Raw genomic sequence first — 68,106 nt, forward strand, 5'->3', positions numbered from 1 at the left:
AACTGAGCCACAATGTTGCCCGCAAAGGAAATATCTGGGGGGGTAAGGGTGAAGTACTGAAGACTCCCCACAAGTTCACGGTATTCTGCGGGAGAAGCGAGCAAGTCACCATCACTGGCAGTTAGAACAGACTTGGCCGCAAGAGGAGTGGAAGCGGGCTTGGCATGTATGAGATTACTCTTGTGTAACAAATTAGGAACATACTTGAGTTGATTGAGATAAAAAGCACCATCATGAGAAACAACTTGTAAACCCAAGAAGTAACTAAGAGGACCAAGGTTCTTGATATCAAATTGGTAGCTCAAAAGATATATAAAATTTTGTAAAAGAGAGGAATCACTGCCAGTAATCACAATGTCGTCAACATACAAGAGGAGAAAGATGGTGTGGGATCCCTGCTGAAAGATAAAAAGTGAAGAGTTTCCCAAACTTCTTGAAAAACCAAGGGATAAGAGGAAGGTGTTGATACAATTAAACCATGCACGCGGAGCTTGTTTGAGGCCATAAAGAGACTTGTGAAGTTTACAAACATGAGAGGGATGAGCAAGGTTCACAAAACCAGGGTGTTGGACCATATATACATCTTCTTGAAGGAACCCATGAAGAAAGGCATTCTTGACATCGAGTTGCCTTAAGGAGCACCGGCGGGAAATAGAAAGACTGAGAATAGTGCAAATTGTGGCTGGTTTGACAACAGGGCTGAAGGTCTCAAAGTAGTCATTGCTAGGGCGTTGATGAAATCCCTTAGCCACTAGGTAGGCCTTGTAGCGTTCAATACAGCCATCAGAGTGATGCTTGATGCGGAAGACCTATTTGCAACCGAATGGAGTATGTGTGGGAGATGGAGGAACAAGAGACCAAGTCTGATTTCTCAGCAAGGCATTGATTTCTTCAAACATTGACGCACGCCATGCTAGATGTTTGGTCTTGTTTCCAATTATTTCAGTTTTGGACCGGAATTTTATTTTTTATTTTGAATTTTTTTTTATAAAACCCAACTAAAAATGTTATTTTTTGGGCTTAAAAATTCACAAATGGCCCAACTGCATGCACATTGAGGTGGTTGGGCCTAAAAATGTGATTTGGAGTTGGAATAGAGGACAGATTATTTATGGGCTTATAAATTTAGCATTTGACTTAAATATTTTATTAAAAAATTTAAAAATACAAAACCAGTTTAGTTCAATTCGATCCAATGTTTTTAGGACAAAAACCGAAATTGAAAGTCCTGTCCAGTATTTGGTCAATCCAATTTTTTTCGATTTTTTCCGGCCCAATTCCGCTGGGTTTTCCAGTTTTCGTTTTCGGTTTGAATGCCGACCCGTAATAGAGACAAATTTCATGTCCTATACGGCTACACCCAATCCCAGAAACGCAGGGTATACTGCCCAAAAGCGAAAAAGGTTCCTTTCCCCAATTCACAAACAGTGACACACCAAAAAGCGACTCGCTTCCCAAACTCACACAGTTCCAAAACCCAAAAGCTCTCCTTTTTCCCTCTCTTCCCTCTTTCTGCCCAGAAGACCAAGGCCACCAAAAACCTTCCTCTCAGAGTCACAAACAAACACTCACACAAACCCAAAAGCGACTCACTTCCCAAGCAAAACCCAAAGTTCCCTTTCCCATCTCTCTGTACTTTTCTCTCCGTACCAGTCATGCCTCAAAACAGACCCAAACAACAAGAAGTAGAAGAAGATGAACAAGACGATTTGAAGAAGCTTATGAGCTCGTACCTTGGTCTGAGCTTGGGCATTTTCTTGGCTTTAGCTCCAACCAAGTTCCAAGAGCTACAGACCCAAGTGAGCGAGCTCTCTGCGAGGCTATGGCAAGCGGAAGAACAAGTGAGACAGATGAGATCGAGAAGAAAAGAGGACTCGAAAGCCAACGCAAGGGTTGTGGAGATCTTCGCCAGCCACCGCAACGCTTGGCAGGCGGAGGAGAAGCGGCTGCTGAACCAGATCGACGCGGCCCACCAAGAAATTGCTCACCTCCATGGAAGGATTGTGGAGTTGGAGAAAACCCAGGACGAGTCGAGCGCTAGGATTCAAGATTTGGAGAGAGAGGTTGGGGAGAGGGACGACATGATTGGGTTCATGGCCAGCAGAGGCGGTGAGGCTGAAGAAGACGACCACTTTGGCCTCCTCCAACCACAACAACAACATCAAGTCAAGGATGATGTGAATGTGTACGACAATGCCATTGCCTTTGGCTTTGACTCCCACTTGGTGGCCGATGCTTCCAAGCTCTGGCAGGTTAGCCTCCATTTTCACTTATTGGGTTTTCAATGTTTGTAAATTTTGTTTCAATTAAGACTCAAAAAAATTTCCATTATATTTTGCTTTGGTCATTGTGTGTTTGATTGTGATGTTGATGTGTCTAGCTCACCAATCATCACCAAAACTTATTTGCTGTTTACATGAACAAAGACAGCAATTGAGTGAAGCGAAAGCCATTATTAGCATCTTAGCTTAACATTATTTAAAAAACGAGTCAAAGCGTTTGGTAAGACACAGGTCCATTGTCTTCTTCAGCACTAGCAAACAAGTTGCATTTTGGAAGGCATGTGTTGTTTCCATATGTAAAGTGAATAGTTATCCAAAAATTATGTGACTTGGCATATAGTCTTTAGCCTCTGTAGGAGATAGGTGACTTATGGCTGTAATAAGTTCAACACCCATATTCTCTGCCAATAATTTGATGAACTATTGTAGCTTTTAGAAAAATGAAAAAAGAAATTTATGTCTTCTCCTTTTCCCTTGTGTTTCTTTAAATTTATTTCTTTATTGTGTCTTCAATTTTTTTTTTTTTTCGATAAAATTTTAACTTCTTTCGGACAGCATTCCTTTTTCTATGTGGCAAGTGGCAACAATTTATTGTTCTTTTGTTCCTTAGAAATGGGTTAGACATGTTGGACCATCTGAGCCATCAAACTTAATTGGGACCTATTAAAAAGTGATTCCATGTGATCTAATTGGGACCTATTAAAAAGAGATTCCATGTGATCTTCTTTCACCACATTGCTGGTGTGAATACCACTTGTACTATTTAAATTTACATACTTATTTTTCTTTAAAAAAGGCAGATTAGTTAACTTTGTTTCTATAGGATTTCTTTATTAAGGCCATTTTTTGAACTTTTTTTATTTAAATATTTGCCTAATTGATTAAACTGGTAAGATATTTAATGTGTTTGATCCGTTTTCATCCTTTTGCAGGATGTACAGTATGAGTCCCTTGAACCATTGTATCATATGAAGCATTTTGTACCAAGGTGTATATTTAACATTCTATATACTGATAATTTCTGAGGCATTTAATTAAAACTCTGTAGCTAATGAGAGATCAACATGTCTTTCTCGCCTAGAAGGGAGTCCCCTTGGAAGCTAGATGGTGAATCGACCAGAGTATCCTCTAAACTAAAATTACTTGAACAAGAATTGCTAAATTTGGAAAATATTGGAAACAGTGATCTTTCCAAGGTACCTTCATTGATGAGAAAGCAGGCCAAGAGGTATCAAGCTCTTGCAGGGAAGATAGATGATCTGTGCAGAAGAATGGTAATGTTTGATCTCCCTTGTTTTATGCTATTTTATCATCTTATTGGTCTGTTATTTCGTTTAGAAAACCCAAATATTAACAAAAGAAGGTACAATAGAAAGAGAAGTAAACACAAAAGGAGAAGAAAGAAAAGAGAGTTCTGTGTATATGTGAAGCAAAATGCTTTGTTATTATGAAGCTTCTGCCTTACAATATGTCTGAATATGCAAGCATTCCTGTTGATGTGTGCTATAGTGAAAAGTTATTAAGGTTACAAGAGATTTGCCGTCAATGCCTGTTATATTGGGAAGTTGACAAGGTCCTGTGGCTCTGACTATTATTCAACCCACCAATTAGTTAAGCATACACATATTTTAATTAAGAGTGGTGATTTCCCCACTCCAATTTTATCCACTTACACTCCATTTTATAACTAAAAAAGGAGTGTAAGTGGATAAAATTGGAGTGGGGAAGTCATTACCCTTAATTAATCATCATGTACTTAGTTATTGCTGCTAGCACCGAACAATCCTTTGTTAAAATTTGAGATCTAATAAACCACTATTTCAAAATGCCTGTGAAATTAACGAGTTTTTGATTCCCAAATGTGCAACTGATTAAAGAACTCTTCTTACGATATTCTAGTTTTTCTATGTAGACTTCTTTGAGAAAAATAGTCTTTTTTGTGTAATTCTAAATGTGGGGTAATTTGGAAAGTGCTTTGTAAACATATGCAAAAAAATGACATTTCATTTAGTCTATCCATGCCTAATCTAACTTTTGATTATAACCTCAGCTTTTTTTTTACCAATAAGAAGATACGACTTATTTGAAATTAATTAAATTAGCAATTCATAAAAATTGAAATATAAATATTTCTGTGGTAGTTCATTGCCCCTTATCATATCAAGTTCCAGTTCTTGGTCATGAATTATACCTGAACTGTCTTTTTTGTTACTTGCATCTGTTTTTACTTTTGGAACTTTTAGCAATTGTCTCCAGAGGTAGTTGACAGATTTAATTTTTTGTTGTGTTCACAAAATTGTCTTGTTTTAACAGCAGGATAGTGATCCCTCTGAACCCACACTCAGTCCAGAATTTCGTACGCAAAGACAAACAGAATTTTTACTTGAATCATTTAGACTTCAGCAACGTGCATCAGAAACTGCACAGAAGCTGATGGCAGTACAAACAGAGATTGGGAAGAGTTATTATGGGGGTGAGGTGGGGAACCAGGCCAAACTTATCACTCGACGGTCTTTGGATTCCATTAGAAACAACTTCAAAGACATCCAGAGAAATTTGGAGATATGGTTGGCCAGAATTATTGGAGATCTTGAAGGTATTTTGGCCAGAGACGGTGCTTCTCGCGTAAGGGAATACTATATTTCTAGGTATCCTTTTGTTCAATAAATCTCTATACTTGAATTCAAATCTGTCCACCAAATTGTCTACTCTTTTTGTAAGTATCCTGATCCAAGCCATAAGGGTGGCGGTTCGATGTCCTCATTCCACTTTGTTTATGGTAGCATCTGTATATGTTGTCTATTTTCCTTTTCGTTCCATTCTTTTTTTGGCTTGAAAATCTGTTGATTAATCTTAAATATGTCGAGGACTAGTCTCATAAAGACACACATATCAAAACGCAAGTCATATTGTATGTTTCTTAAAATTATCGTAGGGCTCTTACAACTTTGTCCATGTTAAGATTTGAGGTCTCTACAAATATTTTGGTTTCACATATGAGAATTTATCTTAAGTTCGTTGACTTCACTTAAAGCACTAAAAAATTTATATATTACGTTAGAGATGCATTTTGTTCATTTGCCAGTTTTCAGAGTGGGTAATGGAATAGCATGTGGGGACTTTTTGAGGGTTTGGGCTCTCATTTGTTATGATATGTCAAGAGTCCTTAAAAACAAGTCACGTACGTTGCGGATACTTGGAGCTTTAGTGGTGGGAAGTTCACCCCTACACCCTATATTAGAGTTCGAATGTCCTCTACCCCAAGAATCAGGAGAAACACTTAGTTGCAACTAGTGCTATCCCCGTTTCAAAGAAGTCTTTCTCCATGATCAGAGTTCAAGTGTTGTCTACCCCTACATTTATAGGTGGCAATTTGTAAGGTAGTATTTCTGCAAATTAATCTAGGGAACCATTTACTAAGATCATATCTACTTAAAGCAAATCATAGATGAATCACACACAAATTTAGATATAACAGGGTACCAATGCGAAAAAATACAAAGTTTATTTTGAATCCGGCACACCACAGGAAAACATCAAGTAGAAGCTCCAGCCTCTTCCAGCAACTGCTTCACCTTTGTAACATAGTCTCCCATGGCTTCCTCCTTGGATTTCCCTGCCACGAAGGTTAAAAAAAAATTCAGAATTATGCTAGAGTAAAAGAAGATTGACATGAAACGGTAAAAATCAATTTGCTCAGAAGTATTACCTTCAACAGCCTTCCATGCATCCCACTTTGCTCTGTCCCTCATATTGAATATTCCCGGGCGGCCTGCAAGTCAGCCACAAAGGAACAAACATGAAGCGAAAATTTAGAGGACCGGACAGTTAACTATCTCTAGTTTGTAAAGCAATGAGAGAATGAAAAAAAAGTGGACTAATGATAAATTTAGGGAGCATTATAATTACTGGTGTTCACTGCACCAACAGTGGCTTGCTTGTACAGCCCATAGAGGATGAGCTTGTTCTCATTGGTTGTTGACTCTGGAAGAGTCTTGGCTTTTTCAGCATGCTCATCAAACTCCTCCTGCAAGACCCCATCCCAGTCAAATGTGATTCAGAACATAACTAATCATCATCATTCCAAATAAAAACATAAAGACCTAAGTTATAAGGAAACTATAAAAGCATTGATGCCAAGAACTACAAAAACATTTGAATTTCCCCTTAGGCTAACCATCTGTAATTCATAAAAGCAATGGAGCAACGAAATAATTCGGCAAATAAAAATAAAATTTACTTCATTGCAAGTGAAGATTCTGTCAGCTACTAACCAGGTATGCCTCGGACCTATGTTCAAATTTGCAACTTTTCACAGGTACTAAATAACAAGCTAAATCACGAATCATAAAGCCATACTCTTGCTAAGGTGTAGAACGCTAACTCACAACTCCAAAATTAACATATGCTATGCATAATTTTGGGAGCATACAAAGCTTCTTTACACGATAAAGTTTAGGAGTGACTGATGATACACATGCAGTTCCAAAGTCCAAAGTTTATGGGGAAGTTTATTCACCTAATTAATATCATAATATCATAAGCAGAAAAGTTTATTAGATGACATTTTCTTAAAATAATTATTGGGAAGTTGATAGGTAGGTAGTGGAAATCTTCGACATTTCTTCTCCCTATGTTCAGTTAAAGAAAACATGCAACCAGAATGTAATGAAAAGAAGTGAAAAACCTCACCATAGGATTTGCATTTTGATAATACCATCTGGATCTGAACTGAAGCTCTGATCCATGATATGTAGATCAAGAACTTCAACCAAAATGAAGATCAACAGTCCAAAACAGAGAAAACGAAGAGAACCCACTACAATTAACTATAATTCTTGCTGATTCTTCACCAATTAAACAAAAAGAGTAACAGATTCAAAACCCAACATATTAGATACAGATCTGAACTAATTTCACTACAGTAGAAGAAAAATTAACCAAAACAGAACCTACAGAAACGCTGATTTTCTCAGTAAGTACAGATTAAAATTGAAAACAATGGAAGCGGAATAGAATTAAGAGAATACCTTCAAACCCATTTGCTCGATCTGCGAGATTGAATCTGCTGTTGGTTCAACGTACGGAGTCGCAGTGCCGTATGCGTGTGTGGTGGTGGAATCGAGGTGATGATATATAAGCAGTCTCTGATTCTAATGTCCCGTCGTCTATTATTAATAAAAGCCACGCAACGTTTGGCGTGATTTGTTTTCTTTGTTTTTTTTTGTTTTTATTTTTTTTGGTTGGGCTTTTTGGTTCTCTCAAGTTTTAAATAAATAAATAAAAAAAATTAGAATGTGGTGCTTTTCTTGTTCTTGATTGTCACGTTTTTTTGGGTATAGATTCTGGTTATTCATTATACATATCTTATGACATTATTTTAATAAAATGTCTTTCCCAACAAATAAATTTTTTTCTTTTTTTCACAACAATTGTACATGATATTTGAGGGAAATGCTCGGTTGAGGATTTCATGGTAAGGTTCTAATTTTAATTATTTGATCTCATGTACGATGCATATTAAACTCACTAACACGTATAATGAATACTTGAGATTAAAAGCCGTTAACTTAAAATCCTCAATGTAGAAGCTCTTGATATCTGAACTCACATTATAAAAAAAATTTCTTAAAAAAATTTGGAATTAGATTGTAGTGTTACTAGTTATAATATTTTTTTAATATTTATATATATTATTCTTCCCCTTACGAAAGCATATTCCGTGTGATATTAATTCAAGATGGTGGTGTGAGTGAGAGGTGAGAATAAAACAGAGAGGTCCCATATGCAGGTAGGCTTTTATGGGTCTTAACGTTTTTAGGTGTAACAACTAACCACCTTTTGATGCCCTTCTATGATCTATCTACCTAAAAGAAATATCTGAATATATTTATTATAAATAAAAAATATATTGCATGCATTATATCACATCGCTTGTACGACAAATTTTATTATCATTATTCAATTCTAGTATATGCAAAGCTATTATCTTTCCTTTCGACCAAAAACAAGCTATTATCTTTCCACACCCCCAACACCGGAAATCCACTTCTCTCTCTGCTACCATTGTGAACTCCATTATTGCAATTCTCTCGAACTTTCCCACATCTCAAAATTGAAACTATAAATTGTCTAATTTGTCTATTTTACACTTGGGTCAGACATGGTTGACGTGGGTTAGACCATTTGGTTAAGAGCAGTGAACACGCCTCCTTTCATCCAAGTTTTAGTCTTCCTCTCGGTAAATTAGATTAAATTTAGACTATCACTTGTACCATTGAAAAAAATATAGGTTAGACATACATCTCAGGACCAATTGTTGGTTTGGATGTAGCCTGCATAACTTTTTAAACCAGAATTGTGAATCAAACCCACTTGGATTAGCCCCTTTTAACCGTCCCAGGTTGGCTTGTTATGCAGATTGTTGAACTCTAGATTGGCTTCCTCCAAAACCTAGAAATTGCCAGCCAAATTTTCAACAGAAACAAATCGAACACCACAAGAAACAGAAGCATTGCAAATCCGGTGGTGGTTGTACAAAACATAAGTGCTTTAGCTTAAACAGTACGATCACTTCTCATCATGTTTAGCTTTTGCTTCCGTTCATGATTCAAAAACTAGTTTTGAAACCAAGATTAAATTTGGATTGTATGCATATCTGAAAATTGTTTTTGAAGTTTTTGGCCCAAATCATATATTTATTTGTTTATGACACTGAATGGAGAACTCGAACGATTTGAAGAGTAGAGGTTTTCTCTTCAATAAAACCATAACGAAAGGAAATGAACTCGGACTCCCAAGAGACTAACTCAATCAAGGACCAAAAGTAACAGCAGCACTCTTAAGATAATTGTTAAAATCCAAATACTCAAATGCATGATGGACAGATGAAATTTCTCAACATTCCAACCAAAATTTAACACCTGCCGATGGCAGACTAATAAACTCAGTACTCCACCTATTTCTTTTCTTCCTTCTCTGCCTCGGCAGCTTTCTTCAGTCTCGCACCAACATGACGTTCATTCATACGCTCAACGCGTAGCTTGTCATAAGCCTTAAATGCCTTCATATCATTTGTAACCTTCACAAGCTCAACAGTTGGCTTCTCCCTTACAATGGGCATGTAAGGGCCTTGAATTTGGGTAGCATTGGCAAGCTCCTCAGGACTTGAATCGCCAGCCTAAGACACAAGAAGTTTATGCAATTAAAGGTTGCAACTTGCATACAGATAGCAACAACAAGAATATCACACTCTATATACATGTTGAATATATTAAAAGAATATTATTACCTTCAACTTCCGTGCACGTCTTGGGAAGACAACTAACTTGGCCTTGTATGTTTTCAACCTCTGAACATTTGCTTGAAGACCTTCTAGAGATCGATTTTTGCGGCGATGATCAACAGCTATGCCAATGGTTGGAGCAAGCTTCTTCGGGATACCAGCAGCCTGTAATAGATTACAAATACATCAAAGCAAAGGATAAGCGAGCAATCCATAATTCCAACATTTTCCTGAATATGGGTAATATTCAGAATGTGCAGAAAAACTGTAGGAAACTCCATTCATCCTATCAGAAAAATTCAAATTAAAGGCAAAAGGGGTATAAAAAACTGTTGAAACCACAAGTTTCCGAACGTTGATAATAGTTTCTTATATGGATTCCCTAGACCTCATTCGAGGATCCATTACTAACCGAAACAAACATTGTTATAACTAAACTTTAGTATATGCAGAACCATGTACCCTACTAAGACAAAACATTAACATGACAAGCACTAGAAATTTCCCTTCCCTTTTTGAGATAAGCAACAATTATATCAAAAACAATAGTCTCACCTTCAGTTCTTCAAGAGTAAATCCTCTGCCAGATCTTACTTTCATATTGTATTTTAACGTTTGGCCATGAACAATAGGTCGCAGTGGTCCAGATGTAGGGCGAGGAAAAATCTTCACAGCTTTCTCTTGACGGGCTGGAGATGGTATCAACCAACATAGAGAAGAAAAAAGTAATAAGAATATCTGATTAACCCAAACAATGAAAGGAATAAACAAAATTAACAAAGATTGGGTAATCAAATATTTTTTCATTAGAGGTAAGGTAATAATCAATTGAATATCTAATTTCTTACCCTTTCTTCTCCGTGTTTTACGCGCTGGCTGATTAAACCACGTTTTCACATAATTCTGCCAATGCTTTCTGAAGTGCGAGCTAGGAATGACATTGTTGTGCTTCACCATGACTTACCTGCAATAGGGGTTTGAACAAGGGACTTCAAAATAAAGCAATGCACATTCAGTTCTTTTACATATCATCCCAAACATGTAACAAAGAAGGGTACGAAACAGCACAAAGATTAAGAGAAACAGTTTTAAAGCAGGCAAAAACAACATAAAATACAAGCCGTTGTATGAACATGAAACTAAGAAAGCAATTGCAATTAACACATACCCATTCAAAAGCTAGTGGACATGGTCAGAGACAAAGGGAAATAAATTACAAATAGCCATACTGTTTTTCAATTGAGTTAAAAGGGAAATGGGTTCTGCAATTTTTGTTTATTAGCTTGGCATTTTATCAATAAAAATGCTTGAGAGTTCACAACAAAGAAACTCAGCTTGCACATTTTCTAACTTGCCAAAAACAAAAAAACAAAAAAAGTTGCCACATTTAAAAATTTGTTATTGTTTTTAGAACCGGCATACAACAGAAGTTAGAGAACCCAAATTGCAACACTAGAAGTGTTTGAGAATCCAAGTTCGAAAAACTATTATCCTCAAACAGTGATCAATATAATACAAAAGCATAAGTTTTTCACCAGGCATCAACCACACCAATGAAAAACTTAAACTTCAATTGCACTAACAAGCAGAGGGGAATTTGACAATGGCTCCACACAACTAATTGACGTGGTAAACCAGATTACATCATACCGACATCAAATGGATATAAATCTTCTATACCCACTTGGATATACCCATTAGAAATCAATTTGAATAACATTTGCTCATAAACGCAACGGACAATGATACAACTGCATAGATCAGTATAGTAAACTGCGGAATCAAAGAGAGAGAGAGAATGGAAGTAGGGAACGTTACCGGCTATGAACAGAGCACCTGCAGGCTGACTGCTGAACTAGGGTTTCCTTCGGCTTTTAAAACACCTGCCCTCTCATTTGGACGGCTCTGATTGGGTTTTGTTTTGTTTTGTTTTTTTCAAATTACATTTTTTTTTTGTCATTCATTTTCCACTTTAATAACTGTCATTTAAATTGTGACAATTTAATCTTGTAATTTTATTTAAGTACCAATCAAGTCCTTCAAATGTAATTTTACTTATTTAGGCCAGTTTGGCATTGCTGTGCTATGAAAATAATCACTTCAGATTTGCTGTGAGAGAAATCAGATGTAAGAGAAAGCAGTTTGGCGTTTGGTAAACTTTTTGTTTTAAGTGTTGTTCGTACTGATTCCTACATAATTAGAAAATAATTGTCACATAATCATTAAACCCAACCCCTCTTCAAAATTGATTTCTGTATAATTAGAAAATGAAAGCACTTCTTTAGCTGCTTTTCCTTATAGCATTCTCTTACAGCAATTTTTAATAATAAATGATTTTCTCATAGTTTATCAAACGGGCTGAGCTTCCCAAATTTTTTTTAAAATCACTTATCACCCCAAATAAGTAATGCCAAATGAACACTTAGGATTCTTTAGAAAGCACTTATGCTTATAAATGCTTCTCACAAAAACACTTTTATTATAAAAATATTTAAAATTTTCATAAGAATTTCAAGTGCTTCTTAGAAAAACACTTGACATAAGCAAAATAGATAAATTGTTGAATACAACAACTTTGGAGAGACAAATCTGCTAGTTATGAGTCCGTTTGATAACCATTTTGTTTTCAGTTTTTGCTTTGACTTTCTTTGAAAACTGAAAACATGTTTGATAACACTTTTCGTTTTTTGTCTTTTAAAAAATGAAAACTAGTTTTCTAAATAAGGGTGATTGCTTAAGGTGGTTAGACATATTATTTACACATCAAACAACTTGTTTTATAAGTCTTAACGTGTTTAGAATTCATGGAACTTTAGGTGTATGATTGTCAAGATGTTAGAGTTATTGGGTAACTTTTCAGTTTGAAACTCACAATTTTGAAATTGGGACGATTGAGCAAGTCAGGGGCACTTGGAAAAAAAATACTAAAATATTTAGAAATATTTTTTCTATAAATTCTAGCAATGTTCTTCACTTCCCACGCCAAAATTGATACAAATTCCTCTCCTCATATCTCATGTAAATAGTGGTTGCCTTTGGGTTGCTATGGCAATGGGTCGGAATGCATAAAAAAAATTGCTATGGCAGGTGCTATTCACATAAATAGTACCTACCCTTGCCTTCCCATACCTTTTGCCATAGCAAATGGGTGGCAATGCTCTTATGGGAGCTCGAGTGGATGTCTATAATTTACTAGTTTGGAAGATAGGAATACAATTTCACCTAATTAGAATAAGGCCAAAAACCAAAAAGTAGTACTAATTTTACAACTCCTTTAAAAGCAAGCACACTGTGCCACATGTCCACCTCCGGCAATCTCCCTTTCGGTCAGTTACCACCATCGTCAGCCAGATACAGCCGTCATTGCCGGCCAACCTTCTTCTGGCTAGCTGCCGCCGTCGCCGGTCAACCACCACCACCTGCCACCGGCCAACCTCGTTCTGGCCAATTGCCACTGGCCAGCCATTGCTGCCGGTCAACCCCCTTCCTACCAGCTACCACCACCGCTGACCAGCCGCTGCCACCTACCGCCACCGCCCATCACCGGCCAACCACCGCCACCTGCCGCCGCCCATCTCCAACCAATTGGGCACTAACTCCATTGCCCACCCTAAAAAAATAGAAGAATTTGTGTCATTAAAGGGACTCGAACCTTGACCCTCAAAAGAGGAAGCCTCACTCACAAACCACTACACCAAACTTGTTTTTGTGATATCTATTCAATTACACAATATTTATATAAACAATCATCGATTAAAAAAATAATAAATAATAAAATTATTTCAACACAGATTCATGCAAAAACTGTATTAAAAAAATAAAAACAAAAAAGTAAAACCAAAACAAAAACCAAAACTACAAACAAAAACAAAAACAAAAATTACAAACAAAACACAAAAACAAAACCATCAAAAGGTCTCGTAGAAGAAGAATTACACAAGAAAATTGTCGTGGCAAACAAACCAAAGAAAGAAAAGGCCAACACAAAACAAAAGAAGAAAACAAAGAAAGGGAAAGCAAAAAAAGAAGCTGGAGAAGAAGAAGAGGAAGATGTGGTTGTTGATTACAACAATGATGTGGTCAACCTAATCTGAGAAAAGATTTGTTATATATCTCCACTGTCATATAATCTTATAACAAGATGCAACAAACGAAAATGGAACAGGAAATTGCATTGCACTGCAGTTTATGATCAAAAACTATAACAAACGGAAACTGCAACAAACTGAAACTGCAACGCAGTTTATGAAAACATTTGCTCAAATTTGCAAAGAAACCAAAAGGCAAAGCCATGATCAAAGTACTAAAATTAAGTTCAAAACACATTTAAGTCGATGAGCAGTTCTAGCATTCCTATAGACTTGGAAAAATTATTCTAAAATTGAAATATGGAACAGGAAACTGCATTGCAGCTTCTGATAAAAAAATGCAACAAACAGAAACTTCAATGCAGTTTATGAAAAAAAAATATGCTCAAAAGTGAAAAGAAACCAAAAGGCAAAGCCATGATCAAAGTATTAAAACTAAGTTCAAAACACATATAAGTGGATGAGCAGTTGTAACATTCCCATAGACTTGGAAAAATTATTCTAAAATTGAAATATGGAACAGGAAACTGCACTACAGTTTCTTATCAAGAATTGCAACAAACGGAAATTGCAGTACATTTTATGACAAAACATCTGCTCATATTTGCATAGAAACCAAAAGGCAAAGCCATGATCAAAGTACTAAAACTAAGTTCAAAGCACATTTAAGTCGATAAACAGTTGTAATATTCCCATAGACTTGCAAAAATTATTCTAAAATAGACAATGATGGCATCAACCATTTCCAAACGGTATTGCAAAACTACAAAGCATAACCTGTATAAAATTTCACCGATCTTAGTCCTCCTCCGCTGGATCTTCTTCGGTCTTAGCCCTCCTCCCTGGATCTTGCCACTGCCAATGATGCGTCGTACGAAGTCACAGCCACTTTGTCGCGACCTTTGGACGAGAGAGAGAGAGAGAGAGAGAGAGAGAGAGAGAGAGAGAGAGAGAGAGAGAGAGCGGAGTCCCATGTACTCTTGAGATATATTTGATTTTGGCAAAGGCTCTTGAAAAAAAGGTAAAATTGTATTTTATCTCTATAATTTAGACTGGCCCAACAAATTTGGGCCTTCTCTTTTGCCTAATCTAAAATAACAATTTTTTCTTAAGTATTAAAACCCAAACCAAAATACCCAATGTCTCAAATGCTAATTAGTAAAGTTAATTATGTCTAATACCTAATTTTTCTCATTATAATTTTATTTACAATTATACAAAAAAATAAAATAAAATTTGGGTGCATCATTTTTATTGAGAATTAAGGTCCAAAAAGTAGCCGAGCTCTCACAAATAAATTTGGGAGTACAAGTGGTAAGAAAAGCTAGCTTGATAAACAAGACAGGGATCGGGTCTCAAAGTCATCCAATCCAATGCCTTTGAGGCTGCCTTAGGGAGGAAACAATTTAGTTCATTTTGAATAATACGATCTGTAACCATATGAAAGGAATAGACTTGGTATAAAATCGGAACAATAGGAGATAAGTAGAAGATTTTGTTGTGTTAAGTGTTCTTTTAAATTTCTATTCTACAAGTCTAAACATTTAGAGAAGGGCAAATATCCCAGATTTATCATTCTGGGTACTTCCCTTGAAAGCTGAAACTCTCAAAGGTTTAACTTTTGATCCCCGCATGCGAGAAGCCCCTACACTGTGAAACAAGTTCTCCGAATTTAAATGATCAAGATGAAGAGGCTAGACAGAAGAGCTCTAATCTACCAATTAATCTAGCTAGCATCCTATGATTTTTGCTCCTTCCAAAGGCCAATAACCTGAAAGTAAGTATTTACATCTCCTGCCAGGTATAAGATAGAGGTTTAAAGCTCTCTTGGCAGCCACTATGCGACACCCGGTTCACTTTTTTCAAGCATAAGGGCTTTACCAGCTCAACCATCAGAAGGGGGCTTTCCCCCTGGAGTGAATAACTAGCTCAGCTAGCCTAGCTTTAGGTTCCACTACATCATTTGGGTGGCTCTTGGTTTCAAAGGAATAGCCCTAACTAAAGTGGAAGTGACTCCATAGCCCTTGATGCGAGTTTGAAAAACTTTTTAGGGTGCAATGTTTTGTGTGATGGAGAACACAATCCTGATCGATATTGCGTTCTCATATATATAGACACTTTGCACTATAACTTACGGGTAAGATATGTTGTTTTCAAAAAAATAGGCAATTCACTCAATAAATTACGGGTAAAATATTGCGTTCTCAGATATACATGCACTTTACACCATAACTTACTGGTAAGATATGGTGTTTTTAGAAAAATAGGCAATTCACTCAATCAATTACCGATAAGATGTTGCGTTCTCAGATATATAGACATTTTACACTATAACTTACCAGTAAGATATGATGTTTTTAGAAAAATAGGAAATTTACAAAATAAATTACTGGTAAGATGTTGGGTTCTTAGATATATAAGCATTTTACGCAATAACTTACCAGTAAGATATGATGTTATCAGAAAAATAGGCAATTCACTCAATAAATTACGGGTAAGATTTTGCGTTCTCTATATATATATATATATATATGCATTTTACACAACAACTTATTGGTAAGATATGATGTTTTTAGAAAAATAGGCTATTTACTCAACAAATTAAGGGTAAGATGTTGCGTTCTCAGATATGAAATCATTTTACACTATAACTTACTGGTAAGATATAGTGTTTTTAGAAAAATAGGCAATTCACTCAATAAATTACGACTAAGATGTTGCGTTCTCAGAAATATATGCATTTAACACTATAACTTACTAGTAAGATATGATGTTTTTAGAAAAATAGGTAATTTACTCAATAAATTACGGATAAGATGTTGCGTTCTCAGATATATAGCGGTTTTACACTATAACTTACCGGTAAGATAAGACGTTTTCAGAAAAATAGGCAATTCACTCAATAAATTAAGGGTAAAATATAGCATTCTAAGATATATAGGCACTTTACACTATAACTTACCGGTAAGATATAGTGTTTTCAGAAAAATAGGCTATTTAACCAATAAATTAAAGGTAAGATGTTGCATTATATTTTACGAAATAACTTACCGGCAAGATATGGTGTTTTCAGAAATATAAGCTATTGACTCAATAAATTATCGGTAAGATGTTGCGTTCTCAGATATATAGGCATTTTACACTATAACTTACTGATAAGATATGGTGTTTTCAGAAAAAATAGGCAATTAACTCAATAAATTAAAGGTAAGATGTTGCGTTCTCAGATATATATTCATTTGACACTATAACTTACCCGTAAGATATGATGTTTTTAGAAAAATAGGCTATTTCCTTAATAAATTACGGGTAAGATGTTGCATTCTCAGAAATGTAGGCATTTTACACCATACTTATCGGTAAGATATTGTGTTTTCAGAAAAATAGGCAATTCACTCAATAAATTACCGGTAAGATGTTGCGTGCTCAGAATTGTATGCATTTTATACTATAACTTACCAGTAAAATATGATGTTTTTAAAAAAATAGGAAATTTACAAAATAAATTATAGGTAAGATGTTGCATTCTCAGATATATATGCATTTTACACTATAACTTACCGGTAAGATATTATGTTTTTATAAAAATAGGCAATTTACTCAATAAATTACCGGTAAAATGTTGTGTTCTCAGATATGTAGTCATTTTACACTGTAACTTAACGGTAGATGGTGTTTTTAGAAAAATAGGGTATTTACTCAATAAATTAAGGGTAATATGTTGAATTCTCATAAATGTAGGCATTTTATACTATAACTTACCGGTAAGATTTGGTGTTCTTAAGAAATAGGGTATTTACTCAATAAATTACAAGTACGATGTTGCATACTTAGAAATGTATGTATTTTACACAATAACTTACCGGTAAGATATAGTGGTTTTAGAAAAATAGGCTATTTACTCAATAAATTTCGGGTAAGATGTTGCATTCTAAAAAATGTAAGCATTTTACACTATAACGTACCGGAAAGATATGAGGTTTTTAGACAAAATAGGCTATTTACTCAATAAATTACAGGCAAGATGTTGCATTCTTAGAAATGTTGGCATTTTATATGATACTTACTGGCAAGATAAGGTATTTATAGAAAAAATACGCTACTTACCCAATAAATTAAGGGTAAGATGTTGCATTCTCAGAAATGTAGGCATTTTACACTATAACTTACCGCTAAGATATGATATTTTTAGAAAAATAATATATTCACTCAACAAATTACGGGTAAGATGTTGCATTCTTATAGATATATATATATATATATATATGCATTTTACACAACAACTTATCGGTAAGATATGATGTTTTTGTAAAAATAGGCTATTTGCTCAAAAAATTAAGGGTAAGATGTAGGATTCTCATAAATGTAGGCATTTTAGACAATAACTTACCGGTAAGATATGGTGTTTTTAGAAAATAGTCTATTTACTTAATAAATTACCGATAAGATGTTGCGTTCTCAGTTATATAGGCATTTTACATTATAACTTACCGGTAAGATGTTACATTCAAAAAAATATAGGTATTTTACACTATAACTTACCGGTAAGATATGATATTTTTAGAAAAATAGACAATTCACTCAATAAATTAAGGGTAAGATGTTGCATTCATAGGAATGTAGGTATTTTACACTATAACTTACCGGTAAGATATGGTGTTTTTAGAAAAATAGGCTACTTACTCAATCAATTACGGGTAAAATGTTGCGTTCTCAGAAATGTAGGCATTCTACACTATAACTTATCGGTAAGATATGATATTTTTAGAAAAATAGGCTATTTACTCAATAAATTACAGGTAAAATGTTGCATTCTCAGAAATGTAGGCATTTTACACAATAACTTATCAATAAGATATAATGTTTTTTAAAAAATAGGCTATTTACTCAATAAATTACGAGTAAGATGTTGCGTTTTTAGATATGTTGGTATTTTACACTACAACTTATAGGCAATAGGAAATTCACTCAACAAATTAAGGTAAGATGTTGCATTCTCAGGTATATAGGCATTTTACACAATACCTTACCGGTAAGATATGGTGTTTTTTAGAAAAATAGTCTATTTACTCAATAAGTTACGGGTAAGATATTGCGTTGAGGCGTTTTACACAATAACTTACCGATAAGATATGGTGTTTTTTAGAAAAATAGTCTATTTACTCAATATATTACGGGTAAGATGTTGCGTTGTCAGATATATAGACGTTTTACACTACAACTTAGCGGTACGATATGGTGTTTTTAGAAAAAGAAACTATTTACTCAATAAATTACGGGTAAGATGTTGCGTTCTCAGATATATAGGCGTTTTACATTATAACTTACCAGTACGAAATGGTATTTTTAGAAAAATAGGCTATTTAGTCATTAAATTAAGGGTAAGATGTTGCGTTCACAAATATATAGACACTTTGCACTATAATTTACTGGTAAGTTATGGTGTTTTTAGAAAAATAGGCAACTCACTCAAAATATTAAGGGTAAGATGTTGCGTTCTCAAATATATAGGTATTATACGCTTTATAGTGTTTTTAGAAAAATATGCTATTTATTCAATAAATTACGGGTAAGATGTTGTATTCTCATAAATGTATGCATTTTACACAATAACTTACCAGTAAGATATGGTGTTTAAAAAAAAAAGGCTATTTACCCAATAAATTATTGGTAAGATGTTGCGTTTTCATATATGTTGGCATTTTACGCTATAACTTACCGGTAAGATATGGTATTTTTAGAAAAATAGGAAATTCACTCAACAAATTAAAGGTAAGATGCATTCTCAGATATATAGACATTTTACACAATAACTTACCGGTAAGATATGGTGTTTTCAGAAAAAATAGTCTTTCCACTCAATAAATTACGCGTAAGATGTTGCGTTCTCAGATATATAGGCATTTTATAACTTACCGGTAAGATACGGTGTTTGTAGAAAAATAGGCTATTTACTCAATAAATTACGGGTAATTTCAAGATTTGAGGATTCCTATTTAGGGTCCTATGAGATTATTTTGTGACAATAAGGCAGCCATTAGTATTGCTCACAACCCTGTACAACATGATAGAACCAATTGAGATTGACATACACTTCATTAAGGAGAAATCATCACGAGGATTAATTTGCACTCCTTACGTGAAAACTGATGATCAACTTGCTGATATTCTTATTAAAGAGTTTCTAGCAAGGTGTTTGAGTCTTCTTTAACCAAGCTGGGAATTCAAAATATCTATTCTCCAGCTTGAGGAGGAGTGTTGACTTGTACATACTTAATTTTACATAATAGTGGATTAGCATAGTTAGAGGCTTCCTCATAGGAGTTGACTTTTAGCCTTTATTTTCTTTCCATACTTGTACTTGGCTGTGTACTATTTAATCCTCTTTTTGGGGAGAAGAATAAAATATACGACTATTCTTGTATCTCTAGAGAAATCAACAATTTTAAGGGTTCACCCCTTATTTTAATGTGATTTCTATCTTTTTATTGTTTATATTTCAAATTTTACTCTTTCAACTTATGACATGTTTACTAATTTATAATAAGGTGAGAAGGAATTGAATTGAGGAGGAGTTTGATTGAGGAGAGTTAGAATCCAAATTTCCATTGAAATTGTTTGCTAAAACATATGAAATCGAGTAAGAGTGATATTGATTCCTTATAAGTTGTTTACTAAATCATCATGAATCAGAATTCAAACCAGTTAGATTACTAAAATATCCTTGTTGTTGGGTTAAAGTAGCTGACAAAATTGGAATTTTTAAAATTGTGTGAGGATATAATGGTCAAAAAAATGGATTCATAATGGTTTAGTTCTTTAGGAATTAAAATACGACATCCCACCTTGGAATCTAATTCCTCCAAAATCAGGAGTTGAATTACTGATTGTTTGTGGACTGCACTTGCATTTTCATTCCTCAATGTGAAGTAAACACATGAGTCATTTGTAATCGTGATTCAACTCCTTAATTTGATTCCAATTATGGATTAGTAAACATGACAATGCTGTTGTGCGGAAGCGCTAACCAACTGTGAGTGAAAATAAAACAACAACTAGCAAGAGAGATATAAAAAAGAACAAAACAACACCAACAAGAACACCAAGATTTATACTGGTTTGGCAATGCCTACATCATGTTTGAAGAAGACGGAGTAATCCACTATAATCAAATGAGAGGATACAATAGTGTTTAACACTCAAAAACCCAAACCCCAAATATACCCAAGCTCACACACTCAAGAATATAAAGGGATCACAAATTGAGTACAATTTAGAGAAAGCGAAAAATAACCAACGACAGCCACAAATTGTTTTGCTACCCAACTATTATTTTTCCTCTCTCACTTTCTCTGCTGCCAACTTCTCTCTGCTCTCCTATCGAATGTTGGGCTTCTTCTCCTTTTAAAGCCAAAAATAGTGGCTCTTCAAAGAACCCAACAGTCAAAGGCCTCCAATCAAGTCAAAAGGTCAGCCATGAATGAATGCCTTTTGTCTCCCACATGCAGCTATCCCATCTCTGCCAATTAATGAAGCCAACAACTCAAAATATAGGCAAAGCCTAAAGCTACCCATAATTAATGCATTCCCATTTGAAAAGTCGATCAGCCAAAATTGTTTTTCACTTTTGACTTGTTTGAGCCAATAATCAACAATCTCCACCTTGGCTCAAACCCTCGAAGTAGAACTCCCATTAGTCGTCTCCCAAACCCTCATCGGGTAATCAACAAATTTTACAAATGCCAATCAAGTCTAAGCAGTGCTTAAACTTGAGAAACAAAACTGGCTTTGTTAGCATATCTGCAAGATTGTTGGCCGTCCCAATTTTCTAAAGAAGAATATCTCTCTCATCAGTAATCTCACGAACAAAATGGAACCTTACGTCAATGTGTTTCATATGTGCATGATGGACTTGATTCTTTGCTAAATAAATAGCACTCTAACTGTCGCATTGACCAATAACTTTATCCTGTTGAAATAATAAACCAATATCCACAGTACCTATAATATACTGTAGAATTCATTTCACAGTTTGCCAATGCCCTTTTCCTAGATTATGCATATATCTACTGACAATACTAACAACGTGTGAAATATTAGGCCTAGTACACACCATAGCATACATCAAACTAACAACAACACTTGCATATGAAATTTGAGCCATGTAATGACTCTCTTCACCAGTTTTAGGAGACATAGAAGCACTAAGTTTGAAATGAGGGGCAAGAGGTGTACTAACCGGTTTTGAATTTTCATTCATCCCGAAACGTTGTAGTACCTTCTTCAAATACTGCTTTTGACACAGACTAATCTTGCCCTTCGCTCTATCTCTTTCAATTTCCATACCTAGTATCTTCCGAGCTTCTCCTAAGTCCTTCATCTCAAATTCATTACTCAGTTGAGTCTTCAACCTTTCAATCTCCACTTTGCTTTTACATGCTATAAGCATATCATCAACATATAAAAGCAGATAAATGAAGGTTCCATCTTGTAGTTTGCGAAAGTATACACAATGGTCATAATGACTCCTTGTGTATTTATACCCGATCATAAACCTATCAAATCGCTTGTATCATTGTCTTGGAGACTGCTTCAAGCCGTACAATGATTTTTGCAATTTGCAAACCCAATTTTCTTTTCCAGCAACCTTAAAACCTTCTGGCTGAGACATATAAATTTCTTCCTCCAAATCACCATGTAAGAATGTAGTCTTGACATCAAGTTGAGCCAACTCAAGGTCAAACTGTGCAACCAAAGCCAACTAAATACGAATAGAGGAATGTTTTACTACAGGAGAAAATACCTCATTGTAGTCAATGCCTTCCTTTTGAGCATAGCCTTTAGCTACCAATCTGGCTTTGAATCTTACATTGTCTTTTCCCAAAGATTCCATCTTCTTGGCATAAACCCATTTGCAACCAATTGCTTTCTTCCCCTTTGGTAACTTGAACCAGCTCCCAAGTCTCATTTTTATGAAAAGACTTCATCTCCTCATCCATAGATTTCTTCCACTCCACGCTCTCTGAACTTCTGACAGCTTCTTTGTAGGTGGATGGAATATCATCTTCAATAACGGGAAGTGCATATGCCACAATATCAGTAAACCGAGCAGGCTTTCGAATTTCCCTTCTCGATCTTTTGGTTGCAATAGAATCTTGTTGATGTGGAGGCTCTTGGGTAGGTGCCTCCTCTTCATCATCCTCGTCCTCTTCATCAGAATCAACTGTAGGACTAGTGTCTGTAATATCAGACCTTACTGGAACAACTGGAGTTTTCAGTAACTCCCCCTGCTTTGAACTACTCATGGTCTTAGTTGCTTCAATTTCACCTTCATGCTTGTTCTGATTTACCATAGCAGCCTCATCAAAAGTCACATCTCTGCTTACAACAAATTTCTTCTCATCTGGACACCAAAGTCGGTATCCCTTCACGCCAGTGCTAAATCCCATAAATAGAGCCTTTCTTTGCTCTTGGATCTAACTTGCTTTCCCTGACATGATAGTAAGCAGGACAACCAAATATGTGTAAATACTTGTAATCAGTACAAGGTTTACCAGACCATACCTCCATGGGCGTTTTGTCCCTCATTCGCAGCAGCAGGCAACCGATTAATGAGATGGCTTGCATAAGTAATCACCTCAGCCCAAAACGCCTTGCCTAAACCAGCATTAGACAACATACACCGAACTTTCTCAAGCAAAGTACGGTTCATGCGCTCTGCCACCCCATTCTGTTGCGGTGTCTCCCTAACCGTGAAGTGCCTCACAATACCCTCATTTTGACAAACTTTCAAGAAAGGATCAGACTTATATTCACCACCATTGTCTGATCTGAGAGTCTTGATCTTTCGACCGCTTTGCATTTCAATCATCTTTTTCCACTTCAGGAATATCTTCAAGACTTCATCTTTACACTTCATGGTGTACACCCATATTCTTCTAGAGAAGTCATCAACAAAGGAGACAAAATAATGGCTACCTCCCCAAGATGCATTCTTGGAAGGTCCCCAAACATCAGTGTGAACATAATCTAGAATGCCTTTAGTGTGGTGAATAGCAGTGCCAAATTTCACTCTAGTTTGCTTACCCAGCACACAGTGTTCACAGAATTCCAATTTGCATGCCTTTGCACCTTTCAATAAGCCTTGCTTCACCAATCCTTGCAACGCTTTTTCACCAGCATGCCCAAGACGCATATGCCATAACCTTGTGGTGTCTGTGCTATCTGTGTCAGCAGCTTCGGTGACAGCTGCTCCACCAATAACTGTACTACCCTACAAGAAATACAAGTTATTTCGTCTTGTACCTTTCATCATCATAAGTGCCCCGTACACAGCTTAAAGAACTCCACCCTCTATGGTGATCTTGCGACCCTTGGATTCCAAAGCGCCCAATGAGAGAAGATTCTTCTTCATATTCGATACATACCGAACATCACTCAATTCTCTGACTGTTTCATCATGTATCTTCAAATAGATTTTGCCTATCCCTTGTGTTTTGCAGGCATTATTATTGCCCATCAAAACAGCTCCACCATCCAGCTCCGAGAAGCTAGAAAACCATTCCCGAATGGGACACATATAATAGGTGCACCCTGAATCCAAAATCCACTCCTTGGAGTGACCATCAGCAGATGAACTAGCTAAAGCAAACTCGAAATCATCATCTCTAGATTTTGCAACATTTGCTTTAGAACCCGTTTCTCTTTCTCTTTATTCTTCAATTTGGGGCAGTCTTTCTTCCAATGACCCTTTTGGTGAAAAAAGGCACATTCGTCTTTAGTAGGAAACTTCCCTTGCGACTTTGAAAGAGATTTGCCCCGCTTCCCAGAATTTCTTTCCTCTATTCGACCCCTTGCAACTAGTGCCTCGGTTTGTGAATTGTGAGTCTTCTGTTCCTTCTTATTACGACACTCATGATTCACCAATGCCGCAGACACCTCATCAAGTTTCACCTCAGATTTTCCATACAACAAGGTAGGTGTCAAATGATCATAATCATCAGGCAATGAATTTAACAAACATAGTGCCTTATCCTCGTCATGAATTTTCACATAAAGGTTTGCTAAATCAGCAAGTATTTTATTATAATCATTGAGGTGATTGTGCATAGAAATACCTGGACGATATTGAAATCAGAAGAGTTGTTTCTTCAAGAAGAGCTGATTTTCTGCACTCTTGGTCATATACTTCTCCAATTTCGTTCATAAGTCCTTAGAAGAAGTTTCCTTCATATAAGGGTATTTCAACTCCTTATGAAGGAACGATCGAATAGCAGCACAAGCATGAAGATTAATTCAGGTCCGCTGGTTGTCATCATTATCTTTGGGTTCATCCTCCAGAACCATATCCAACTCTTGTTGATACAACACATCCATAACTTTACATTACCACATACCAAAATTATTAAAGCCATTGAACACTACTACAAAAAGTGAAAAAGACGACCAGAAAACAACGACGGTCCAAGTGAAAACCGTCGTGGTTTTTTAAAAGACGACGGTTATAAAAACACCGTCGTGTTATAACACCTTAGACAACTAAAAATGGAGATTCAAATGGCTGTTCAAAAACAACGACGTACCTAATTAAACAACCGACGCCTATTTGAAACAGATTTCCGCAGAGTAAAATCAAAGCCAACAAAGAACGGCAGAAGTTATGAATCGACCGACGAAGAAAGTAAAGACGACGATTTCAATAAAAGCCGCCGTTTTTACTCATAAAATAACACGACGAGGTTTTCATATAAGACGCCGTATAATTACAAACAAATCCACGGCTTTAAAATACAAAATATCGCCATATTAAATTAATTTACAACGACGGAAAATATAAATATATCGACGTCATTATCGTATAGTTCTACGACGTTATCTTTAAATCGTACTATAAAATTTAACGTCGTATTTATTCATTTTATACGTCGTACATTTAATTTAAACCGCCGTCTTAATAAGAATTTTTGTTAACAATTTTTTTCTTTGATTTTCTTATCCTACGCCGGTAGATCTACTTAATGACAAGAATTGAAATAACCACGACGGTTTATATAGAAAACCGCCGACATAACCAGAATTTCCTGAGATCCCAAGGGTTACGAAATCTTACCAGATGGAACTCTGTTCCACATCATAATCTTAACAGATGACACAGATTTGCAATCAGAGAGACAATTTTTTGGAAGTTGATGATGTGTGTGCTTTTGTGTATCTACAAATATTATACCTAACGCCGTTGCAAATTTGCAATCAGAGAGACAATTTTCAACGACGGTTATATTATACCTAACGACGTCTAAAAAACAAATCAACGTCGCTCAACAAATATATTACGTCGTCTTAGTCTTACTTAAGACGACGAAAAACGCCAACAGTAATACAAAAACAGTCGTTGTTTTTATACTCTTATTTTTTTTAAATCTGTCATCCAAAAAAAAAAATTTACATATTCCAGAACATTAATTTCCTTCATTTTAAATTTCTTTGATTTTCAGATTTCTTCATTCCAGCACATCTAATCTTCAGATTTCCCTGAGAAGCGAACTTTCCTTCGACAGCGAGTGGAGGCCAGGCTTGCATCTTTTTTGATGGAAAGCAAGGAGTATTCAGAAGCACTAAGTGTCCTATCAGGCTTGATCAAGGAAGTGAGAAGGCTAGTTGACAAGCTTCTTCTTGTGGACATAGATTTGATGCGAGTAAGCTCAATTTCTCTTTGAGAAAGACATCCAAATTATTGTCTTTGAGATGTGAGAGACAGTGTCTCTGAGAGAGTAAGAACCTGGAACCCTAAATGTAAACCAAAATGAATGAAAGTGACAAATTTATAGAATAAATTTTTAAAACCAACGGCGGTCCTTACAAAAAACCGCCGTTTAAATTGTACAATCAACGCCGGTAAAACCGACGTATATTAATAAAAATTNCAAAGCAAATGGCTTATCAAGGGAGACATAATGATTTCTCACCAACATCATTATCCCATCTTTTGACTAATAACTTCTAGCTTTATCTCCATCTTTTGACTAATTGCCATCTAGTTTTACCTATGTGGGCTTCATTTCTTTATAACACCTATAACTTTTTCTTTTTGTTTTAAATCAACGTGAAAATATAGACATAAACTTGAGATCTTTTTCAACATTGATAAGAGACCTGAAAGGACAGGTATCACTTGACTAAACTTTGGTGACTATACTTAATAGTTATGTGGTAATGTTTCGTTAATTATATAGAAATAATTTTTAAAAAATAGAAAAATCATGAAAAAACAAAAACAAAAACTGCCAAGTTTGGTGCATGCGTTATAATTGTGACTTTTCCTTGTCCTTGTATATCCATAATATATTGCCGTGCACGTAGACACCAATAATTGGGCATCGATGGAGCAAATACAAATGCAAGCAAAAGAACAAGTTGTTTGAGAAAAATAACTTCACACTTCTTCATACCAAAAAGAAAATGGGAGAGCAAGCTTTGTAATTACATATATTCCATTAAAGGGAATTTCTTTCTTTTAAAAAGCTCAATTTGCCCATTTTATTTCATTCAAATTCAAAACTGCTCTTTGTTTACAGGGTGGCTTTCCTTTCTCTCTCTGTCTCTGTTATCTTCTTCTCTTCTCTTATTATGCAGCAAAAATAAGTGGGTCTTCAATTCTGTTATTTGAAATATTTGAGATCATATTTTCATTGGTGGTGCAAAAAGATGATGGATGATGGTTCTGTAGAGCGGCACGACAACTTTATTGGTTATGATCAAGTAGCTCATCCTCCTCCATCTTGGAGTGCTGGGGAGACCACTAATATTCATAACTCTGAGGCCACTCATGACCAGGTATAAGCTATATCTATCGTATCCTATATATTTATTAATTTAGTAATTACTAATTAATTTGATTCTTAAATATAGGGTCATTCTAATCTTCTAGAAACAACATATAACCTTGTTAAAGTGACTAGATCATTTTATTTAATTTTTATTGTTTTTTTATTTTATGTTCCTTTCATATAGGAAAAAAGTGGGATATTCGTGTGTTTGGTTCATGGGGAAATGAGACTTGGGAATGCGAAATCAAATTATTTTTCATTTTTGGTAAGTCTAGACATGAGAAATAGTTGCCTAATACATGAAAAAAATTGAAGGAGGAGAGAGAGAGAGAGAGAGAGAGAGAGAGAGAGAGAGAGGAGGAGGAGGAGGAGGAGGAGGACTGGAAAATTAACCAAACTTCGTTTTACATTCCTATGCAAACCAAACGTGGGAAAGGAAATAAAGTGGTAATTCCTGGTTACTTTCCTATCATTACCAAACATGAGAAATGAGTCTACCATTTTTCATCCATTTGGAAAAAGACATGAAAAATTATTTCCCTTCGAATATTTTCTACGAACCAAACGGGGCCTAAATGCATTTTAATTTGGTGGCTAATTTTCATGTATTGTATGATCTGTTGGGTTGTATGTTGTGCCATCATTTTGCGTAGTTCTCATTTCCATTTTGGTCATTTCACACATAAGTTTCATATCATAATAATAAATCTTGCTGACTTGGGTAACGCGAGTTGAACAGGGCAGTGGGCCCGGCCTAAAGTTCGAATTCCCCTCCTTGTAGATTAAATTGATGTAGAGTAGATTATCGCTTGTATAAAAAATTAAATTCTCTCTCCATACTTTTTTTTTAATAGGGTAGGGGTGTTCAAACACAAGATCTTAGATGCAGGAGTAATTTCTTTTAACTATTGAGGTACAAACCCCTTGCAATCCTCCCTCCATTGGGGAACTGCATAGTGGTGGGTTGTAGCCTTGTGAAGGTTTGGGGAAGAAAAAAAATACACCTATATAGCCCAACATTTTAACCTAAAAAAATAAATACACAATTTGATACCTTATTAACACCAATAGGAATAGTCAAAGGTCTTCCGTGTTTGTATTTGGTGTCAAAGATGGTCGCAACACCAAACGCATAGTAAGGGTAAAGACTGTAGCTCTAACTCTCTAATTTTAATCTTTTTCATTAATTTGTCTTAGAAAAATAAAAATATTTTTCTAAATGAAATTCACCCTTTTGTGAATAATACGACTATAATTTCTTTTTCTTTTTTCTTGTGTTTACGACTAATATGGTTTATATGATTTAATGTACACTTTTATTTCTAGAGAAAAACTATATAAATTGCACATAAAAAAAATGGTCAGTAGATTTTAAACTAATAACTTTAGCTGACACACCCGTTGAAAAATTCCAAGTTTCGCCCTTGCCTCCCTCCATACTTGACTAGTGTTACAAGCTAAGGTGGTTTTCTTTGAGAAGAAGATCAATTCCATTAACATCCGAAGAACATTACAAAAGAACCTGCATGTTAATAGTTCCTTGATTAAAACCTTATTAGGAAATTCCAAGTCAGGAAAGAGTACTACACATGCAACAGACTAACAAAAGAGTCCAGACAAAATTAGAATCACATAACATAGACCTCTAAAACAAATCTACCCCACCAACAAAACAAAAACTAAGAAAACTCCATCAAAAGAGCACACCAACATCTCTCATGTTCTGTCAAAGAAGGCCTTCTATGTAAATATAGTCCTTTGTATAGTGTAAGACTTGTTCATCATGAAATGGGCAGAACCAAAAGAGCACCAAGACAAACAAACCATCGGAACAAAACACAAATAAACAAACTGAAGTAAAACAAAATCCAATTAAGGAGCACACCAACACCTTTTAGGTTCTAAGGTGGTTAAATTGTAATTCAATACAAATTCAATTGGCAAATTTTATATTTTTTAGATTTTCACAATTTTAAGATACAATTTTTAACTAGTCCAGCCAAATTGAAGCAGTTTCACTCCAGCAATGCTTGGAGATTTATAAAATAGTAAGAAAAGAAAAAACTAAAATTCTTTAAATATGTTGGAAAATAAAGAATTCCAGATTTCCCAGGTAATTGAAAATGTGTATTATTTTTTTACAACTAGCTCTTTGTCCCTAATGACTTCTTAAAAGCTTAATGACGTGGACGGATTGGATTCCACGTACAACCTGGACACCTGTACACTTCTTTAATGTTATTTAGTTTTTTTTAATTCTCATTTTTTGTTAACAAAATCCTGAAATTCGACCACTAAAATGGTAGCTTTATTTGTGAGAAAACCCAGAACGGTAGCTATTTTTGTGAAAAATGTGGACTGACCTGACTTTCAAATATTGTTAAGCAAAAAGTATCAGTTTGTTTCTACCAGAAAAGAGAAAACAAGTATTAGTTAATTTCTATTTTGTTAGGACTTTAAAAAGTTATTGAAAAAGGTAAGAGCATTTATTCCTGCATCTCTGGTCTCAGGTTATTCCTTCCTTAATATCGCTTGTATACTTGAAAATGATAAATAAAAAAACTACTTCATTTTCCCACCAAAAAATTGTCTAATTTTACTAACCAAGTATCTTAGCCTAGTCTCTTTGAACACAAATATAAAAAGGAAAAAGGGAATAGATCTTTACTCTTGATGATATTTTCTTGATTTCTCAAGAATGAACACCTTTGTTGGAAATGCCTATTTGTTTCTCTTGATTTTGACTCCTTCACCTTAAGGCTCCAAGATTGGAGTCATCTACCTCACCACACCAAATGCTCTTAGAGATGAAGAGAAGGCAATCAAGAAGTATGGATGCTAGTCTACTTGATTGGACCAATTTTTGATTTATGGAAGATGAGATACATAGACGATCACTCATCAACCAAAGTAGGAAACTAAAAATCCTAACTAGGTTTTCTCCAACACTTAGCTTATATAGGACAACACAAAAGTCAATTGGGTGGGTATTTGGGGCTCCATTTGGTCCATGGGCCATGTCATCTTATGCCACTTATCCATTGGGCCCAATAGCCTTTTGGGCTATTTTGTCCCTTTCCTTTTAAATAATATTTAAAAGTCCAATTCAATATTTCTATATGTCAATATTAATTCCATAATTAATCTTTTAATTATAATTTAACTGTTAAATTATAATTATAGTCTTACTTAATTGACCCAGTCGAACTATTTGACTTTGGTCAATTGCTCCGGTCAACATGTTAACTTTTGACAGTTGACTTTGACATTTGATTATCAACCATTAACTTGTGTCTCCTCATTTGTACCTCTAATCACATTCTTTAGGTGTGCAGATCTGTAGGTTCCCTTTAGCAAGGTAGCAGGTTGACTCAACTCCTCAGAGATGATATATGAATTAAATTCCACAATTAAATTCTTCCTATTAATAAAGGTTAATTGAAATCTTTTAGGACATCCACAAACCATGGTTGTGACCTAGCAGTAAGTCACAGTTATCCGAGCTAAATGAGACGTTGTGAAAGAACCTATTCAAATTGGAATGACCGTGCAATTGAATTATTCTCTTATGTGAATACTCCTTATTCACATTATTATATCATGGAATCCGATTGTCAATATCCTAATGTGAATCATTCCTTTTATATGATTATCCTGGTAAGATTTGAAGACTTCTTCTTTCAAGTCTTATCCACTACTTTACGTAGAGATTTGACAAATCATATCTTGGAGTGTTCCTTCTCTTTTACTGAGAGTATCCTGATGAGCACTTTTAAGCTATGCTTAATCCAGCATGACTGTATAGTGCCCTCAAAGATTAACAACATAGCCACAAAACATCTATGATGCCTCAGGTCTAAGGATTAGTTTGCATCATTGCAATTTATGAGTTCCAACTTGACATGTGAGTAAAGACTTCCATGTGTAACTCATGTGTTGGTTCACATTTAGTGTACTTGTTCTTCTACAAGCACCTACACATGTATCGTTGTGTCTCCACACTTAATGACTTGAGACCTTGTCATTCCCTGTATATAGAGACGATACTGTGTGTATTGGTCTTTGCGGAATATTGACGTCCAATCAATATTACTATGACCAGGAACATATTCAGGATTTAGGGATGATGAGAAGTCTCCATGCATGCAATCTCATTACATAGCTCTCATATCCACTTGTGTATTCCTTGGACTATGGTTGTTCTACATATTGAAAGATAATATAAGATTATTTAATGTATAAAACAACCTTGCTTGTCCATTGATAACATAATAAGTCTTTTATCAAAGATGTCCTTAACTCTAACTATTACATAACTAGTTGACTTTAAGTGCATATTTCTAACACGACCCAACCCGTTTTTTAGGCCCACACAATTCGGCCCTCTTTAAGATTGGATAGGGCTTGGGCTAAGGGTTTGAAATCATGGGCCGGCTCACAGTCTGGCCAGTTTGAGCTCGTCTAGCCATGACTTGGTTAAGCTCGTCTATGCCTGGCACGACCCACCCATAAATATAATACCCAATTAAATACTATACTTCTTCACTCAATTTTCTAACTTGTCAAGCTTCATTCTCTCAAATTTCAAGCTTCAATTTTCTCAATATGTCTAAATCCTCACTCCTCCGGTGATGGTGCTCTCATTCTTTTATTTTCTCAAATTTGAAGTTGCAATTTTTTCAATTTGTCTAACTCCTCATCCTTGTTGGTGGTGCTCTAATTCCTCGGTGGTAGTGATGCTCTTATTCCTTTGTAATAAAAAGTTATAAAAGACTTAGACAAAAAAAGTACAAAAAAGAAAATAAAAAGTACAAAAGGCCCGGCTCGCCCTAGCCCAATGGGTAGGCCCATGCCTTGACATTTGAAACCTCAGTCTGGCTTGAAAATTCAAAAAAGCCCGTGAGGCCTAGCCTGAGCCTAGCTCAAACCCAAAAATTCCAAGCAAACCTAACCTATCTCGGCCCAGTGACGAACCCTAATCTCACCTACCTACCCGTCACACTCTAATAATAAATGTCCTTAAAGTTTTCTTTGTGGGTTACAATTCTAACAGTTCCATTTTAATTTTTGGTACTTCCATTGTGAGTGCCAACAACATCAATAGCTTCCTTTAGTTTTTAAAGGTGGATGTTTATCTTGATACAGTTGTTAATCGCAATAAATTCAAACTCCAATAATAGATTTTTTAATTGTTACCAATTTAGTTACACAACAACTCTAGGTTATCGTTATTAAAAAAAACTTGTCTATCGTGCGAATAACATTGTTTTACTATTATTTTAATTAATCATTTTTCGTCACATGAGATGATTTTTTTGCATGACGGAACATGATTGGATGAAAATAACAAAACAATGTTATCCTCGTGACATGCAAGTTCTTCTTCATCATCAAAGCTTTAATGATCTGTTAAGCTATCATATCGCTTCAACTTTGCAAAGCTCCAATTTTCTTTTAGTAATAATATTCAACGCTAGTTTTGATTGGATTCATCGTCTTTTCCTTCATGTGTTCAAGTTTTCAACCATCATAGGTAGAATTTTTGAATGTTGCTTTTTTATTTATTTATAAAACCTTGGGGTGCAATGAACCTTGAGGTGAGACTGACCCCAGGAAAAAAAAAAAAAAAAAAAAAAAAACCTTGGCGTGCACGCACTATGAAATAGAAAATATTCCTATTCGCTTCGCAAAAATGAAATAGAAAATATTCTATTATCTGCAATTTTTTTTGCAGCCTACCTGCGCGGCTGACTTATCGTTCATCTCTCTCTGAGCCGCTGAGGTGTAAAGGTTCGAGCTTTCTTTGTTCTTTAATGGCGGAGATTGTGTTCCGCAACCCAGCTGGAATTTTTTCCTTCTTTTCCTATTCCTGGTTTGTCCATTTTCCATAATATATCTTCTATTTCCCTCCTCAGTCTCACCAATGTTTTATTTTTATTTTATTTTATTTTATTGATTTATCTTTTGGTGTTCGTCATCCTCTGCCTATAACTTGTAAATACTCAAAGATAATCTCATTAGCTATTTAAGTCGTTTTTTAATCTCATTAGCTATTTAAGTCGTTTTTGTAATGACTCAAATCCTGTATTTTGTTCAAGCATCCAATTTCTTTGAACTTTTGAAGTCTCATCTGTACTTGTGAAGTTTACTGTGTTTGATTGAAAGTTCCTCTTTTCTGTATATGCATGAATGATTAATGTGTGAATCCTTGTTACTGAGAATACCCATTTGTTAGTTGAATGTATACTGCTCATCAGTTTGTTTAAATTGTAAACCCCTTCATTCTACATGTAAGAGATTTTTATGTTTGCTTTGGGATTGATGCCAACAAAAAACTGAAATTAATATTATTGTGTTGAAAACCTGACTAAATGCAGAATCTGAGAACCACAGAGAATAGGCAAGGTTCCATTGCAATGGGAGAGTGCAATGGTGATGCATATGTTTCAGTGGGTGAACTCGATTCCCCTAGGATAGATAACTTCAAGAAAGTCTCACTTCTGCCCCTTGTCTTCCTCATCTTCTATGAGGTTTCTGGGGGACCATTTGGGGTTGAGGATAGTGTCCAGGCTGCTGGTCCCCTTCTAGCCCTTCTCGGATTCTTGGTCTTTCCACTCATTTGGAGTGTTCCCGAGGCCTTAATTACCGCAGAGATGGGTACCATGTTCCCTGAGGCTGGCGGTTATGTAGTTTGGGTTTCATCGGCTTTGGGTCCCTATTGGGGGTTCCAGCAGGGCTGGATGAAATGGCTAAGTGGGGTTATTGATAATGCTCTGTACCCAGTTCTGTTTCTGGACTATTTGAAGTCGGGGATCCCAGCTTTAGGTGGTGGCCTTCCAAGAATCATAGCCGTGTTGGTTTTGACGTCGGTGCTCACTTACATGAACTATAGGGGTTTAGCCATTGTGGGATGGGCTGCTGTTCTTTTAGGGGTTTTCTCACTCACTCCTTTTGTGGTTATGGGACTTGTGGCAATTCCCAAGTTGCAGCCTTCGAGATGGTTAGTGGTAAATATACACAGTGTGGACTGGAATTTGTATTTGAACACTCTCTTTTGGAATCTAAACTATTGGGACTCGATAAGTACACTTGCAGGGGAGGTAGAAAACCCAAAGAAAACTCTACCAAAGGCTCTGTTTTGTGCCTTGATTTTGGTTGTTGTTGGGTATTTGTTCCCTCTTCTAACTGGTACTGGGGCTGTTCCCCTCAACCGAGAGTTGTGGACTGATGGATACTTCTCAGATATTGCTAAAATTATTGGGGGAGTTTGGTTGAGATGGTGGATCCAAGGGGCTGCGGCAATGTCAAATATGGGGATGTTTGTGGCTGAAATGAGCAGTGACTCCTTCCAACTTCTTGGGATGGCAGAACGAGGTATGCTGCCTGAGTTTTTTGCTAAAAGGTCTCGCTATGGAACCCCAGTGATCGGCATTTTGTTCTCAGCTTCTGGAGTCCTTTTTCTATCTTGGCTGAGCTTTCAAGAGATTGTAGCTGCAGAAAACTTCTTGTACTGTTTTGGAATGATTCTAGAGTTCCTATCATTTATACGGTTAAGAGTGAAATACCCGGCAGCATCTCGGCCTTACAAGATACCTGTTGGAACAGTTGGAGCCATTCTTTTGTGCATTCCTCCAACCATACTGATTTGTACAGTTTTGGCATTTTCTACTCTCAAGGTGGTGGTTGTGAGCGTCGGAGCCATTATGATCGGCCTTGTGATGCAGCCATGTCTTATGTATGTGGAGAAAAAGAAGTGGATCAAGTTTTCGACCAGCACTGACCTCCCAGATCTTCATGGTGCTAATCAGGGGAGTGTTAACTCCGTAATAGATTAGTAAGTCCTCAAAACATGGAAAGGCAAATGTACTTTCACTACTATTGTGTTCATCTCCCAAGGCAGTAAGGTTAGCTTTGCTCGTGTTCATGTTGGTGTATCTGATCAACAATAGTTGCTCTTAACCTATATGCATTTTCCTTGCTCAAGTGCATAGCAATTGACCAAAAGCTATTTATCATCTTTGTTTTTAAGACGATGATAGATGGAAATGCTTTATTAAATATTTGAATATCTGTACCATTAATTCTCTATTGCAATATGTGAATTTGGTTTGAGTAGATTTTGATGCAATGTCACATATTGACAGAGATTTTGAAATGTAAGACGCAGTTAGATTTTGATGCAATTTTAACTAATGCCTTTGTTATTTGTTTTCTATCTGATTGGCATGTTGTAATGGACTCATACAAAAATCGCTCTATGTATTAACACATGCAAAATCCATGCAAAAAATTAGCAAAATTTGAAACCATTAAGACATTTAGTTGTGATCAACAATCGATGATCCTAGTAATTCAAGAAAACATTAAAAGTACAACCATCAATTGAGTGGTCAAATGATTTCGCATTTAAGTGATTTTTTTATTGGGATGATCGTTTAAGGAATACCTGATTCAGATTATGAAAATACAATGTGGATGGGCTGCACAAGGGAATCTCTCAAATAAACTTATTTGAGGAGTTCCTCAATTGATGCTTCGCATTTACGAGTATCTATCCATTGCTATAATAATTCACGCGAAACGTCTTTAAGATGTTTAAAAATTCACACCATAAAGTTTCATCTCACGTTTTCTTATTATGGCAACCATCCACATTTTACACATGGTTTTAGAAAACGAAAAACTGTTAAGCAAAGCATTGCCCAACGTAGCAGAGCTCACCCTAAGTTTTTTGAGGCCTAGGGCAACAACAAATAAAAGTCCTACATATCTATATTTCCCGATGAAAAATGTAACACATTAGAAGATTGAAATCAAGATCATAGTTTTAGTTAGTAAAATAAAAACAACTGCCAGGCATTAGAATCAAACCAGGTCCCCCCAAGAAAAACAATGTAACACATAAAAAGAATCATAATTTTAGTATCCAATCCAATCTAATAATGTAATACATAAAAAGAATCAAAGTTCTAGTATCCAATCCAATCTAATATTACGCACCGAAAAAAACAAACAAAAGGTTGGTAAAATCTCTTGAGAGCCGGGTACAAGTTTTTCTGATTAAGCCCAAAATGTGCAAAATAAGGTCCATATATAGCTCTTGACCCAAAAAAAAAAAAAAATAATAATAAAAAAAAAGCCCATATATAGCCACCTGCCAAGGCGCCAAGCCTATGCTCCTAGAAAATTAGAAATTTTCAAACACAAAAAGACTGAAGGAAGAAGAAGATACCCGAGAGACTGAGCAATGAAAAGAGGCGGTGAAAGTGGAAGTCGGAGTCGGAAGTCTTCAGCTGCGAAGTTTCTGGAAACGCCATTGCCGTCGTTTCCAGTAGCTTCTTCTCCTGAAAACCAAACTACTCCCAAATCGGCGACTTTCAATAACAGCAGCAAGCGCAAGAGGACGACTGTCACTGTCGGAGCAGCCATTGGAGGACCTTCAGCCTCTGTGGCAGCGCTCATGGAATCGCCTCAAACCAATAGTTTGGCTTCGATTCCTGATCTCAAGCACCTAGCCTCCTCTCGCCTCCGCGATCTCAAGCTTCACATCGATCGCTCTCACTCTGAGATCCTCAAGGATTTCGATTCCTCTTATTCTCGCCTCCACAAGCGGTTCAAGGTCTCTCTCTCTCTCTCTCTCTGTGGAATTGATATCCTGTTGTACTGATTTGATACTTATTTGCATGATTGATTTTCTTGATTGATGAACTATTGTTTGTTTGGTTACTGAGAAAAATATTTTAAATTGAATTTTCGCCAAATAATAACAATTTTATGTTCATTTAGTCTTGCTTTGATAATCATTTGAAAGCAGTCAAATCTCATTACTGTTACAAGGTTTGGTAGAACAAATGTAATCTAATGAATTCCTGATTATACGTGGTTACAAGAAAGAAAGAGAACAGAAAATTGAATTTTCGCCAAATAATGGCAAGTTTAAGGTGATTTAATCTCAATTTCATATCAATTCCATATGTTGATGACAAGAAATTCTCAATGCAATTTCAAGGTTTGGTCTGATGTGAGTTTAGTAGTAGTGCTAGTAGAGGGAAGAGGAGCATTAGAATTTAGAGCTGGGATTTTTTCGCCAATTTATTTGGCTTTCTGTGTTACTAGATTCAAAATCAAGCATGTCAGCAAGTGCTGGATGAGACAGACAAGGAATACAAGAAGATGACCCAAAGGATTACCGAAAGTCGGGAAGCAATGATGGTATCCTTTGTTTCTATCCTTCCTTCTAATTCTATGTCCTTAGTGCTAATTCCTTGAGTGTAACAACCTACTGCTTCTTTCTCAGTCTTCATATGCAGAGTTCATGGCAGATGCACAGACCACTGCTTCTCGTGGTATGTCTTCAGTTTAAATCTTTCTGACCTGCTTAAAGTATAAGATTTCGTATAGGTCATGTGTTGGTACTAATGCTATACTGGAGTTTGGACTCAACATCCTTATTGATTAACATGCCATGTCGTTAAAACACTCGAGATGGAGTCCATATTGAGGCTTTGACAAGTGCTAATTGTGTCCCATATGTGGAAATCAGTTCTATTCCCATGTCAGCTGGGATAGCTTTTGAACCTGTTCAGTTTCACATTGTCATATATAATGTATTACTGTGGAGAAGAGAAAAAAGATTTTAAAAACCAAGAAAAAGATTGGCAAATAAAAAATTGTCTCCTGTGTATCATTAAACTGACTTGTAAGTTCTAGCAGTATGCAACAATCTAATTTAGTTCAACAATTTATAAATTACGTCTGATTCATTCTGAGTACCAATTTATAAACTACTTCTGATTCATTCTGAGTACCAATTTATAAACTACTTCAGATTCATTCTACGTCTGATTCATATTTTCAGCTTGCAAAACATCCATCACTGAGTTTTCACAGTCCTTTGAGAAAGCAATTGATGCTCTTCGGAGCCGCTACGGGATTTCAACAAATTAGCCATCAATTGTTCATGCCATATGATATCCACCGGAAATTTTAGGTGAGTGCTTTACTGTTTAATACCGTTTACTAGTGGTGGGATTATTCAGTGGTCTCGGTTGTTAAACATCTCTGGTTACTCTGTCTCGCATTATTTCATATTCTATACATAAGTTCACATTCATTACAACCAGCACTAAATTTGAAATGGAAAAAAGAAGAAAGAAAGAAAGAAGAGCGAAGGTAGTTCATTAGTCGTAGAGTATTATGATTAAAATATTGGAGATAGATAACCTGGATACAATCTCAAAATCATTTGTAAGATGAATACAAAGAAAGAAAACCTATAGAACCAGGTGACATATTAATGTTTTGTTGGCAGATTCCCATGTTTTCATTAAATTGCTATCGCCAGAACAATGGTACGCAGGACAATTGTACTTTGCTAGGTTAATTTCTTTTTCGAGACATGTCCTTTTACTGTATCTAAAGGAGTTGGGATGCTCATGATTGTTCCATTTTGGAGGAACATTGACGGATCCAACTGTCTTCAGAGGTTAAGATTTCACTATATTCTTGTATAACTGTAATACGTACCCATTGCCAATAAGTATGTTGTGCAAATTTCTTGTTCTGGTACTAGTAAATGCGATTAAGCAGATATAGCGTCTCATAAGCAGAATACTTTACTTGTATAACCCCAACCAAATTTGGATAAGAAGTACGACAATCTTATATATGTCCAACTAAGTTCGGGTAAGAAGTACGACAATTAACCTGCAGCCTTGATACCATCTCGACTGAGCCAGTTAAGACCTTTACTGGAACTGCATTGCATGCAATGCTTATATGAATTATAAACTGCAAAAACATTTATATGAATTATAGTACTCTCAGCTCATCATCTCGCCAGAAGAAGTAGATATGCAATTGGACTCTTGACTCTATGTTCTATTTGTATTCTTTGTTTAGACGTATGGTTACAGTTTCAGATTTTTGGTTCACATTCCCATTTATTTTGGTTTTATTTAGTCGCAGATGTCATATTTTGGAGTAGTACCTTCATGACAAGCTCTCCTAGTTCCATACACTCAGGCTTTTACATTATCTCTTGGGTTATGTTTTCAGGGATGTATAGCGGAGACGGTAGCAGTATGGATTCCCAAGGATCCCCGATCTTCTACTTCAGACTGATACGATGACAGGGATTTAGAAACATAATACTCTTGACCATCTTGCGGTTTCAATACTAAGCAGCATCTGAATTTCATAGCATTTGTTATGTGATGAAACAAAAATTCATTGTTCTGGCCGACTATTACAGTACATATTTGGACCCGTACTACGCTTTTGCACGATGAATATATATGTATATTTGTAGCCGTGCTTAACTTCCTTAATAATATGAGCTGGATAGATATTCAAACTCTACGGAAATTATTTTTTGAATATTACATGTAAATTCCATTGATCTAGTACCTTAAAATTTACGATATTAATTGCCAAAATCAACACGCAACTCTTCAGTTTCATCAAGAATCCCATGGTTTCTCATGAAATGCAGCCAAATAAATTTCCTAATTTAATGTTGAACGACCATCTCAGCTACAACTTTTGAGTTCGGCAAAGGCAATACCAATCACTTGAGCATTCCAGAAAAAAATAGTTGCCAAATGCAACCGTGTGACATACAGAGCTTTTGCAACAATGAGGCATGAATGACTGGGTAAACACTATATTACCCTGTCCTGACCGTGAAACCAATTCAAGCCATGGCACAATCATGATGGCAAGCAAATTCAAAGAAAACAGAGAATGACTAGAACAAGTTTTCAATTGGAAAGATGGAAGAAAAGAAAAAAACCAATATACTTTTCAACAATCATGAACCGATGAAATTATATAATAGTACAAAGAGCTACATGTTGATATGAGTCAGTATAGCAGTTAGCTGCTTGATTAAAGTCATTATACCATACTAGTCTCCTTTAGAAGCTTCATTCCTCGTCTTGCGTATCATCAGCACTTAGAAGATGATTCAATACAACTCGTGGCTTTTTCCGTTCCCCAGACGCTTCCTCAGAATCATCTTTTTCTGCCTTCCTCTTCAGACTTTCATCTTCAGCCGGTTTATCATTCCCAGAATTTGCAGCTTCACCTTCCGATTTCACTTCTTCCTGCAGGGATGTCTTTGGATCAGATTCTTCATCTTTCTGTTTTTCATTCAGACCTCCTTTCTCAGATAACCGTTCACACTCTTTCAAACACGAGCGGACTTCGTCACTGCTAGCAAGATCAAGAGGGGTCTTCCCTGCTTTTGTCTTCGCACTGAGATTTGAACCTTTCTTTACCAAATATTTGATAAGCTCTACATGGGCCCCTTGAACAGCATAATGCAGTGGAGTGAGGCCTTTACGAGTGTAAGCTTTGACAGAAGCCCCAGATAAAAGGAGAGTGCGAACAACCTCTAAATGTCCCTTTTGGGCAGCAAAGTGTATAGCACCCATGTCGTCCATAGCAGCAGCACCAACATCAGCCTTGTGGCTACACAGAAAATTCACCACCTCTGTTTGCCCAGACCATGCTGCTAAATGTAGTCTTTGATCAAGATCACTTGTCAAGGAAACATTAATTTGAATTCTACATTGTGAACGGTAGGAAGTTGAAACTTGAACAACACAAAAAAACAGCAGAACCAAGTGATTTCGAGGTTTAGTCTAGAACGATAAACAGTTTTCAACAATGAATAATGCCGTAGTACGTTATTTCGGGTGACTCTGTGGAATGGATTCCGCCATCCCTTGCCACAGCAAGATATCAGACACTCTCTAGATACCGGATGAGAAATACAATCACACATTTACTACATATCAGCTGGGTGAAATTTTCAAAAGACAAGAAACAAGTTGAAACACATTTATGCAGCTACACTTAATATAAAACAACTCATCATTTGTATGTTATATGGCATCATATTTTAACAAAAAACAAATTAAAACTGTTTTATAGAATTTTTAATCCAAGTGATCCATATATCAGTTTTCTGTTGTATAGGGCTAAACCCTCATGGTTAATTTTTAAAAAATAAAAATGAAATGTATAGGGCTAAACCCTCCTGATTAATTATAAAAAATATAAAATGAAATGTATAACGACTTAACCCGAAACTGGTTACTGGGCTCTTTTCTCAAAGGCAAGAGCTCCTCGAGTAACTGAAGCATACCACCAAATATTTCTCGAAAAACAATCATGGAAATAACAAATCATAGGAAGAAGAATTCATTTGGAACATAAAAAAATGCATTGCCACATTTATTTTTTGTAAGGAAAGAAGAATATAAAATCTTCATCAAGTTGAGAGAGAGAGAGAGAGAGAGAGAGAGAGAGAGATTTGTAAAGAGGGAAAAGAAGGATACGGAGTTCTGGAGTGCTTATCTCTAGAATTGACGGCCAAAGGATTGGAGCTGAGAATTGCCTGTACTGCAGTTAGATCACCGGACCTTGCCGCTGTATGAAGATTTTGGCTCCAACTACTCGACTTCTGTGGATTTCCCATTTCCCTTTTCTCCAGTATGCGGACGCTCCCAAAAACAATTGAATTTGAGTGCTGCAAGATGTCTGAAACGCGAAACCCTCTACTATTTTCTTTCTGTTTGTTTGTTTGTTTTTTTTTTCAGTGGATGAAAACAAAGAAAAAGTGGCAAAAATTAAAATAAAAAATATAACAAACAGGTGAATTTGCTGGCACGTGCATAATGTTTTTTAATTATCAAGTTATTTGTTTTATTATTATGGAAAATAAGCCTTCAAATTTTTAAAGACTTCACTCTCCCGTCGAGTCGGGTCCCGCCCAAATTAACAAATATATAATATAATATAATAATACCTAATTCCCATACCCATGTTACCTAAAGATGTTCCTTATTCCAAAACAATCAATTCCCTATCATCTCCCGGATTCTCCGACTCTGAGTGACTAAAACAAGAGTTTAGATCTCTTTAGATTTCTGTGAAAATCAAGTCCAGGTGGTTCACGCATAAAAACATTCAGAGAGCTCAGGTTAGTGGACAGTCAACAACTCTAATGTTGTTTATACTTTGATGACTCTCTGAAGTTGTGAACATCACAAACTTATGCATTGTTGGTGTAGGTGTTGTGCGAAAACACTTCAAGATCTTGTCGTTGATGAACTATGCGATGGTACACACACAAACTCCTTGAGAATAAAACACACACACCACGAAGAGAATAAAACAAACACACAAGAACACAGAGATTTATAAAGGTTCGGCCTCATGCCTACGTCCTTTTGGTGATCCACTCGAGAAATTTACTAGTATGTAAGAACAACTTTGGTTACAATCTTGAACCCCCTTAGCTCTCACAAGAACCTTAGATCTCTTTTCTCTCACCATTGCTCACACCCTTTGATGCCCTTGTAAACACTCAAGAATTCACTCTTAAATTCTGTCTTATGTTTCTCATTTGAAAATTCACTCTTGAATTCTCCTCTCTTCTCATCTTATGAAAACCTAGCACTAAAGGACTTAAGTACAATCCTAATAGGAAGAGAAGACTTAACCTAGCCCAAATAGGCTAGTAAAATACCCAAAACCCTTGTAAAATGACAAAACACGCCAAGTAAGAAAACACATGGCTACCGGTCGCCCAATACTTGTGACCCGTCTCTTTGCACAGTAACTCCAAATCGTTCCAGCACTTCGTGGCTGTTGCTCTCGGTATTATGCAATGGGTCGTTTCTGAAAACAACAGGTCGTTTACTGCTTCTCCTTCCTATTTCCACATAATTAAGCGAGCCAACTTCAACAATCTCCACCATGGTGAGTGTAACACGGGTGAAAAATGCTTTTAATTTTTCGACCCTTGCTCGGCACTTAGACTCCTCCTAAGTCAGCCTTCTCCCACCTCCAACTCGTGAGGCTACATATTTCATGTAGCAGAACAAGTGAATGCCAACACACCCAAGTAAGAGTTGCCTACACAGGACAACTCTCAAACACATTATACGGGCAAAGTTCCCAACCTTTTATTTCTCTCAAATAGCAAAGGATTACAAGATCTTACTTTTGTTAGACTACCACATCACTCGGTATCTCAACTCAACCTTCTCAAGGTAACTATAAGCATAAAACATGTAGATGACACCCTTATCTACTAAGGCAAAGTTGGCAGCCCTAGATCTGCCACGTAGACATTCAGTCTTATCACAAAACCTGTCCAACCCACTTTTGGGGCCACTCAACAGCCCACTATGTCATGAGGCCAAACTTCACTCCTTGAAAATCTCCCTACTACTTGGAGCATGCAGCCACAACCATGTGAACCGCCCACACTTGCCCCAACACTTATCCACATCCCGAATTTTAAGCTACAACACTCCCAGCCATGTTCCAACTCTTTTGTAACTCCTCAAAACCTTTCAACCAGGTTAGAGTCCCATTCCAACACGTATGCCAGCATTCTGCCATGTCCCTGCACACGTCCTTTCGACATGCTGTGCGCTGCTCAATAGTGTTGCGTGTTGCATGAGCTACGCGCTGCGGTGCTGCGCCCCAGTCTACGTTGCGAACTGCCTGCGTTGAGCCCTTGCATGATTTGAGCACTACTGTGCTGCGTGCTTGCCTGCCACTTCTCGCTACGCATGCTGGGCGTTGGCTACGTACCCATGCTATGCCACAGTCTTGGCTGCCTACTCTCAGCCCAAAACTCCCTTCCTTCGACCTTGTCTTGCTTCCAGCGTGCACCATCACTACATGCTTCACTTGCCTTGGCATGGTGCAAAACATCAAAACCATGCCATGGCCTATGCCATTTGCTAAGGATCTTACAAAGCACCCCCACCAAAAGAGTCTGATGCCTTCGTCGACTTAACTCCCTGGCAGCCTTTGTTTATATGAACATCTCTTGGCTATTCTTCAACCAATTCACCATTGATATCCTCCATAGACTCATCATCACTTGACTCAAATAGGATCACCTCTATCTTCGGCTCTTCCATAGGCTCCTGTTCGTCGTCACTTGAGATCATAACTATCTCGGCCTTAGACTCCACCATAGGTTCATCCTTCCACTGCGGCTCCACCTTAGCATCGGGGTTTTCACTACTTTTCCTAAACATAGCATCCCTTATAATGCTATCAATTTCCGAGCTCACCCATGGCTCATCCTCTGACTCACTTTTCAAAGGGTCCAAAGCCAAAGAAACATATTGGGCCACATTTGCCACCATCTCATCAAACCACTCCTCGAAGTCCCTGTGCCTTGTGGACATATAGACCAACTCGAAATCTAACTCATCTAGCACATCCACATAAATGCTAAAGTCATCTCGAATAGTACCTGTATTGTACATGTGACTATGCAGCACACAAGTCCTTGCCACAAACTTCCTATCTAGCATGTAGAACCTCCAAGTATCAAGGCAATGCACCAACACCACAAACTACATCTCTTCTAGCCCAAAATTCACCAATTCGACTCCATGTTTTCAATTTCCTCTATAAGCATACCCCCATGCACCAAAAAAGCATCAATGAAAATCTCCAAGGGTTCCATGACAAACATATCCATGAACATCTCAATGACCTCCAGCACTGGTTGCTCAATCGCATCATCTCCCAAAGGATCTTCTGGTGGGATAACTCTTAGTAATTCAATAAAACCATTGGAGTAACCTGGAGATTGTTGCCCTTTTCATCACCTCCCTCTCTTTCAGTCACGATTGCATTCAAGTTCTACCTCTTCAGACAGTTCTTCACACGGGGGGTCCTTGGCGAAGAAAGCAACCCGAGAACTTCTTCTTATCCTTCTGCTCCTCGCCCTTGGCTCCATCTGGAACAACTCCAATCTCATTCCTTTTGTTGACCACCTTGTTATCCAGATGTCTCTACCCACCTTACTCGTTCTTCCCATTGGTATATGGAGAGTTTATCTAGTAAACTAGTTCATTAATAGGATTTTTAGCCGTTTACCCCCTTAACTATCACCCTAATCGAACTTACCCCCTGAACTAAAAAATTGCCAATTTAGCACTTGAACTACATGAATTCGTCAATTTCACCCCTACTGTTAAATTTAAGATGATTTCATCCAAAGTTCTATCCAAATTCACATTTGAGCCTCATGTGGGACAAAATTAGAGGGCGATATAGTTATTTTAACGCACATAAATTTTCTTTCCCTTTTTCTTCTTTCTCTTCCTATTTCTCACACAGGCTTGTTCATCTTTCCTTCTCCAACTTTCTCCTTCTCTTTTCCCTTTCTTCCTCTGTCTAGTTTTTTCTCTTCTTCTTCTTCCTCTCTCTAATTCTCTCTCTTCCTTCTTCCTCTTCTTTTTTTTTTTTTTTTTCCTTCTTATCATTCTTTGTTTCTCTCTCTTTCTTTTTTCTCATTTGTCCAAAGTTAGATCTGTAGCATATGTGTATATTTCATTTCGGATAAGGTTAAATCTATTACAAGAAAAGGAAAACTACAATATTGCCTAACAAAAAGTTACAGCAAAATTACTAACAGACCAACAGTCAACCACAACAACCAACATCTACCCAAAATGGCAAGGGAAGGAAGTCCCCAGTTAATAGAAGACGAAGAACAAAAAAAAAAGGGCTTTACCAACAAAAGAAACTTCAGTAACTTTCCATGCTATAATCACAACATCGGACAGGGCCCATTAAACTTCAAAATCTCTTACCATGCTCCTATGTTTTTATTTTGGCATCAAGCTATTAGGGAAAATGAGGATTGGTAGGGAAAGTGTTGGAACGACTATATTACTCTTCAATTATGTTCCATTTGTGAATTATGATGGAACTTTGGATAAAATCATCTTAAATTTAACGGGTGAAATTAGCGAATTCATTTAGTTTTATGTGCTAAATTGGCATATTTTTTAGTTCATGGGAGGTAAGTTCAATTAAGGTCATAATTCGCACGTGCGCGGGGAGAAGGGGGAGGGGGGGGTTGTGGTGGGTGAAGAACGGCACATTGCTCTTATTAATATGAGTTCATGAATGAAGAGTTATTAGGAGAGTTATGAATATGAAAGGTTTAAAAGAAATAATGTGACATTATCCAATTATTATGAAGTGATTCCTATAAATACCTTATTGATCGCATTTGAATTGTATGAATCAAACAAAATAGATTTCTATCAACGTATCAATTGAAAAGATTTTTATGAAGTAAGTCTATGTAGGAGCTATGTATAGCCTTCGGGCTTCACATCTCTAAAATTACTTTTGTTGAAGTTAGCCTCAGTCAACCCTCCCTCAAGAGTGTTCCTCAGCTGACAATGGTGTTTGGTGATGTATTATGACCTCACTTGGAGTAGTCAAGTAGGGATAAGAGCATCTACAATCATGCTCCCTATTTTTTAGTTAACATTTAGCTAAAAACACGAAAAAATTATTTTAAGAGCTCTCTAATAAAATTTAAACTTCAATCATACTCCATAGTTTATGGGGTCATAAATACTATAGTTATTTTATAATTCAATACGATTGGTCAATCTCTATAAAAAAAAAAATATATTTAGTATTGATTAAGAGTTTAACTATGCATAAAACAAAGCAGCATTAAATTATAGGGAGCCACCAAGAGTCTTTTTTCTCTCCTCAGATTTAGGAGCTCCTAAAGGTCTCCTTATTTTAAGAGGTGGATAGGGAGTATGGTTGAAGTTGTATTTTTCCAATTCCTCCCAAAATTTATCTAAAGAGGTGGTTTAGAGAGCCCACTATGAATGCTTTAAGATTCTAGATGCCAATCCCTGCAAGAAGACAAGGAGAATTCATTGAAAAGTGGTGGTAGAGGAACTACCAACCACCCTCTGATGCCTAAGTAAGTGCTTCTCTCAAAGGAGATATGAGAAGTACAGTACTCGAGTATGGAGGAAGTTGAGATTACCTTTTAGGTGGAAAAGTATGCTTCTTTTATACTAGGGGAGTAGGCTCCACTTCTTGTGTTGTTTTGATGTGAGATTGAAGGTTGGTTAGTGACGTGGCACCTTCTAGGTGACTGATGAGTTGCAGAAAGACGTGTGTCTCTCCTTTTTTGGTGAATTAGGCATCAATGGAATATTCATGGGCTGATTTGTCCTTCCATGTGAGCAGCATGGGTTTCTAGGCGAAGTACCCAGGCGCTGCGTAAGCCAAGGACGGTGTGGTCCACCCATCATCCCTTTAGGTCCGACCGCATAAGTGAAAATGGGCCTGGTCAGCCTCTTTATCTTGAGGGCCTCCTAAGGCGCAAATAAAGGGTCTCTGGGCCTTATTTTTAGCCTTTTGGGTCAGGTCACTTCATTAGGTGATGGATGCTGGTTATTGGGCTCGTTTTGGTATCAACAACTTTTACTTCTTTAGTTTTTATGTTATGCTTGCCCACTTTATTCTTCCACTCTGCGTATTTCTAAATCCCCTAATAAATTTTGGGAACCCTTTTTGCTGCCAAAGAATACACTCTAGGAGGATATACAACAAGTGATATCATATGACATTATTGTGTTATTCCCTTAACCTCATGCAATTCTACAGAACGACCTAATTTATGTAAAGAAGATTAAAGAAGGGGATCATGAGTCTGATGGAGGCAACTGAACTCAAGTGGTTAGTTAAAGTTGATCACATGGCATGAATAAGTGAGACCAACACTACGCAAGTTTCTTGTGGTTCGCTTTTAAGTTTGTAGTCCTTTTCTGTTTCTTTCTTTTATGATTCTTCTTCCTTTGCCATGGGAGTTGAACTTGCCAAAGTAGCAAACAGTTTGGGAGGTGAAGTCATTGCGATTCGAGAACGGTTTTGAACAATCAACTTAAGTAAGGAGAACAATCACCTTTCCAACAAAACAAGCATACTGGTCTTCCAAAGTTAGTCTTCCAAAGTTTTTAGTGTATTGAAACAATGCAACTTAGTCTTCCCTATTCCTACAGTTTCCAAAGTTACAAATAAACTGCTCGCATGGTTAGATTATACCAGACATAGTAGCTATATATAGACTTTACTTGTTAACTTACAGATTGACATTCACAAACTTTAGTTCAGAAAATAAACCAAACCATGCTTTACGTGTGCATCAAGCATTACATTTGTCTGTGTTCATTGTAATCAGGGTGGGATCATGGATCTTCTACACATACCCCAATTGAACTTTTTCAAAATTCTCAGGATCCTGAAGAGGAGGGAAATCCAGTTAGCAAAACTAGGATGGACTTTCAAATCTTGCCAGTTTCTGAAAGGATCCTCTCTATCTCCTCTAGGAGTCGCTCTTTTTCATCTGTGAGGTCTTCATTTTCCTTCTGCAGCTCCTCTATCTGCTTAGTTTGCTCAGAATCCTTCCTGAAACAATGCAACACTTATTTAATCAATAAATGTCAGATGGAACATGAAGGCGTTTCTCTAGAAATCAAAACAAAAGCATTAATTCATGGAAAATTCTCGATACGTGGAAACATCAAAAGGGAAAATTTTGAGTAAATAAGTTAATTTGTTCAATTACCTATTCATGAAGGACAAGTTAAGTTTGAGGGATCGCACTTCCTTTTCAAGATTTTCACACCGCTTCAAGACAGATTGTATATCTGATGGAATTACTGGAGTTGAATTCCTTTCCTTTGCCTCTGCCATTCTACAACAACAACAAACTTCAGATAAATATAACTGTCGCAGCTCTAAACTACATGTCGCACTTTCTACATAATTTTTATTGCGTCATGTAGTCTACAAATATTTAAGACATGTAGCATTCTATAGATAGTTTTTCATTTTGGTTCTCATTTTATAGATACTTTTCATAGTTGCCCTACAAAATTAAAGATTATATTTAAGCTCTGTTGACCTTAACATACAATCCTCCTCAACTTCTCATCCTCTAGACTTCCTAATAAATGTTCACAATCTTTGATACTCATGCATTAAACATAACCTAGGCCTGCATCTAATCAGTAAAAATGGAAGAAAGAGAAATACTTGAAATAATTAGTGAACTGGAAATGATGTTTCATGTGATGTCAGATGTGTGTGTTGTGTCTGTTCTATGCAATGCTAGATGTGTATCTGAGAAACCAATTTAAAGAAAGACTGCAACTTAATGGCTAGCCAATTAACTGAATCTATTCCCATAGCTAAAAATGGAATGAAAGGAAAAAGAGAATTCAAATTCTGAGGAAGAGAGTTTGTTCCAGGGAAGGCAATACTCTTCCCCATTGTGGATATCAGTGTACGTACTTGCGTGACCTCTCCACCCTGCGTTTTTTCGTAGCATCCTCCTTGTCGACTGCACAACCTTTTTGTGGGTTAGAGAGAATGCCATGACTCTGAATAATACAGTAATGCATCTTTTCAAAAGAGTTATTTTATTTTATAATTATAGATGCAGCATCTTAAGAGGAAAGCCACGTTCATGATGGTGAAGTTTCAAGCATACCCGAAACAGCTGATGTCATAGATCCATATCGATCTAAACGCTCCCCCCTCTGTGAAATATGCCCAGTTAAAGAACGAAAAGAAAAATCTTCTCAGTAAATTTTTTGAATTTGGCACCATATTTTCATAACAACACTCACAACCCGAGTAAAGTATACCTTTTTATCATCTTTCAAATTTCCAATTATCCGTTCTCTGAAATCTACAGTTGCATGGAAAGGCAGTGAATATCTAATTCAAGAAAAATCGTGAAAAAACAAAACACTTAATGCTATGTTTCAATATCCCACATCAAATGAATGTCTAACTTTGTGCATGAAAGAAATTAATATATATTACACTCTGTTCTGGCAAGGGCTTCAGCATTCAAAATACCTGAATGATTTGAAAGTAATGCTTTCACAATTAATTTACAGGTGACCTGCCAATATGTCTTCATGATATACACGTTTTTATACATAAAGTTGGAAGAAAGAAAGGTTGGTATATGCATCAGAAACTTCTACACAGGCAAGTTACTTTGTGTGCTTATGATCTTTCTTTCAGAAAATGTGTACGAACTTTCACATACTTTGGGAAATGAAACAAGTACAAGGAGTCCCATGGAAGTGCAAAAAGAAAAGAAAAGATGCAGTTATCTATTACAACTGTGTAAAATGACTACCTTTAGATTTAGAGCCGTTTTCTGAACTCCTATTTCCAGCTCGTTTCATTGAACTTTCGCAAATGCTCAGTGTTTGACTTGAATTGCTGGGACCATCACACGCATCAAAGCCAGATGAAACTACTGGTGCAGCAGCAGATGATTCACTTTGGGAAGGTTCTTGAGAGTTTCTGCTTAAGGGGTTGGGGTTTCTGGGATTTACAAAACCTTCCATCTCAAGATCCAGGGATCCTTCAACGTTTTGTGTAATTCTATGATCGTTAACTTGGATAGTGGATACTTCCTGAAAAGTTCCTGCCATTTCATAAATTCGATCCCCTTGCCCTTGATCAAAACCAGTTGTGACTATAATTTCTTGAGCTGAGAAAAGTCCATTGGAGCTGTCATCTTCTACACCTTCTTTTTCGATCTGGTTACTAAGCTTTTTGCGCTCTAATGTACCCTTTAGCATGCTCACCACGGAAGAAACTTTATCCATGTCACTCATTTGTGGGGTGTTGAAAGTGGATGATGATGAATTGGACGGAGAAATGAAGGTCCCCAATTGATTGGTGACCTCACAAACAGAAGGATCATTGAAAGCATTTGAAAATGCAAATTCTTGTTTAACTAAATTGAGGCAATTCCCTGAAGCAGTCTGCAGGCCTTCCAAACCTACTGTAGTTTGAGCATTTTGCATGGCAACATACCTCCTCCTGTCATTCAAATATATCATCATTTAATGAAATGAGATGATGCCAGTTCTCTCCATAAAAGCAAAGTAGAACAGATAATTTACAAGGTTTAATGATTTCTACAAGCTTAAGTTGTTAGGATATCAGCAAACCTTTATTTTTGTATTCTAACACTACGCGGATATTCTGAAGATCCCAATGAACTCTATATTTATGTGTCAATGGTTTCCATAAGGAACAAAAATAATTTAAAAATTCAATCTTATATGGGTTTCCAAGGGTCAAAGAACCAAATCCCAAAATAAAGGGCTTGACATTTTTTACAACATCAACTGAGGCCTCAACCAAGGGCATGAAACACTATAGAATCAATTGTGAACTGATTCCAGAAGACAGTTTTAACTCATATTCTGTTGTTATCTATTAACAAATATATATACAATACCGTAATTCAGAGGATCGGCTTCTTGTCATAGGCTGAGAACTATGAAACCAGGCCTGCGTTAATAATAAAATATTAGATATAACATGAAGAATCCTCGAACTAAATCCTGAAATGGATCAATATCAACATGCCTTAGCCAAATATAACTCACTAGCCTGCATTCCTCTTTCAACACCATGCCTGACAAATTGAGACCAAACTAAATGAATATAACTATCTTAACAAATGTTTGCCATGTAAAGAAAATCATAATGTAAATTTAACATTTTCAAGCTTCCCAAAATTTAACATAAGGGGAACATACTATATACACATATATGTTACATGACAACATCTTGGAAGGGAGTAGTAGCCACCTGATTGAATTTTGATTGTTGTCACCAGACATTTCGTCAGGCATGACATTAATTTGTGGATATAAACAATCGTTGCTTCTTTTCTTTTGAAGTAGACCAACATGTTGCTGACCAGACAAACTAGCAATTTCAGTAGATATCCTGTGATGTACGGAGTAATTATGAGCAAGGAAACCAAGATGATGAAAATCAGGATGATAAGATCTTGAAGTTCAAAAGTAGTAAAAAAAAAATTCAGAGAATGAGAGAATAAATCAGCAGGTGCAATGAAAAATCAACGTGACAGATCATTTTTTCCGATTAAGATATTCATCTGGTATGCAATAAATTTAAACAGAGACCAACCCATGATCATAAAAAATACATCATATAAGTACCACATACTTGCAGTCTGGAAACTAACAACATTTTACATGCTTGTCATTTAAAGGTTGCTAGAACTGCAACCCACTTACCTCCGTGATCCTTGTCGAGTACGATGTGCAATGCTTGATGTGTTGTAGCAATTGGTCTGAACAGGATATATGCCAATCAAAGAAAAAAGACAATCAGGAATGGGAGATCAATCCATATCATCCAGTTTCTATTGAATTTGTTAAATGTTATGTGAACCAATGACTTGAGTATCAGACTGTAGAGTTATTGAAAAATGCTTTAGGGCAAAACTGTCAGTAAATCAGTGGCTGGGATCTTTCATATATCCAGTCAGATTTTTATCAAAATCCATGGAACAAATGCTCAATGTTTCATCAAGCTCCGTAGTAGGAATTTCTGCCAAGTGAGTAAAATCATAAATGAGAGATAATGAAGCATAGTCCCATGGAATGAATGGTATTTGAATGTGAATGACATGCCATTTTAACTGACTCAAAGCTAGATACTTTATCAAACATCCGATGAATGATCAACTGTCAACCAGAACTAAAAGTCAATGAATATATAGGGATAACACGGCTGCTTGCCTCTCCAGTTGTGAGCCAGCTTTTGAAGAGCTCCTCGCTATCTGTACGAAAGTTTTGAGACAAATTCTTAAAACCAAGCATCTCCATGGTTGGTAGAGGCGTTGCAACTGAGCTCTCCATAAAAGATCTCAGGATCAACTCCTCACTTGTATTCCTATAGAAGTCTGAAAGCCCTCTTCCTTCCATCTGCTGGCCCTCACTTCTTGCAAGCACCTGACCCTCGAACGAGTTTATTATATTCTGCCGACTGCTTTCTGGTTTCATAAAAGAATCATTCACTGAGCTTCCTTTATTTCCTTCATTGACCATACTATTAACTTTTCCCACAAACAAAAAATAGAAGCCCCCAAAAAGAGTCAACTCTTATATAACTGTGAGCTATAGTTGAACTATGTACTCAAGCAGTTGATGATCCTCTGATCCCTCTCAAACTAGCTACTCATGCGAAACGACTTTGAACCAAGTTGACAAGAAACTGTATCTCTCAAGTCTCAAGTCTGACCTGATCAACAATAACACCAGCTGTGAATTATCAAAAGAACAATAACACCAGCTGGGGAAGAGTTCAAACATTAAAACCAACCATACATGATAAAGAATAGGTCTCATGTACCAAGACAAGAGATTATATGTCAACATTACACGTATTTTTCTTTTGAGCAATTTTACAAGCATGTGTTGGGCTGTGGTCATCAAAACTAAATATTATAAAAACTGCGGTATCTATGACTTCCGGTTTTCTAAAGATTCCCACAACCATACATTGTCTCTTCTTTCTTATGAAAAGTTTATTCTTGCTGCAGTAAGTTACTTCAATTGTTTAACGGTTCGTCAAACACAGGAAGATTAAGAAATGAATTTAGTACATATTAAGCTAAATGTAATCTTTCAGACAAGGAATTTGTAGCTCAAGTAGTTAAGAGCATTTATCCCAGCACCTGAGGTCTCAAGTTTGATTCCTCCTATCCCCAATATCCCTTACATCCCAAAAAAAAAAAAAAAGGGGTAATCTTTCAGTAAAACATAAAACGTGTGAACTTTTTATTTTTATTTTTTGGTTTTTTCATGTCAAAATAATAAACAATATGCAGAAGTCTAGGTGGTAATTTACCACAGAAACAGCAATAAAATGATGGCAGCAATGAAAGGGACTTGGTGCATCCGTCCTTGCTTTTTATTTAAAAAGTGTAGCCGTTGGGAGGGCGTTGTCATTAGGCTTGGGGAGTAGTAGACTCGTAGACTTTTCATATATGGTAATGGTCCATTCAGAATTTAATATAAGTCAAGTGGCAAAATTTAGAGGATAGAAAAATCATATGCTCCATTACAAGCCTGTTTTTTATTTTTTTATTTTCGGACGAATTACAACCGCGTTTCTTTTTGTTTTGTTTTGTTTTATTTTTGTTGATCAGTCTGAAGGCTTATGACGTAGGGAGATTAAGTGGGAAGGGTGCATTTAGAGCATTTCTACTAGTTAGCCTTTTGTCATGGCAATGGGAGCCCTAGGGCAGCTACTATTCACGTGAATAGTGGCTGCCCTAGCCCCCCTTAACAAAGTGTGTTTCCAGCAGTTTAGACTTGCCATGGCAAATACTATTTATTTTTTTGTTTTTTCGGATGAGATTTTCGGGTTTCTACGTGTCAATATTATTCATATTGGATAATATTTTCGAATAAGATTTTATTTTATTAGTTTTATTTTATTTTATTAGTTGTATTGGTTGGTATTTATAGGAAAAAAAAAGTATGAGGATTTGGTGTTAAAAGTGAAGAGTATTGGTTGGTATTTATAGACATTGGCGAACCCATAATTTTTGTAGCAGAGGTGCAATATTGACTAAGTATGAAAAATGATTTTTCGGAATAATCATTTTCTCAAGATAATTTTTGGCGGCTTTTATTCCTTAACATAAAATAAGAAAACTTGATTTTATGAAATTTTAATATGAAGTATATATTGACTTAATGAGCCATCATTTTTAGCCTAAATCGTATTTTGCACTAAAATCGATTTTTCATATTTTGATTTGATGGGAATTTGATTTTCTAGTATTTTTATTTGAATCCAAATAGGGGGTACTTCCTTATTTACATTGTAAACTTAAGTAAATGGAGTAATATAAAAATAAATGAAAGTAAAAGGACAAAGACATTTACTTAAATGTTGAAAATGGAAATAAGGTATAGAGAAAAAAAAAATCAGTAATTTTTTCGGTATTTTTTTAAAAATTTTATCCATTTTTATTAATTTTTTTATTGCACAAACATTGGCTACCGTTGGATTGCTAGAAAAAATATGATCGAAAAGCCTAGCGCTCGCCACGTGGACGATTTAAAAAAATTTGGACGCAGGGCTGACATCAGCCTTGCCCTCGGGCCAGCCCAGTCTGCTGGGTCCCACCATTTGCCCGGGCTTGCTTTTGTTGTTGGAAACCACTTTTTTGCCCAAACCCCCCCAACCCGAGTCCAGCCTTAGCTGCTGGAAATGCTCTTAGGGAGTACCCAATAAGTATCCAATCTGCCTATGAATTGGTCACTAACATGAATGTTCTTAACCATGCTTCTATGATTATAACCTACCTCTTCTATTTTTATGTGTGTTGATGTTCAAACGAGAGATATGAGTGGTTTCGCCTATGGTACCTGTGGGAGTGATTTTCCTCTCTAGGGAATATTCGTCTCAAGATCCTTTCTTCCTCTTCGCTTCTCTTTCTCCCTGCTAAACAACACAGAGTGAAAAAGACCACACCCTGGGGGGTGTTGGCCAAAGGCCCTCCAATGCCTAAGTTAGGTCGATTGTGTATAGGACAATACTTCTACTTCTTCGAGGTGAGATGCTACGAGAAGTATGCTCAGATTCGTGTGTACAATGCCAAGCTTTTTGACAGTCAGAGTCAAGAAAATCATGTGTGGCATATAGATGCGCAGGAAGTCATAGGCAGATGAAAATGGGAGGTCGGTGAAGGTCTACTCGTTCCTCTCATCTACTGTGACGGTAAGTCGTACCTCATTGATCTGCTATAGTATTTATGGAATTCTTTGCTGTATATCTGACTGACTTCCTTATTTTGCTTGTAAAAAATGAACATCCTTGCTAGGTTCTGTGAATGGCACTGGTTGCTGAGCAAACATCGGAAGGATGCTGGTGGTTTGCTCCCTCCCGAAGATGTTGAAAGATGGAATCTGCACGGCTCGACCTAGATGATTTGCCAGCTGAGTGAGAGGAGTCCTCGACCGAGCTACTTGAGAAGAGGAAAGCTACTAGTAGATCCATCAGAGATGAATATACCACCTCATAATCAAGGGATGCATCTCCACAGAGAAATAAACTGATACCTTATTCTGCCATGAGCAAGTCTTCCTCAAGAAGGTCCCCATGGGAATTGCTCCTTCTTCATCTATCGGGGATCAAGTGCCTCGTTGACGTGAACTACAAGAAGGTCAATAGCATGCAGGCGGTCCAGAATATTATGCTCAAGCTCCACCCGAACTGCTCAAAACATGTGATCTGCCCTATAAGGAGGTTGTTGAGAAGTAGGGTTTGAGTCGTTTGCGCTGATCTGGGGATCAACTGAGAGGACTGTACCCTTGTCCAGCAATCATGACTCGTCAGCCAAGCCACGAATAGTTAAGCGCAGAGCTAATTTAGTATTGTAGGTTGCAGGCATGAGGGCTAGAGAGTCATCTGCTCAAGCAAAGAGTCATTTAGTTGTGCGAACTACTGGTCCGGGAGCTGGTGATAGTTTTGTTGGGGATGAGCATCTGTCTGATCTGATCAAAACGAATTTCTTGTCAAGTCCATCTGCTTGTGCCAAGCTGGTTGACCACATACATCAGGCTAGCGCCCTTGACTCTTTCTCGAGCCTCTCCCGAGATAAGCAAGAAGAAGTTGTCATGTATCATCTTCAAAATGAGATGGTTTTTGATATTGGGGCAATGCGAAACTCGTCTATTATTGCCCCCTCTTCTGCTATGCTCGATGAGATGACGAAGAAGAATGCTGATCTGACTGACAAGCTCTCGAATGAGATGAAGAAGAGTATGCCTGGGCTGAAAAGTTCTCTTGGCCAAAAAGATGGTGACCTCAAGTCTTTTGTCGCTACCATACTCGATCGCAAAGAGGCCTACTTTCACCTCGAACACGAGTATGCAGTTCTGGCCCAAAACCATGACAAGCTGCTGATCAAGTTTGGCACCCATGTCTAAGCCATGGACGCTTCCAAGCGTGAGATTGCTGCTAATGCATACAAGCTGGGATACTTAGACTGCAGAAGCGGTGCTTCTCCTTGTTACCCCATCGAAGATGAAGATGAAGATGCTGAGCTGCTCTACCTTAATGTGCCCTCTGTTCAAAGTGAGCAAATCGATGTTGTAGATGTAGAAGCAGTTAAATCTTTGTAAGTGGCCCATTCAGCCTATGTTCGGAGACATGTCGATAACTCCCATAAGTGTATGTCCAGAGACATATAGATGAAAGTGGCCCATTTGGCTTATGTCCGAAGACAAGTTGATAACTCTCGTGGGAGTGACCTATTTGGCTATGTCCGAAGACATGTCGATAGCTCTCGTAAGTGTATGTCCAGAGACATGTAGATGAGAGTAGCCCGTTTGGCCTATGTCCAGAGACATGTCGATAGCTCTCATAAGATACTCCATTGAAAGAAAAGCTCGAACTTGTATTGATGTTGGTGTGATAACATCAAAAGTAACTTGTATTCAAAGGAGGTGAGGGACGCTTCATGGATAGTACCTCCGACAGTGGTGGGCATTCTATTGTCTTGGAATTTTATTTCCCTCTAAAGTGTCGAGGGTATAGCTTCCTCTACCTCCAGACCGATTAAGAAGCACAAGCCAACTAGCAATGCCTCATACTCTGCCTCGTTGTTTGAGGCCGGGAAGCCAAGCGTGATAGCTTGCTCCAACAGGGTTCCATCTGGGGTTATTATGATGACGCCTGCTCCAGCTCCCTTTTGGTTCGACGCCTTGTCTACACGCAACTGACAAGTGTCTCTGGGTAGGTCAGGTTCGGCGGAAGAGGTCTTGTAAGCTCTTGAACTTTTCTTAATTTTTTTTTTTTACCGGCTTCTCTTCTTCAGCTGATTGAGTGAATTTTGAGATAAAGTCTGCTAAAGCCTGAGATTTTATTGTAGTCTTCAGCCAGTATATAAGGTCGTATTGGCTTAGTTATGTAGTCCACTTCATGAGTCATTGAGAAGCGTTAGGGCTATGGAGAATTGATCGCAAAGGAAAGTCAGTCACAACAATGATTCGGTGAGCTTGTAGTAGGGTCTATGTTTTCTTGCGAAAACAACAAGGGCCAAAATGAGCTTCTCCAACTTTAGGTAGTGAGTCTCTGCATCAAGGTGAGCTTTTGACGTGTAGAATACCAGATATTGGGCCCCCAGTTATTCTCGGATATGAGCTGAGCTGACGGCTAACCTGGACATTGCCAAGTACACCAACAAGTTTTCACCATGAACTGGTTTTGAGAGTAGGTTAGGCGAAGTGACGTAAGTCTTCAGATTCTGGAAGGCTACTTCGTACTCTCGTCCCACTTGTCTTTTTGTCCATTCTTCAAAGCTTTGAAGAATGGTCTGCACTTATCGGTAGATCTCGAGAGGAATCAATTGAGGGTCACTGCTTTGCCCATCAGACTTTGTCTTTCTTTCATTGTTGAAGGTAACTTCATCTCGAGAATGTCCTTGATTTGTATGGGTGTGCTTCGATACATCGTTGAGCAACTAGGTATCCCAGGAATCAGCCGGAAGATACACCAAAAGTGCATTTACTTGGGTTCAGCTCCAGGTGATACTGTCAGAGTAGGTTGAATGCTTCGGCAAGGTTCTTGATGTGGTATACAAGCTCAGGAGCTTTGACTAGCATATTGTCCACGTAAGACTTCAATAGTTTTACCAATCTGAACTTTGAAAATTTTATTCACGAGCTGTTGGTAGGTCGCTCCAGCATTCTTTAGACCAAAAGGCATGACCTTGAAGCAGTAGGTTCCTCTCTCGATGATGAAAAATGTCTTCGCCTTATCATTCTCGTGCATCAAGATTTGATTGTAACCGGAGTAGGGGTCCATGAAGTTGAGCAGTTGATTGCCAGAAGTTGAATCCATATGCTGGTCGATTCTCGACAGCAGAAATTGTCCTTAGGGCTTGCCTTGTTGAGGTCAGTGTAATCGATTCAAACTCTCTACTTGCCTTGGTTTCTCTTTGCTACCAAAACAACGTTGGCCAACCATTATGAGTAGGAGACCTCTTCGATGAAGCCGGCAGTTAGGAGCTTATCTATCTCAGCTTCAATGGTTGTAACTCGCTCGAGAACGAAGTTGCCTCTCTTCTGTGCATTGGCTTGCTGGCTAGGTGGACGTGGAGCCGGTGACAGATGATTCGCAGGTCGATGTCAAGCATGTCAGATGGCGACCACGCAAACACGTTCTTGTTGTTCTGAAGGAAGGTGGTCAGCTCCACCTTCTCGTCTATGTTTAAGCACGAGCCGATCTGCACTCTTCTATATAGCTAGTCAGGATCAAGGGGTACTAGCTCAATGTTTTCCTCTCGCTTCCAGCCTTCATCAAAGGAGGCATCTAGGCGGATTTCCATGTCTTAATCATGGCTTCTTAATTGGTATTGGGAGGTGGCAACTCCCTTCCCTTTCAGGTATGCATGACTGTCAGGAACACAACATGCCTCGTTGGCAGTCTGCATCATTAGTCTGAACAACAACTGTTTACTCTTTTTTAGCCCTTGGGCTATGCATCTCCTAGTCATTGCTTGATCACTATTGATCTGCCTGATTCCTCCCCCAGGGATAGGGTGACAGATCTTCTGGTGTAAGGTGGATGTGACGGCGTCAATCTTGTCAATCCATGGTCAGCCCAAGATTCTGTTGTAGGGGAGACTTCATTGATGACCATAAAGATCTATGAGCAGACCACCGAGGGTGAGTGGATGTCAAAGTTAATCATTCCCACAATGATTGGCGTTGCCCTATTGAAGCTGGTGAGTGATCTAGCAAGTTTGTTGATCTTAGGCTCCAATCCCATTTGTTGGACAACAAATAGTTGCAAGATGTTTGATACACTATCTTCGTCCACAGCTTGTCCAATCTAGATGCAGATGATGAGAGTGTCATTATGCGGCATATCAAGCTCGATCTGCCATCATTATGCCGCAGATCAAGCCTGATCAGGTCATTCTTCTGAAAGCCAATGATAGGAGTGTCCTCAATGGCTAGATCGCATGTTGTAACTTGGGAGACGAAAGTCGCCTATTTGATCTTTCTTTTCTACTCCCATGTGGTCAGCCCAGACTCTCGAGAGTCAGCTAGGATTGTCTTTATCCGAATGACTTTTTAGGGAGGTTCCTTAGCAGCTACATCATGGTCCAACTCTTTGAGGTGCCTTTTCCAGGCGATGTGGAATACACATTGAAAGTAGTATTGACTCGTGTAATGATCTTGCTCTCCGTAGAATGCGCAGTATTTACTAGTGGCCCTCTTGGCTGGGTCTCCCTTTTAAGGCGGCAGTCTCTTCACCCAAGGCTTGCCTTTCACTTGTGCCAGAATCTGGTAGATCAGGATAGTGAACTCATTGAAGGTTTCTATTGTTGTGACTTCTCCTTGCCATGGCTGCGATCTACACTTGTCCCCTTTCTTATTATCGAATTTCCCTTTCTTTTGGCTTGCCTACTTAGCATGTTGATTGGCTTCCCTGCTTACTTTCTTTGTGGTGATACGATTTTCGTCCTAGTGTGTATAGCGCTCTGCTATCACGAAGACTTATGCTAAGGTTTGACTGGGAATGATGGTCAGCTCATGGTATAGCTTATCTGGCAAGCCCTTCTTGAAAGTTGAGGATGTGATTACATCATCACAATCTATGATGTTTGCCTTTTCATCTTTGAATCTTTTGAGGTAGTCTTATAGAGACTTGTCAGGCTTTTTGTGCATATTAAATAGGTGGTTTGGCTATTTTCTTACAATTTTGCAGGAGGTGTACTCCTTTATGAAAATGAGGGTAAACTCCTTGAGCTACTTCTCACAAGGTCATTGTCAATACCTGGCACATCAGGGCGTCGTTTGCTTTGTACAGGATCATAGCACTCTTGAAGTGCTTCAAATGGCTCTCAAGGTCAAAGTCCTCCTTAAACGGTGTGATGGACAGTGTTGTGAACTGCTTCGGAGGTGTGGCCTGCTCCACCTCGTCGGTGAAGGACGAGGATTTGACTTGATCAACTTCCCTGCCCAGGGCTTTCTCCATACTTCCTTTAATTAGAGACTCTAGAGTAGATCATTCACAACCCTTTTGACATCTTCGGCCCACCGGACTTGTGGCTTGGGTTGATATCTTTCGTGCCTTGGACGTCGCTGGTTAACTTCCTCCTCAACCTCCAAGGGTCGATCCCCTTGGTTGTCCTATTTATAGAACGGGTTGGTAGATTTAGCTTGTGAGAATTCCTCTATGGCTCGTCGCCATGAATTGGTTCTTAAGTGGGTTGGTGAACGTCAGTCATTGCATTTTTCACACAACTATTCACGAAATCAAGCTTTTTGCGGGCCTAGCCTAGAATGTATACTTCCTTGTGGGCCCAAGTAAGATTAGACATCAGACTGTGGGCCCAGCATCTCGTGCACATTAGTCCTTGGACCTAATCTGGAATGGATCATCGATTGGCTCCGAGTACAGCTTACATTTCTCGGTGCCTCATTAGCACTTTCTCGTTCTCTCCCCTGTCTGTTTGTCGGTGCCTTATTAGCCTGGGACCTCTCAAACTGTGAGCTGGTATGCTCGTGCGTTCTTCTCTCCTAGCCTTGGGATCCAAGGTCAGGGCTCTGGCCCAAGTTGATCAGCCTGAGTAGCCAGCCAATCAAATTCTTTTGGTCGTCAATTCTCTGTGCGAGATAATCAACCCATGAGTTAAGGTCCGCTTGACTGTGTGGATTAGGAAGAGTGGTGTGCGTTGAGCCCAAAAGCATATGGGCTAAGGCTCCATTGGACATGTATACAGGTACATACGTCAAGTGTGACGGCAAAGGAAGGAACGGATGGATTTGTTCCAAAATCGGGGCGTGGCCCAAGATGGCGTTGAGGTAGCTGTGTGACTATGCTGTAATTCCAGCAGCTGTGTGGTGCTGCTACTGTTGCTTTTTGGTGGTGACTGCACACGGTTGTGAGGAAGTTCTAGCTGCTGCGTTTGGTAGTGGCAAGGTGGATTCAGCCGCAATCTCTTGCAGCTGCAGCTAGGTTTCCTTTTTGAAATCTTGAGATGGAGGGTGCAAACCCGTCTTTGATTGCGTCATTGTGGTGGCCATACTCCTCATAAGTCTATTTCTAACCATGGTTGATCAGAACAAACTGTGAAAATGGGTTTGGAGCATAGGTTGAGTATTAACTAGCGCTCTCAATGAAAACACCAATTTGTGGGAGTGATTTTCCTCCCTAGGGAATATTCGTCTCAAGATTCCTTCTTCATCTTCGCTTCTTTCTTCTTGGAAAGCCACACGGGGTGAAAAGACCACACACAGGGGTTGTCGGCCAAAGGCCCTTCGATGCCTAAGTTAGGTCGACTATGTAGGAGAAACAGTAGCTAACAAAGTGTACAGAGATTTCTCTCGGGGAGAATCGAGTGGCCGGAGCCATGTGTGGTGGTCGGTGCCTTATGTGTGTATGTGTGAGTGAGAGAGAGAGAGAGAGAGAGAGAGAGAGAGAGAGAGAGAGTGTGTGTGTGTGTGTGTGTGTGTGTGTGTGTGTGTGTGAAGGCTAGGGTTTGTGAAGAGGATTTCTATAGAGTTTCGAACGTACCTCAAACCTTGCGCGTAGCCATGTATTTATAGGAGTCTCGGAAGCTAGGATTTCGGAAGAATAATTCCACATATGGAAAGGAATTATTCTCCCCCAATTTGGAGAGAGATAGAGTTAATTTTAATCATATCCCCAATTATGGCAAGGATCCCTGATTTAGTCAAATAATTCTCAAATTGATTGGATTAATTATTTGACCTAGGAATTGTAAATATTTGCTTCCATGGCACCCTTTCGGCGAATGAAAGAAGGGTACTTGCTAAGATAAGGCTGCCATTTGGTTTGGTAAAAACCAAACCGAAGATTACCAACCAAATTTTTTTTAGTATGCTAACTTGTTTTCACAATCTGAAATAGAAAAATACATAAATAAATAAAAAAGAGTTGGTTCGGTCTTGAAAAATACCAAAAGAATATCAAAATCAACCAATTGCCAACCAATTTTAATTCGATGGATTTTTTTTTTTTAAATCGAAATATATTGAGGCAATCATGCGAATGTTAGCATTCACTAATAATACTAAACTAACAATCTTAGTTGACCAAAAAAACCCTAACAATTTTAGTACTATTAGGCATCTCAAAACCCTATTAAACAATGGGTAGAAGTGCTTTCTTTGGGCCTTATCTTGTTCAATCGAGCACAGGGACGGACCCAGGAATTTTGTGTCGTGGGGTCATAGTGTAAAAGTTCAATTTTTTTTTTGAAAGATTAAAATAACATTGAAAATAAAACTAGAGTACATTCATTCATAATTCATGTAAAAAAACAGAACAGAGCTTTTGGAAGTGGCGGAGCTGCTGGCAGCGGCGACAATGGAGGATTTGGGGTTTCAAGGCTTGGTGGAGAAGAGGGTTAAAGGTTTGTGGGGGTGGAGATTGGGGATTTAGGTTTGAGGGTTTAGAAAATAGGTGTTTTGGAATAAAAATTCGGGAGGAAGAAGCTGGAAATCTGATCTGTGTTTTTTTTTTTTTATAACACCTGGACCAAAACGACGTCGTTTTGGCCAGGTCTTTCAAAAAAAAAAATCGCTGGTCCAAAACGACGGCGTTTTGGCCAGCGAGTTTTTTAAAAAAATTCGCTGGTCCAAAATGACGCCGTTTTGGCCAACGAGTTTTTAAAAAAAATTCGCGCGTCTGGTCCAAAACGATGCCATTTTGGCCAGCTCGTTTTTGTCCAAAATGACGCCGTTTTGGCCAGTCTGTTTAAAAAAAAAAAATAGAAGCTGGGCCAAAACGACGCCGTTTTGGCCAGCTTCTTTCAAACAGAACAGAGCCCTTTTCATCTTCTTCTTCCTCTTGTCTGCAAATCCTCTCTCTCATGAGGTCATACCCCATTTCAAAGCCACCTTCTACCTTGGTTCCATGGAGTCCATGGGGTCGTTTGACCCCATTGACCCCACTGTGGGTCCGTCTCTGATCGAGCATTACATAGCTAAAAGAGTACCAAATGGGTCTAACCCATCATGAATTAATTAAATCTTCATTGATTATGAAAACACCCTTGCTTCTTTTTCAATTGAACATATAACTTTCGTCGATTACTCAATTGCCCCAATTAATAACCAATTTAATTAATGTTACCTTACCTTTTGCCAAAAGCACTATTCACTTGTTAGGGCGAATTTGTGCGTGTGGGTGCTCCACAAGTTGTGAGTTCGATTCTCAATGGGATCAAACCAAGATTTAATTGGGAGCTCGTGGCGGTGGGTTGTTGTGATAGTCTCCTCTGAGTTTAGACCTCATAGGTGGGTCTAATGGGCCCTGCTATGCGGTGTTTCCTCGTTGCGAAGAAAAAAAAATGATTAACTTCTATTGATTGCTTGTGACCTGTTATATTCTAATCAATTTGGCAGTGGTATAAAATTTTTTAGCAATAATTAATATTTACCATTTAGAACTCATTTTAAATATCCCTCTTGGGCTTAAACTTACGATTTTACCCCTAAAACTTCCACAAACTAACAATGACACCTAGCAACATGTATTAGCTACCTGGACTAACTAGAAATGAAGTGAACTTAATTTCGATACCATGTAATTCACTCCTTATATCTTTCATTATTTCGATCACAACTCTTAGTCAACGTGTTAGTATGAAAATTGTATTGGCATTTCTTAGACTCTAGCATAGGTCGAGAATTAGTGTGTGAATATGATTTACTAGAAGTTTGGCGCAACACATTCAATTTCGGCAGAAAGTCTCGTCTCTCTTTTCATTTATATGGAAAAGAGGCTATAACGTTAGTATGTGGGCTCGGCATTAGTTTGATGTCGGAAATACCACAAGATCTGTCACGGATTCCGAGGAATTATGGGCAGGTCCTGTCAAGGTGAATAAAGAGAAGTGCATGGTTTAAATAGAATATGAAATTTTGACCTGTATTTAATAATTAATTAATTATTAACAACCTAGGTGGCACGTTTTGCCTATCCATTTGCCTCATGAAAAAAGTTGGTCACTCCAAGGGACTTGGCAATGCAAGTCTACAAACCATGATTATATTATTTATTTTTAGCTTTTACATTACTATTATATTTTTTAGAAAGTACGTGAGAGAGTGTATATGTTATTTTATTATAAAAGCAAGTGGGGTCCAATATACCTCTTCACTTTGAAGTAGGCAATATTATCTTGTTGGGGAGAGCATGTATTTTTGCCTACTTATTTGCCTTTTCCCTTAGAGTATGAAAATGCTGATGCGGTAAGGCAAATGAGGTTTGCCTACTCTTTTGCCTCTTCCCTTGGAAATGCTCAGGGGTGTATCTAGTTCAAACTTTTAGGGCCCATTTGATAACAATTTCAATTTTAGTTTTAAGTTTTCATTTTTTGTGCGAGAATATAAAGAAAAAAAAAGGGAGAATGAAAGTGAGAATGAGAATGAAGATGGGATTGAGAGGGAAGAAAAGAGGGGAGGAGGATGGGAGGGAGAAGTAACAAAAGTGAAACCCAAAACTAAAAGGTGAAATCTATCTGAAATGTTTACACTTTTCAAGTTTTTGTTTTCACTTTTGTTACTCCTTCCTCCCATCATCCCCTCTTATCCTCGCTCTCATTCTCACTCTCTCATTTATACTCTAGCTCAAAAAATGAAAACTAAAAACTAAAATTGAAATGGTTATCAAACGAGTCCTTAAAGACTTTTTATACAGTTTATTATATGGAGGTATCCAATTTAAATTTTTAACGAGTTTATAAAAGACAATATTACTGAAAAAATAACTTTGTTTGTATACACATCAATTTTATTTATAATTAGGTTTAGCATCTTTTATTAATGAGTAAGGGAAAAAAATCAAGATTTTCATGAGAAATGACTTTTTTTTTTGGGTTAGATGAGAAAATAGTAAGAGATCAATGTTGGAAATATGTCCCAAAGCCAAACATATGATGTAACTTTGTGGATATTTCATTACCTTTTGCGGTAAATCATAAGGGTAATTACGTCCATTTAGGTTATAGTTTCATTAATAGTTATTTACCTAAACGAAAAGTCCATGGGCAGTGAGATGCAGAAAGTGATATAAAGAAATTAAGTCCATGAGACCTTTCCCTATAACTCACACCCTGAAGAGTTCCTGGTCATAGGATTGTCAACTAAGCAATGAAAATTTGCAAAGACCAGTGTACATTGTATCTGCTCAATTGAGAGAGTGCTCAATCTTAAGTCATTTGTGTAGAGACAGTATGAGTGTTCACTAGAAAGTGAATTCACTAAACACAATCAACCTAGAGATCTTGTATGGATGTTTTATTAGGGAATCTCCTACATCAAAGGAGATTAGTTCAGCAACAACACAATCTGCTCCATCAACCACACAATCGGCTCCTCCGTATGAATGTCAACTATGATATATGCTAAGCTGTCTTTCTTATTCTATTTGATTAGAATTGACTTAGTCATTCAAGTCTGATTATATTTACCTTATTAGGACTGTATTCAAATGTATATAATCATAGACCTGTACCTGTAAACATATCAATGAAATATACCAATTAATCTCAACTCTTATATGGTATCACAGCCCAAAAATCCTAACGAACAATTTTTTTCATGATCCCTCTTTTCCCTGCCTTCATCCATGGCCACTGACGCCTCTGCAACCAACCCTCTACCAGAGATCAACTCCTCTACTCCCACCTATTCACCCATTTTATATTTGTTCCTGCGATGGTAGGGTAAAGTTCCTCATTGTCTCGAAAATCATGGATTGGTCAACAAGTCAACTTTCTTTTGTATGCGAGCGTGCCACTGTTAGCAATGAAAATCCTAACTGACTTCTTAAAAATAAATAACTTGCGCCCCAAGTTACTTATTTCTAAACAAGCGATTTGTGAATTTGGGTGAGGAATACTCCCAAGTAAGTTCTTTTCTTGCCTTAGACTGGTGAGGACTTCACAATTTTTTACAGTATAAAACTGGTAATTTTGGCTAGAATAAATGATAAGAAAGTGGACTGTTTTTAGGCAGAACTGCCTTTCACAAAGCTCAAAAGGGAAAACCAACTCTAAAAAAAAGAAAAATGGGGCTCGACTTCCATTTATGCCTGGATAAATGATTCTGATCTAGATATAAATGGAAGTCGAGTGCTGGACTAGGTATGCCAGTGCTGGACTGGACTGGACTATCAACACCTTTAATTGTCAAGTTTCAGCTGTAAATTGATACAAACGTTCGAGTTTGGCAGAGCTTTAATCTATTTCAAGCCCTAGAAGGCTTTTTGAAATGACAGAATTGGAACTTCTTCAATCTGGAAGAGGCAGAAGTGGCTGGACTTAATGATTACTGAGCTGGAACTGCATTGTGGTACCTGCTCTGCTTGATCAGGGTTCTCTATAAATTTGTTGAGGTTTTCACATTTGTAAAACCCGAACAATGCTTGGTTTGGCTTTTCCTGAACCAAATTTGTAACGAGAAAGATCTCGCTTTGAATGACTTATTTCTCTATCTGAACTGAAGCTGGGGATTCTGGATTTATAGTTGGCTTTTTTTGTGGCTCAATGAGCTTTTGGTTACTTCAGTGTTTTGAAGGTTTTTTTTGAGATAAAGTGATCATTTTGAGTTTTTGCTTTTGATTGATTGATTTTTTTTTTTTTTGCTGTCTTTTGATCTATTCACCACCTCTTATATTTATAGAAGATGCTAGAGTGGGTTTCTTTAATATTAAAAAGGGGGGGTAGATTTTCTAAAAATCAAAATCTTTTTTTATTTTTACATATCAAAGAAAATGGGAAGTTATCTGCCCTGGCAGAGAAAAACTATCAATAATCAGTTTTCATGGAGGTCTTTTCCTTGCTCTTTCTAAAAGAAAAACCAACTCTTCTTTGTTCTTTGTTGTTCCTCGTTTAG

At 37.3% G+C, this 68,106-nt stretch overlaps 7 protein-coding genes across 12 annotated transcripts; 3 read left to right on the forward strand and 4 right to left on the reverse strand.

The window, feature by feature from the left end:
- The first annotated feature begins 1,389 nt into the window (after window positions 1-1,389).
- On the forward strand, window positions 1,390-5,185 carry LOC117627671. 3 transcript variants are annotated; one of them, XM_034359857.1, is made up of 4 exons: window positions 1,390-2,252; window positions 3,215-3,270; window positions 3,364-3,556; window positions 4,596-5,185. In XM_034359857.1, the coding sequence occupies exons 1-4, from the start codon at window positions 1,656-1,658 to the stop codon at window positions 4,947-4,949; spliced, it is 1,200 nt and encodes a 399-aa protein (XP_034215748.1). In that variant the 5' UTR covers window positions 1,390-1,655; the 3' UTR covers window positions 4,950-5,185. The 3 variants fall into 3 exon arrangements, with proteins under 3 accessions (XP_034215748.1, XP_034215750.1, XP_034215749.1); XM_034359859.1 differs by having other exon boundaries at window positions 4,599-5,185; XM_034359858.1 differs by having other exon boundaries at window positions 3,367-3,556.
- A 483-nt stretch (window positions 5,186-5,668) lies between these two features.
- Window positions 5,669-7,489, reverse strand: LOC117627672 (acyl-CoA-binding protein). Its single transcript, XM_034359860.1, has 4 exons — window positions 7,313-7,489; window positions 6,192-6,309; window positions 5,992-6,054; window positions 5,669-5,898 (listed from the first exon to the last, which is right to left on the reverse strand). The coding sequence occupies exons 1-4, from the start codon at window positions 7,322-7,324 to the stop codon at window positions 5,819-5,821; spliced, it is 273 nt and encodes a 90-aa protein (XP_034215751.1). The 5' UTR covers window positions 7,325-7,489; the 3' UTR covers window positions 5,669-5,818.
- A 1,526-nt stretch (window positions 7,490-9,015) lies between these two features.
- Window positions 9,016-11,485, reverse strand: LOC117627656 (60S ribosomal protein L13-1). 2 transcript variants are annotated; one of them, XM_034359830.1, is made up of 5 exons: window positions 11,386-11,485; window positions 10,416-10,531; window positions 10,123-10,256; window positions 9,574-9,732; window positions 9,016-9,462 (listed from the first exon to the last, which is right to left on the reverse strand). In XM_034359830.1, the coding sequence occupies exons 2-5, from the start codon at window positions 10,522-10,524 to the stop codon at window positions 9,241-9,243; spliced, it is 624 nt and encodes a 207-aa protein (XP_034215721.1). In that variant the 5' UTR covers window positions 10,525-10,531; window positions 11,386-11,485; the 3' UTR covers window positions 9,016-9,240. The 2 variants fall into 2 exon arrangements, with proteins under 2 accessions (XP_034215721.1, XP_034215722.1); XM_034359831.1 differs by having other exon boundaries at window positions 9,063-9,462; window positions 10,416-10,556; window positions 11,386-11,444.
- Window positions 11,486-33,140: 21,655 nt separating this feature from the next.
- On the forward strand, window positions 33,141-35,636 carry LOC117629271 (probable polyamine transporter At1g31830). 3 transcript variants are annotated; one of them, XM_034361811.1, is made up of 2 exons: window positions 33,141-33,353; window positions 33,859-35,636. In XM_034361811.1, exon 2 carries the CDS (start codon window positions 33,898-33,900, stop codon window positions 35,314-35,316), a length of 1,419 nt encoding a protein of 472 aa, XP_034217702.1. In that variant the 5' UTR covers window positions 33,141-33,353; window positions 33,859-33,897; the 3' UTR covers window positions 35,317-35,636. The 3 variants fall into 3 exon arrangements, with proteins under 3 accessions (XP_034217702.1, XP_034217703.1, XP_034217701.1); XM_034361812.1 differs by having other exon boundaries at window positions 33,184-33,271; XM_034361810.1 differs by lacking the exon at window positions 33,141-33,353 and having other exon boundaries at window positions 33,527-35,636.
- Window positions 35,637-36,670: 1,034 nt separating this feature from the next.
- Window positions 36,671-39,839, forward strand: LOC117628419. Its single transcript, XM_034360875.1, has 5 exons — window positions 36,671-37,100; window positions 37,598-37,693; window positions 37,779-37,827; window positions 38,340-38,471; window positions 39,539-39,839. The coding sequence occupies exons 1-4, from the start codon at window positions 36,729-36,731 to the stop codon at window positions 38,426-38,428; spliced, it is 606 nt and encodes a 201-aa protein (XP_034216766.1). The 5' UTR covers window positions 36,671-36,728; the 3' UTR covers window positions 38,429-38,471; window positions 39,539-39,839.
- A 387-nt stretch (window positions 39,840-40,226) lies between these two features.
- LOC117629417 (poly [ADP-ribose] polymerase tankyrase-1) lies at window positions 40,227-42,063 on the reverse strand. Its single transcript, XM_034362002.1, has 2 exons — window positions 41,827-42,063; window positions 40,227-41,008 (listed from the first exon to the last, which is right to left on the reverse strand). The coding sequence occupies exons 1-2, from the start codon at window positions 41,964-41,966 to the stop codon at window positions 40,408-40,410; spliced, it is 741 nt and encodes a 246-aa protein (XP_034217893.1). The 5' UTR covers window positions 41,967-42,063; the 3' UTR covers window positions 40,227-40,407.
- A 6,368-nt stretch (window positions 42,064-48,431) lies between these two features.
- LOC117628445 (protein CYCLOPS-like) lies at window positions 48,432-53,256 on the reverse strand. The gene is made up of 11 exons (XM_034360904.1): window positions 52,936-53,256; window positions 52,441-52,496; window positions 51,986-52,126; window positions 51,761-51,809; window positions 51,630-51,682; window positions 50,511-51,205; window positions 50,005-50,048; window positions 49,848-49,896; window positions 49,649-49,697; window positions 48,921-49,049; window positions 48,432-48,760 (listed from the first exon to the last, which is right to left on the reverse strand). The coding sequence occupies exons 1-11, from the start codon at window positions 53,254-53,256 to the stop codon at window positions 48,637-48,639; spliced, it is 1,710 nt and encodes a 569-aa protein (XP_034216795.1). The 3' UTR covers window positions 48,432-48,636.
- Between the last annotated feature and the right edge of the window lie 14,850 nt (window positions 53,257-68,106).

The sequence above is a fragment of the Prunus dulcis genome, chromosome 5, assembly GCF_902201215.1.
Source record: "Prunus dulcis chromosome 5, ALMONDv2, whole genome shotgun sequence".
In the NCBI taxonomy this organism is placed as follows: Eukaryota; Viridiplantae; Streptophyta; class Magnoliopsida; order Rosales; family Rosaceae; genus Prunus; species Prunus dulcis.

Bases quoted from the DNA above. Each gene is read 5' to 3' on its own strand.
- LOC117627671 (XM_034359857.1), top strand. From the start codon at position 1,656: ATGCCTCAAAACAGACCCAAACAACAAGAAGTAGAAGAAGATGAACAA. The intron at 2,253-3,214 runs GTTAGCCTCCAT...ATCCTTTTGCAG, and splicing joins ATGCTTCCAAGCTCTGGCAG to GATGTACAGTATGAGTCCCT. The intron at 3,271-3,363 runs GTGTATATTTAA...TTTCTCGCCTAG, and splicing joins ATGAAGCATTTTGTACCAAG to AAGGGAGTCCCCTTGGAAGC.
- LOC117627656 (XM_034359830.1), bottom strand. From the start codon at position 10,524: ATGGTGAAGCACAACAATGTCATTCCTAGCTCGCACTTCAGAAAGCAT. The intron at 10,257-10,415 runs GTAAGAAATTAG...TACCATCTCCAG, and splicing joins TAAAACACGGAGAAGAAAGG to CCCGTCAAGAGAAAGCTGTG. The intron at 9,463-9,573 runs GTAATAATATTC...CTTGTGTCTTAG, and splicing joins GACGTGCACGGAAGTTGAAG to GCTGGCGATTCAAGTCCTGA.
- LOC117628419 (XM_034360875.1), top strand. From the start codon at position 36,729: ATGAAAAGAGGCGGTGAAAGTGGAAGTCGGAGTCGGAAGTCTTCAGCT. The intron at 37,694-37,778 runs GTATCCTTTGTT...CTTCTTTCTCAG, and splicing joins AAAGTCGGGAAGCAATGATG to TCTTCATATGCAGAGTTCAT. The intron at 37,828-38,339 runs GTATGTCTTCAG...TCATATTTTCAG, and splicing joins ACAGACCACTGCTTCTCGTG to CTTGCAAAACATCCATCACT.
- LOC117629271 (XM_034361810.1), top strand. From the start codon at position 33,853: ATGCAGAATCTGAGAACCACAGAGAATAGGCAAGGTTCCATTGCAATG.
- LOC117629417 (XM_034362002.1), bottom strand. From the start codon at position 41,966: ATGGGAAATCCACAGAAGTCGAGTAGTTGGAGCCAAAATCTTCATACA. The intron at 41,009-41,826 runs GTATCCTTCTTT...TCTTGATCAAAG, and splicing joins GATAAGCACTCCAGAACTCC to ACTACATTTAGCAGCATGGT.
- LOC117628445 (XM_034360904.1), bottom strand. From the start codon at position 53,256: ATGGTCAATGAAGGAAATAAAGGAAGCTCAGTGAATGATTCTTTTATG. The intron at 50,049-50,510 runs GTAGTCATTTTA...ATGCAACTGTAG, and splicing joins AAACGGCTCTAAATCTAAAG to ATTTCAGAGAACGGATAATT. The intron at 49,698-49,847 runs GTATGCTTGAAA...AAGGTTGTGCAG, and splicing joins TATGACATCAGCTGTTTCGG to TCGACAAGGAGGATGCTACG.
- LOC117627672 (XM_034359860.1), bottom strand. The intron at 6,055-6,191 runs GTAATTATAATG...GCTGACTTGCAG, and splicing joins TGTTGGTGCAGTGAACACCA to GCCGCCCGGGAATATTCAAT. The intron at 5,899-5,991 runs GTAATACTTCTG...CCTTCGTGGCAG, and splicing joins TGCATGGAAGGCTGTTGAAG to GGAAATCCAAGGAGGAAGCC.